We start from the raw sequence: 61,351 nt of genomic DNA on the forward strand, positions 1-61,351 counted from the left end.
AACTCAGTTTAGTGAACTACTGGTGAATTCAGCACAAGTTTTGTCATCACTTGTTAGGATGGCTGAGTTGTCTAAGGTGTCAGACTTGAGAACTGATATCTTTCATCTTGGTTGGGTGTTCTGGTCTCCAAATGGAAACATGGGATTAAATCCCACTTCTGACAGCTACTTTTTTATTTTTTGTGTATTGTTCCTGTCTTATTGTGCTGACAATGACAATAGGAGGAAAACAGAGAAACCGCTTATCAAGAACATGATGGGCAGGAAAATGCTTCGTCAACACTTAAATGTGATTAGCAGAAAGGAACTTTTAGATGGGCTCCAATTTCTGCCTTAAGAACTTTTTGAGCTGTCTGTAAGTAAAGAAAGATTTCCGGTAAGGTGTGCATTCAAAAGTCAAAGACCGAAATATAAAAGCAGCAACACTGCGATTTGTGAGTGTTCTGTAGTGTTAATGTGAAATTAAGAAACAGCAGTATTTTTGACAAAGTGCGGTCTTCAAACAGCAAACGCTCAAGTGTTAATATTTACTTGTGAGCAGACCAACCTTGATTTAGGAAAGCCTTTGCTCGCCCCTTGCTATAACAACGATATCTGAATCGAGCCCCAAAGTGGTAAGAAAGCTGAATTACACAAAGCACATAAGACATTGGGTTGTACGCTATCATGTTTTGCTTGCACTGTCCTACTAAAAGATTAGAGGGATCAGAAAGGACACAAACAAACCTTGAATCCACAATTCTGAACTTAAGGTTTACCAGCTCTACCGACTGCACCTCTCTTGCTCCTCTACTACAACAGTGATATTACTAGCGTTGGTTGAACATGGTATAGTAGGCTGACAGCTGAAACACGTGGCTCACAAGCAGTGACAGTACCATTATCAGATATCGCTGCAGCATATTGGTTTGGAAGCAGGAGTAAATATCCCATGGAAACATGTATGCCTCCATTAACATCGTATAGTAGGTGGACATCTTGGCTATGAGGGTTCAAACCCTGTCCGTGCTTCTTCATTCTGCACCCCGTTTCTTTATCTAGGTCTTCAAATTACTTGGCAAAACATTGGTTTTTGTTACTCTTTCTCTTAAGCGGAAGATTGGTAGTTCAAGCCCACCTAGAGGAGCACGTCTTGTGATTCCCATGTAAGCATAATATCTGCTCAAACTCGATTATTGTTCTCAGTGACACCTAAAACATCTTGATATTTGCAAGAAATGCAAATATTGTGCACGTTTCAAGCTACAAGAAGTAATCAATTTAGTACTTAAGTGAATATGATCTGGAATGCTCAATAACGACCAACATCAGCAGCTTCCAAGAAATTAATTTGAATTTCATACTCACCTTGCATTCTCAGCTATCATACTTCAAAATTACAGTGCAGATTTGGTGGAGAACTTCACAAGCATTATTAGGTTTGGACTGTACAATTGTATTTTAATATCTCGGTATATGTACCTTCATTTTAATATACATGTAACCATAAATGCTGTTCAGTATATTGTACTTTTGTTGTACTTTTTAAAACATTTTACCTGAGGATGCAAGGGGACTGTTATATCTTTTGATACATGCAAGACATCTGTAAAAGAAGGTGAAATTTTAATAAAATTGGTGATTAAAAGAAAACCACAACTTATTGATATTATCCCTCGATATCGAAGATCAATTGAAGGATTTGAAGAAACTATGAAAGAAACAACAGCAATACCAGATGATTTGGGTTTTGAACCAATGATTACACCTCAATAATCAATTCGTCCTCAAAAAAAGAAGAGACAGGCATGTTTTGAGCCTCATAATGATCCTCTTCTGGATCCACAAGAAACGTGTTTTGGATGTACTTATAACTTCCATCAAAGAGAGATCTCATCAGTTGCATGCAATTGAAACATTTGACTTTTTGGATGGTATTGAAAATATTTTTTAAAAATAAAATAAACAATTTTCCAAAGAAGATCTCATGAAGTATTGCCAGGATCTATTCTTAGCGTTTGGTAGTGATAACACTGCTGATATTGATGGGGTAGAAACGTACGATGCGTTGACAGGATTTCTGAAGCGAGAAGTCCTAGAATGCCGCCTATAAATGAGCTAGGATTCATACCAAGAAATACTTTTTGTTTTTCACCCAGAAGGCTGCTATTGCATTACACATCTTGTGAAGATTACCAGTTTTGGTAGCTTCTGGGCGTGATTTTCCAAAACCGAAACTAATAACAAAATTATTTAAGATGCACCATGTCCAAAAATTGTAAATCGAGACTAGTATTACTACAGAAGAAAATATTTAACTGAAATATCAATAAGACTATGTAAGTATAAAAAGTAGAACAATTAAATTTATATAACTTATTTTTTATTCTTATTAGAAATGGGCTCACACACCGGAAGACACTAACGTTTATCTTTGTTAGAGTGTGTGAATAACAGTTTAACCCAAAATGTTTGTAATTGTGATTTTGTTAAAATGCAATAAATCGTCTATCAGCAGTAAGAAATTATTAAGAAAGTAAGATTTTTTTTTATTTCACAAACGGTAAGACGTGAAGAGAGTTTACAGTTCGTATCCTTCGCTTTGTCTTAACTTAAGCGTTCAGGATCCAAGCCCGTGTGTGGATGGTTGTGTTTCTTGAATCTCTTGTAATCATCAAAAGTCGTTGTTTAGTCCTTCAGTACTTTCTCGAGTTGTACCATGGATATTTTAAACGATTAATACTATTCATGCTCTTTTGCCTTTTCCTTCACATACGGAAAAAGTTCCAAGTGTCCTTATGGCTGTGCTCCACATCTACACGAGAGCACCTGTAACAGTACAGGACACGCAGTGAGGAGTTCGCGCAGCTTTCAGTTTAGTGCGGAGTCCAGAGGGAGGACTCGCTCGCTGAATGATTTCTCAAGAAATCCCGGGTGAGATTTAACAGGTGATTTCTTCAACAGCCACGACAAGTGTGGAGACGTTCTCTGGATTTCCTGAATATGACGTTAAATTAGTTCAAATCATTTGTTGTAATTAACAGAACTAAATGCTTTGGAGGTACATCTAAAACAGCAGAGCAACACTGTAGCACTTCGTGTGTGACTGAACTTAATTGTGTAAACCTGGCTCTCTATGAACACCGACAAAGAGTTCTCACTCAACAGAAGATTGCGATGTGAGCACAATAATATAAAGCACGTGTAGATGCCAGGGATTGAACCCGAGACCTCATACATGCGAAGCATGCACTCTACCCCTGAGCTACATCCCCAGTGGTAGGTGCTCATGGAGAATGCCTGCAATTTCCCACTTTCGTGTTTCCTCTACTACAGAGTAAATTCATGGGAATGAAGAAATAAGGAAGGAAAAATAATCGCATTGAAGCTTCCAGAGACTGGGCAAAAACGAATCAGTTATTTTTATATCCAGTCACGCGGGCGACGGTGGTTAATTCCTCAACGGGGGAATGCTTTTTTACCTCCTTATTCTACTGTCTTTCAATTCTGTTTTCTTTGAAAGCTTTTTGCATCTTTTAAGTGCTCTCGGTTAAACTACGCATAGAACAACAGCAGTACTGATGATTTTCATGGACCGATGCACACTTCTTCTGTACAACTCCAGTGATAAAGCCCTGTCTGTAAATATTGTAGAAGAACGAAAAAGGGCGAAACAACGCTCCAACCACAGGAATGGTAACCAGAAGGATCGTGTTCTTATTTAATATGTCTTTTTGAGATGCCTTGTCAACGCAGACAGGCGTTAGAGCTGAACAAATAATTTATAGTGGTGGTTGTAAACATGGAACATGTTATTTCTATACCAGGAAGAAAGGAGCAGACTTAAGTTAAAAGAGACAAAAACGACACCTAATCACAGCTAACATTAATTAAAATGACATCACAACAAAAGAGTGAATCAAATTCGTTTTCATTGAATGTCTGTGTCTTCATCACTTTGACCGGGGTAAAGATAGCTTGAAGTTCGAAAACGATTTTGGCATGGCTGTTTTTATGAAACAATTGCTTTGTGTATACAATTGCTCTGTGTATAAAGTACATTGTGAATGTTCTCACAGCCTTCAGTTTGTCTTTTTATTCCATGCACGAATATTCTTGTGTCCATATCACATATCATATAACACAGAAGGCCTTCAAACCAAATGCATTTTAAAGACCACGAGTTTGAAAATTTTCACAACCCCTCCATAAACATATCAGTGAGCTAATTATCCTTTTCTGACAGTCGGGGTTTTGATTGATGCACAATTACGCACCATCTGGAACACTGGGGGACCGCTGTATACATACATACGTTCACAACGCAGAAATACTGCTCAATAGAGTTTCATGCGAAAAACCCATATATGACCATAGGAAGCAGAGCAGCAGTTTCCAATTACCCAGACTGTCAGAATGGGAATAAAGCTTTGTTTTATTTCTGAAACCCTTTCTTTATTTCCTGCTTTCATTCTGCAGGACAATTCCTATTCTTTACTCAACAGCTTTTTAAAAACAGCACCCATGATGTTCAAATCATGATGTCCATGATTGTTTACACAGAAGACTGGCAGTCTAGGATAGGGGGATGCTGTTCACAAGCCAATAGCATTTAAACCACAGCACCCACAATGCTGCAAGTGTTTTACACACTAAGCAGGTCCCCTGACCTTTCCCAACCTTGCTTTGGGTTGTGAAAGTGTTCTTTATTTTTTTATGATTTTTTTAATATAACACTACAGGTAATATACTGGAATAGGGGGGTCTTCTTAATACATGGGGTACATGGGGATAGCGCCTTAAAAGGTGGCTTCTCAAAGCTCTTTACAGAATGACAACAACAATAAATAAAAATACACAAGATAAAACACAATTACAATATATAGAGGAGACCGTGGATGGTGGTACTAAGAAAAGCAGAGGGGTGAAGAATGGAACCAGTTCAGTAAAGGCTTTTCTAAAGAAGAGGGTTTTGAGTCTGGATTTGAAGTAGTTTAGAGAAGGTGACACTGATATCCTTGGGGAGAGAGTTCCAGGGCTTGGGGACATAACAGGAGAAGGCCCTGTCACCCACAGAATGTAGATGGGCTTGGGAAACAGTTAGGAGAGCAGAATTAGAAGAGAGAAGGTTGCGAGGTGAGGAGTAGGGCGATAATATTTCAGACAGGTACTGCGGTGCCAAGCCATGCAGAGCCTTATAGGTGAGCATGAGAAATTTAATGTGCATTTTTTCCCCGCTGTAACAAGAAACATGTGCACTCTGAATTGAGTGGGTGTCAAATTTGTAAACCTGAAATTATTTTTTATTCATATAGTCATTAAGATCCAAAAGACTTGGACAGAGATTCAACGAGCCCAGGCATAGAGACTGAGTGTCGAGCGAGCAGGAGCGGTGAGGAAGGAGACTGCGAGAACATAGATATAGATACTTTACACAAAGTACAGACAGTGCATCAAGACAATATACTGTACAAACAGTAGACAACGTACAAGTAAACAATGCAGACATGTAAACAGTGACTGCAGATGTGCGGAATAAATAAGAAATTAAGGTAGATGTTTCTATTAAATTAACGGTATTCGAAATGTTGTAAAAAGAAAAGCAATTTGTTTTGTAAAAAAATGAGAGATGATTTTTATTTTATACAGGAAAGGTGTGCGTGTCAAGTTGATCTTTTCGGAGTGCACCATTTGAAAATATAAATTGGAAGTTAGTTTGGATAACTCCTGATGGATATTGTATTACAAATAAAGTTAAAAAGATATCATTTAAAATTGTTCATAGGTTTTATCCAGTTAAATAAGTACTCTCTAAAGTACTTATTTAAGCATGAGCAGGATGATTTGTGCATTTTTTGTCGGGCTGAAAGGGAACCTTTGGTACATTTAGTTGTAAGGTGTGTGTTTGTGAAGTTGTTTTGGACGGACTTGCAGAATTTTGTTTGTAGGCATTTAAAGGTGTTTTTTTAGGTTTAAGGACTTTGATATTGTACTGTGTAAGAAAAAAAAAGCATTTATTTATAGCAAATTTATTAGTCATTCTTAGTAAATTTCACATTCATAAAATCAAAATGGTCCAATAATACTCCCCTTTTTAGTACTTTTCAGATGGAGTTGAAATATTATTTAAATTCTATAAAAATCAATCAAATAAAGCAAGGAAAACATTTGATATATGTAAAAAATATAATTTACTTCGTTACCTCTGGCAGTTAATTTTTTTTTCTGTTCGTGTTTTTTTTTTCTTGTATCCATTTCGGCTCCTGTAGTTGTATTTGAAAATTATTTACACATTTAATAAAAATAAAATAAAAATGTCGGTCGTATACGTTACACTATAATATAACGCAAACATGTATTCTGGACTATTTTATTCAGATTATTATTATTTGACTAATATTTTTTTGGTTCATAGCAACGGTCACTAAGGAAGTTCATTTGATAACCCGGAAGTCCTCTGTTTGACCACGTTTCGCTTTTTGTGTTCAAACCCACGTGTTTACAGCCACTGCAGCTGCAGAAATAGTTTGTGTTTTTCAGATCGACTCTGAAAAAAATGGAGAATCTATTGCCTAATCTGGAAACTGGGGCGCACTCTTTCATGGAGATTGTTCTTAAATCGATCGTGCAAGAAGTTTCGGTAGTTTTCCGAAACCGGACAGATGATTCCGAGAAGTCGATTGAAGAAAAACTCCACCGTATCTCCCAGGTTCTGGCGAGACGGGTCTTGATTAAAATCATGTCTGTCGACAATGTTTTCGGGGCCGAAATCGCGCAAATGAAGCAGGAAAACGAGCTTCACTGTTTCATGGAGGTTTTGCTCAAATCGTTCGTGTCTGAAGTTTCAGAAGTTTTCCGAAACACGATGTCTGACTCCCAGGACTCGTTTCGAGACAAACTCCGCAGCGTCTCCCAGATCCTGGTGAGTCGGGCCGTGATTAATATCACACAGTGTGTGGAGGACAGTTTCGGGACAGAAATAATGCGAATGAAGGAAAACGAGACCTTTAAAGTGTGATTGCAGCTGTGGGAGAAGGAGTCGGGAGCAGGAGATCAGGGAGGGACAGATCATGTTGGACCACCGGGGTAAAGTTAGCTTGAAGTTCGAAAACGATTTTGGCACGCCTGTAGCGCTTTCACGAAATCTCTTAGAGTTACAAAAACACTTGCTTTGTGTATAAAATACATTGTGGATGATTTCTCAGCCTTTATTTTTTCGTTTTTATGACATTTTTTTGACCAAGCATGAATATTCTTTTGTCCATATCTCCGCAATGGAAGCACAGAACGCCTTCAAACCAAAAGCATTTTAAAGACCATGACTTGTGGATATTTCCACAGCCTTTACATCAAACTATCGGTGAGCTAATTATCTTTTTTTAAACCTCCGGTTTTTCATCGATGCGTAATTACGCACGAACTGGAACCCGGGGGACCGCTGTGTGCACACGTTCACAACCCGAGAAATACTGTTCAATACGGTCAATATGACCATAGGAAGCAGAACAGCGCAGTCTCCAATTACCCAGACTGTAAGCACGGGAATAAAGCTTTGTTTAATTTCTGAAACCCCTCCTTTACGTCCTGTTTTCATTCAGGTAAGGGTCAACTATATTGACAATACTAATGACAGCAGGAAGATTAAAATATTCTTTTCTCAGCAGCTTATTAAAAACAGCTCCCATGATGTTCAAACCGACTTTTTACACAGAATACTGACACAGCTTTGTGTTCTGAATCTCTTTTTCTCGTGCTTTTATTTAATGTGGCACAATGCACTGGGATAGGGGTATTCTGTTCACAAACCAATAGCATTTAAACCACAGCACCCACAATGCTGCAGGTAAGTGTTTTGCACACTAAGCAGGTCCTCTGACTTTTCCCAGCTTTGTTTTGGGTTGTGGAACCTTTCTTTATATTGTTTTATGATTTTCTGAAGATTACACTACAGGTAATACACTGGGACAGGTGGGTCGTCTTCATGGCTCAATAGCATTTCAAATACAGCACCCACACTGCTGTACCCAAGTGTTTTACACACCAGACAGGCCCCCGAACCTCATACAACCTTGCTGTGGCTGTGGCCCCTTTCTTTATTTTTTTTATGATTTTCTGAAGATAACACTACAGGTAATACACTGGGATAGTGGGGTGCTATTCATGAGTCAAAAGCTTCATCACAACATCTGAAAATTTTAGATTTCACATTCTTTTTTTTCCCATGTTTCGTTTAGTTTTTTCCTAATTTCACATTTTAAATAAGCTATATCTGTAATCACAATGAAGGTGTGATATGCAGTCTTGATGATGTGACTGTGTTACCATCAGGCACGAAGGAGAGAAAAACAAAAAACTCCAAAGGAGAAAACAAATCTCTGGGGATCCAAGGCCTGATGGTTGACCTCCCCTCCAGGTCCTGGCTGTGTATGACAAGTAGTTACTAGAAACAGTTCACATGGACAACCATGCAGATTGACACGGTGAATTCTATTTCATATATTATGTGAGACTAGATGTTAATGTTGAGTGTGTCCCATCCACTGGGTTGAGCAGTACAGGATCTTGACTTTTGTAGGCTGGGTTCCTTGCTTCAGAAATCCAGGAGGATCCCTTGTCATGGGGGACGGAGCTCAATATCAACCAAAGGCACCGAAGAGAGAACAGTTGCAGGCATGGTGTGGAGAAAAAAAAATGGGTTAGACACAGAAAAAACAATTGCAACGTGGTTGTCTACTTACCCACTTGATATCTATGTTTCTGCACCTCCTAAAGAATTAGATCACTTGGGATAAAGAAGACTACAGAGACGATGTAGAAGACTACAGCATTAAATATGCTTGTAGGTATGGGGCATCCTTAAAAAGGTCTGACATATATTTCCACAATTTAGGGGCTGTGTGCCTAAATGCTCTGCTACGTGCTTGCTATTGTTAACGTAATCTGTTCATTGATCTAGACAGCATCCTACAACTACCTTACCCTTACTGTAAGAAAAGTATCACTTTGGTGTCTAGGCTGTTCTTTTTCATGAGTCTCCACTCCTGGAGATGTACATGGTACGATATTGAAAGCCAGTGGGGTTCGGACTTCGATGATGCAATTGTGTTTTATTGTTCCGGTTAGAATCCTTTTAGCACTGTGCCCTGTCTGAAGGTAGATAGGGTACTGTTTTGGAAACCTAATAAAAAGGAATCACCCTAGATACACTTCTATTTGATAGAAGCCATTTTTCTTTGATCTTTCTCACAACGGAGTGGAATTTCTTGATTAATCTATCTTACTAGGATGGATACAATTTTATCTGGAAATCTTTCACATAAATCATGTCATGGTGACTGTAACGAACAGTTCTTTCCAGACCCTATGCAGACGACACAATCCAACGGAGTGGGGAAACACTAGGGAAACGTCATGCAGGAATACGGGGCTGAAGACAGGGGGGCGTGTCCAGGGTGCGCTGGTGCACGGGGGAGGTGTGGCCGAGGCGAACAATCCAAAAAAATAGTCCTTAGGGAATATCCAAAACACACGAGTAAGTCCAAAACCAGGAGATCCATCAGAACAAAGAATTAAAAACCACGAAGGCCGGGTCGGAACCGGCGGACGGGGAACAGGAACGGGAACGGGAACAGAGTTTAAAACCTTAACGGGACCAGGCGCTTCCAGGTCCCGGACTCGCACGATATGGAAATCGGATGCAGAGCACGGATGAGCGTCAGCGCCTGGCTTTTAAGGTGGGCTGGGAATGGGAAACAGGTGCACAGAATAAAGTCTTGAGTGAAAGGGCTGGAGCACCCTTAAGGAGGGGGGACTAATATCGTGACAGTGACATACTGTCGATTTACATTTCTTTGCACTACTACAGTGATGTTAACAGTGTGTAGTGATCATATTTAAAAGGGACTGTGTTGTGTCATGATTAACTTTTTTACTGTTTTCATACAGACTTTGTTTGGTTTCTGGCAATAGATAACAAATGGTTTCTAGTGATTCTGTGTTCTAGTGTTTTTCATTATTGTTTGGCAAAGTGTACAAAAGTTTACTCTTACCCAAGATAAATTTTGGGGGAGATATTGAAACTTGTACTTACGTGTCTTTTGGAGGTGAATTCTGCTGAGAACACGTTGACAGTCTTCTTGAGTTTCCAGCATGTCTTTTATGTAATGCTCGGGAGTAGGGGGTGGATGCTCACTCATCAACAGTGCCTGAAATATAAAACCGTAAGAAGGGTTACGAACTGCAAAGGATCCAAGGAGTATAAATGGGTCACAGATCAAGATCTAGGTATTTGCACAATTTGCCAGATCTCTCCTAATCAAACTCCTTTTTTCTTACTTTGTGTTTTTACAGCAAGACATTATATTGTTTCTGTGCTAAATGGCAAGCTCTTTTAGGTGTTCATGGTTGTGTCTTTGTTTCTATACTATTGGAAAGAAACCTAGTAAGTGATTTGATGCATCCATGTCTAATCATTAATCTGACACAGTAATTCTATCTTTGAGATGCCTGTGTCATGTAATAAATTGCACAGATTATCAGTAATCTTTTATGTGTGCCTTCTTTGGTGTGTTTTTTGAAAAGTTATCTCTAATTTATAGAACCATTAATGCCAGAAAACAAGCCTGCAATCCAAACTTCTTAACAATAACAAACAATTATAACTTACTTATAAATTATAATTTACTGTATCTCTTGCAGTAAATGCCCAGCCATCTACATTGGAGAAACAGGAAGGAGACTCGGAGACCGCTTCAGAGAACACGTCAGGGCTGTGAAGATTAAAGATCTCTCCAAGCCCATTGTTTCTCATTTCATCTCTGACGGCCACGACCACACTAATCTCTCCGTCTGTGTTCTCAAAGACGGTTTTCCGAACTCATACATCAGAAAGACCACCGAAACTAAAATTATTCTGCAGTTAGGATCACACATTCTCCCTTCCCTTAACGACAGATTACTGTTCTTTTAAATTTTCTCCATTCATTGGAAGTTTCATTTCACACCTCTCTGCACCCATTCTGACTTCACACCTTTTGATTGGCCTCTCTTTCTGTCCCCTGCTCCCGCCTCTCACTCCTCCTCCCTCCCAACCTTTGTTCTCCCGCTACTTTACCTTTGCCTACTGCCCAGTCTCTCTCACACCTGAAGAAGGCTCCACGGCCGAAACGTTGTGTTCTCTTTCTTCTTTTTTTCAGCATGGAATAAACCTATTACTTGTTCCTTTGCAAACAATTATAATGTCCACTGAAATATGTCATCCTACTGTATGTTTCTGCTGAATCTAAAACTACATGTCCTGCTTAAAAAACCCTTTCATAGTGATAGTTTGCATGCAGAGCATACTCACCAAACTGGGGTTGGCAAAATGTACATATCCATGTTACTTCATTCTTTGCGCTTTCATACTCTTCTTTTGAGATGCACAATTCATGGAACCAGTTTTCACAACTGTCACACTGAATCTACACAGACAGTAAACCTTATATCAGTTGTTATCACGTTTCACTGGCATGTTTTGTTATTATGTGCGTACATTACACATACAGATAGAGATGATGTCCTGGAGAGGAGCTATAATAAACATGCCAAATAGACTGATTTTTCCAATGTTATCTACAGATCATTGTTGCATAATTGAAGACAGTTTGATAGAGACCTTTTTGTATGCACTTTCCTGATTAGGTGTTCTACTGCTTCTTAAACTGCACATTGTCATGTCTCAGAATACTCCTGTCAACACCTGTTACCCTTTTTTGCGTCAGCGTGTGTTGCTATGATTTTAAGGGGGCACATGATCACACAGCTATCATTTTTCAGTTTGCTTTGCTTCACTATGGGCAATTTAGACCCACACTTTTCCCAGACAATGGTTGTGTCAACCACGAAGAAGGCCAAAGTGTCATTGAATTTTAACTGTGTGAAATGTGATTTAATTTACTTTTCATCACTGTGTTATATAGTACAAAAAGAATACCCAAATGAGTTCTGCATATAAATAAATTGAGAATCTTTTTCATCCAGACTTGTTACAGAGAGAGAACATGCTTCAGGAAAATAATATACACCAAGAAACGTAGGCAATGAGGATCAAATGGTACAATACCTGAAGCCTCAAGAATTCTGATTGACAGGTCTTCCCGCAACTTTCTTATTTCTTTGGCGCTGCTGCTTATTTCAATGTATGTTGGAATATCCGGGAAATTGTTCATGATGTCTGCGCCCATCTAACAGACAAAAGTTTGTCACAATTATTTACCTAAAAATCTCTCATACAATAGTTTTAAGACAGTCCAAAATTTCGGCGTGGAAAGGTTATGCTGACCTGCATCACAAAGACCCCACAGCTTGAGGCATCTGCTTGCTGGGTGTGACCAATCACGCTTGGGTGCCAGTTGATATTCAACCAGTCTTCTTTTCCTAGGACATTCCTTCGCATCTTAAAAAAGTCCCTGTGAATCAAAAAATAGGTTATTGATAAATGAGGACATATTTGTCATGCTGAAGTTGAACCTGAAATGGGAAGCTGCCCCTGCAGAATTTCACCACGAAACCAATGCTTGATTTCTTACCTGAACCTTTTTGCCGCTGCAGTGGAGTCTGCCATCTCGTCACTCCCCATAGGGTCGACCACAAAGACTTTCTGGGATGGAGCACACAGATACTGCAAGAAACAAAGGGCCCATCATCAGACATGAAGTTGCATTTAATGTGGGGCCAGACACACAGGCAGTTTCAGGAGTTTTATGTTGTGAGAACAAAAGTTTTTAATATTTGAATATTTTATATATATAATATTTATATTTATATATTATTTAACATTTAATATTTTGCAAACCTTGGCAAAGACAGTCAGGAAATGACCTAACAGTACTTTTTTTCCTACATGACACTTTGACCTGTTTGGTTGTCTGTTCATTACACAGCAGTATTCACAATAATAATTTAGGAAAAGTGCACTGTCACCATTGCCTTGGACACTCACTATCAATGTCCACCTTTTTTAACAGGAGAGGAACACATACATTGTGATTTGTAATTTTTTTAGATGCAACAAGGATAATCACTTGAACTGTAATGGTTCCAAGTCAAAACTACGCTGTTTTGGATCACCTGCACCACACTTACCAACAATTTCCAGTGGACACCAGTGTTAAAATAATGGCTAATAATGGCTTCATAGTTTTCAAAGTTGACCTGTAATGAAAAGAATGACAAGATTAGTACAACAGGCTGCCTCACAGGGATGGTGTGCTACCTTTGAATTTTGATTTCTGACTATAAAGGTAGTTTCTTTAGGCAGCACCTTGGGCACAGTTGTGACCTGTTTTGATTGCTTGTGGCTCTCCTTGTTTCTCTATTGATAAAACAATCATCAGTTAGTGAAAAACCATGTTTGCCCCTCACTAATGTAATCCGTCGACATTTGTGTTTGATGTCCTTACCTTGGACAAACGTTGTCTAGCCATGAGCTCTCTATTCCCACTCATGATTACACCAGTTGTGTTGTTGTTCATTAGGAAAACCTTCTTCCCCAAGTCCATGGATTCTTTCACTACTTGAAAGTAACACTCAATGGTCTTATGGAAAAAGCAAACACAATTGAAGAAGATGTGATTTCACGCACTCACACACATTTGATTACACAAAAGCTCAGAAACCTTAACAAATGCATGCAATCAAACACTTTCATCTTACCTCGCCTATGAGCCACTCATCTGGTTTCAGAGACACAAACTCCGAGTGTCTGAGAATATATGTGTCTGCACTGTGCATGGATGGCAAAACTGCAACCACTAATTCACTCGGATTAATTTTCCAAAGGGCGTGAACCTAAAAAAGATTTACCAAGCCAAAAGCGTACACGAGATCACTGGAGCTAACGTAATGAAAATGGAGATTACACACCACTGTCAACAAGTATAACAAGTTAGAGAGAAACGACAAAGAACACCTACAGTAGTAGAAGATGACATTCATAAGCTCTGAAAAAGAAGTGAATGTCCACACAGAGAAATATTTGAAATACAAATCCTACCTTCTTTCTGAAATCTGTTTTCTCTTTTATAAGTTTTGAGATGGGGTGTGCATCACAGTGTGGTGTGATCACTTCAGTCATGCCCACGGCAGCTTGCTTGGGTGACACTTTCCCTTCTTCTTTGTGCTGCCATTCTTTACATTCTGCGGTTCCTGCTTTCCCCTGCTGTACTTGCAGGCCATTGCTGTCATATGGCGATTTTTCACTTGTTTCAATATTTCTATTGCTAACTTTTTTTTTCCTGTTTTCTCATTTTTTGGGGGATTGGAATTTTCTGTGGTGCGCTGTAGAATTTATTTTTTGTTTCTTTGCCTACACCTGGTGCTCTCTTTGCCCATTGTTCCTGTGCATGTTCATGACGTGTCTTAGTGGTGATCAATGGTGCCATCAAAACCTTTTTGGGGAGATCATTTTGGATTATATGTTCTCTGTACCACCCTAGAGGGATTTTCTCATTATCGTAATAAACTCTGTTGGCCTCAGTTTCCTCCTGTGCTGAAGTATTGATTGCTTGACAATGCCAAACCAGGTCTCAACATGACAGTTAGTGGCTCTTGTTTGTGCTACCTCTGACATTGATATGTCTTTTTTGCTGTCTGAAGCATATCTTGTCAGGTCACCCAACAAAATTCCACTCCACAGTGGAAATAATGCCATGTATCTTTGCAACAGAAATCTAATTATGTCTTCACAGAAATAGGGGTTCACATTGTGTTGTGTCCCATAGTCATCATGTCCTTGAACTGATATGCTGTCTTCATAAATACCTTTGAACTCCACAGCGAAAGGAGAGCAGCCCAGGCTGCCTCTCATTTTTGGTTACAGTACCTCATCTGTGTCTTTGACTTCTGCTTCCTTTTTTATCTGGTCTGGTGTGGTTGTTTGAGAAATGTAAGCGTTAAGGAGGCAGACACTAGATTGGACTTCAGTTGTGAACCTCCTGCTTGAGAGTACAATACACATGTGTTTGAAAACATTTCTGGAGACACTCAAAGTTGTGCTGTTTTGCAGGATGGCAAAGGAAAATGTTGCAAAGTCTCGCAGTCCTTTGTCTGTTGTTTTTTTACTAATTGCTTGAGAGACAGCCTTTATGACATGGGCAGAGCAAAGGTGCAGAACAGTGAACATCTGAAGTTCTGTGTACTTAAGTTTGCCTTGGCAGACTTTCATTGCACGATTTAAGTATGCATGGATGGTGTCCCCATTGAAGGCAAAAAGAACACTGTGAATCAGGGCCCAGCTGTAGTCAGTTTCTACATGCTGCACTCTCTTGGTAGTACATGTTGAGATGTCAAACATGAATTTACGTAGCCAATGTTCTATACTGACAATGGTGTAGTCAGTTGTCAACATTTCAGACACTGGTAATGGAGGCTTTCTTTTCCACCTCCAGGTAACGTAAGACTGTATTACAAAATTCTTTTGTTCTCCGATGGAATTTTTCTGACTACCCCTCCTGTTGCATCCAGGTAAAGGCTGACTTTCTCCTTCATCTTTAGATGGGCAATAAGAATTCACATACTCTGTTCTGTGTAAAGATAGGCAGCAAATGTGTCTAACTGCAAAATCTGTATATATCCTGAAAAATGGACAGTGTTGAAGTCGCATGCTTTCATATATTTTTGTGCCATATGTAATTCAATCACTGGATCATAGTGAATGCGTTTACTGTTCCTGAACTCTGATGAAATGACTTTCAGCACATTCTGTGTTAGTGGTTTAGATAAATTGCCTGCTGCAATTTCAGCAAGCGGAGTTCTGCTCAGGTTCCTGTAGTATACATTGCTGATTCCTTTTGTGAGGGCACTGGCAATCTTTCTACGATAAGGCTGATGTGCTTGTTGAAATTGTTTCCCTTTTACTGTGCTGTATTTGCCCTACTTGTACAACATCAATTGTGATGTCATCATTGCCCATTGGTTTGTGTCTTGTTGTCATTATGTATTTTACATTGCAGGACCTGAAGGTACAGACTGCTTTTATCATCAGAAAGTTTTTTTTTTTCTGCTGTTCTCTTTCCTGATGTATTGGTATTTGAAGGCTATTGGGCAGCAAGGATTTATCTTCCTGAACTCGCTATATAACATCTGGGTCCATGGTCGTCTTAGTTTAGATGTACCTTTTAGAGGTGCTAGTTTTCTCCATTGTTCAGCCTTTAGACATACTTTGAAAGTTTTAGGCACAGACATAATCTTTCTTAATCCCCTTTTATCCTGAGGTGACGTCCCAGACGAGCTTGCCCCCTGGGAATATTCACTGTGCTCTTCAGGCTTTTTTTCTGATTCTACACAGATTTTTTTTCTCCCTCTAACATGTCACCACTGTCTGTGCTGCCGTGTGCTGCCCATGCATCTTTTGTATCTTCTGATGAACTTCTGAGCTCTGTGTTGCCTTCCAAACTATGTCCCTCACTTTGACTTGAAATACTGACTATAGATTGTGTACTGTCATCTGGTTTGGAATCCCTACCAATACTCTCTTCTTTCTGCATCCTAAGCACTTGGGTTCTTACTTTTTTTCTATCTTAATGCCAAATCACTTCTTGTTACCATTGATAACCATTTCTTGTTGCTGGGGCAATCCTCTCCAAGGACTCTGTTTGACAGTGTTGACCACATATTGTCATTCCAACTATTTTTTTTCGAGTTTAGAAAACTTCAGAAACTCATTGATCATATTCCCTACTCCACCAGCCCTTGACCACAGGTCTGAGGGGTGCGTAGTGTGGTGCAGGTTCTTGTCCCATCCTGATCTTGGTCCAAGTTGGAGGGTTGCACCGATTCTGAGTCTTGTTAGCTGGTATGGCTTGGTTTGGGGGTGTTGATACCAGAGTGGTCCAGGAGGGGGGTGCAGGTGTCTCGGGGGCATTCTTGATTTTCCATAACTTCAGGTTGATTCTGTTTGTTCTGAGTGTCTTGGTTATATACGCTTGTGTGTATAGATGAAAAAGCTATTGAAGAGCACCCCGTTCATCTCCGTGAAAGTTGGAAGTTTTGATGTTCAAAAAATCCTAAAAAGAGAATTAAAGTTTCACACAACAAAGCATGACTGTGAAAGGTCAGGAGGCCTGCCTTGTGTGCACAACACTTGATTACAGTAAAAAAATCATGAAGCCATGAAGAAGACCCACCTGTCCCAGTGTATTACCTGTAGTGTTATCTTCAGAAAATCATAAAAAATAAAGAAAGGGGCCACAGCCACAGCAAGGTTGTATGAGGTTCGGGGGCCTGTCTGGTGTGTAAAACACTTGGTTTCAGCAGTGTGGCTGTTGTATTTGAATTGCTATTGAGCCATGAAAAAGACCCACCTATCCCAGTGTATTACCTTTAGTGTTATCTTCAGAAAATCATAAACAAATAAAGGGGCCACAACCCAAAACAAAGCTGGGAAAAGTCAGAGGACCTGCTTAGTGTGCAAAACACTTACATGCAGCATTGTGGGTGTTGTGATTTAAATGCTATTGGTTTGTGAACAGAATACCCCTATCCCAGTGCATTGCGCCACATTAAATAAAAGCACGAGAAAAAGAGATTCAGAACACAAAGCTGTGTCAGCGTTCTGTGTAAAAAGTCGGTTGGAACATCATGGGAGCTGTTTTTAATAAGCCGCTGAGTAAAGAATATTTTAATCTTCCTGCTGTCAGTAGTATTGTCAATATAGTTGACCCTTACCTGAATGAAAACAGGACGTAAAGGAAGGGTTTCAGAAATCAAACAAAGCTTTATTCCCGTGCTTACAGTCTGGGTAATGGGAGACCGCGCTGTTCTGCTTCCTATGGTCATATTGACCGTATTGAACAGTATTTCTCGCGTTGTGAACGTGTGCACACAGCGGTCCCCAGGTTCCAGTTCGTGCGTAATTACGCATCGATGAAAAACCGGAGGTTTAAAAAAAGATAATTAGCACACTGATAGTTTGGTGTAGAGGCTGTGGAAATATCCGCAAGTCGTGGTCTTTAAAAGGCATTTGGTTTGAAGGCGTTCTGTGCTTCCATTGCGAAGATATGGACAAAAGAATATTCGAGTGAGGTCAAAAAAACGTCATAAAAACGACAAAGTGAAGGCTGAGAAAGCATTCACAATGTATTTTATACACAAAGCATGTGTTTTTGTAATTCTAAGAGATTTCGCGAAAGCCCTACAGGCGTGCCAAAATCGTTTTCTAACTTCAAGTTAACTTTTCCCCGGTCACGTTTTGCACATTCGAGTAGTTTTAATGCGGCTCCTTCGTACACGGTGCTGATCTTTTGGAAAGCAGGAGGCAAAACGGACACGTTCTCATACCGGATGTTGAAACCCGGGCCGCCTGGGTGAAAACCAGGAATCCTAACCGCTAGACCATATGGCAGCGAACAACCACGCTGTTCCCGGTATCATGCAAGCAAACTACATAAATATGAGAAAACATGCAAGAGAGTTGTCACTCAGAGTGTCGAAGGGTCGATGTATACTGGGGCTCAGTTGAAATGCAACGTCAGGACAGCCTTTTCCGTCCTACCATATGTGTCTCGGTAACTCGCCATGATCGCATGCTGGGAGTGGTAGCCGGGGAGAGTCCGAGGGTCAGCACGATGACCAGCGGCTGACCCTACCTGTGTAAATAATGTCCTAGTAGTTCTAGTGCCCTGTGTAGTCTTGTAAAAGTATAGTGTGTTGTTAGGTAATTACCACCCTAACTATGTGTACGTGTTCCGTCAGTCTCTTCATGTGTGTGTATATCCTGTGTTTGGTTTTGTGTTAATGCTTGTTTGTTAATCGCGTCTTCACTCGTCCTTTGTTCTGAAAAGAACCTGCAAATGCTACAGTATTTACTTTATAAACACCAGTATTGACACTTTGATCAGTATATTTATTATTAGTAGCCAGTCTTATAAATTTACAATTTAGATTAAGTCTGGTAACAGTTTTACAGTTAATTTAAATCATCAGACCACTAATGGAACTGAGAGCTGGGTGGAAATAAAACCAGGATACACATTTTAACCTCCAGGATCAGGAGTCTGATCCTCCTGGCTTCTTTACTCTGAAGATTCGTGTAAAACTCTTAAAAGCGCTTATTTCAGGGACTCGTGCTTGTCCTCTACTGCTCCACACGGCTACGCTTTGTAACGCAATAATCTGCGATGTAAACTTTTTTTTTCTGTTTAATGAATTTTATTCCTAGGTTTGTCGCTCTCCTTCTCCAACTGTGATGATTCGCTTCTCTTCACAGTCCGGTGTGTTTTTTTTTGGGGGGGGGAGATTTTATATCTGTAAGAAAAGCCCCCCGGGCTCCGGACAGGAGTCTCCTCCAGCTCTGCTTTGTCAGAAAGAGTGCTGTGACATCACAGACACCAGCCAGAGCGCCGGGATCAGAGAGCGAGACCGCGGGAGACGCGCGGAGGGAACGGAGGAGAATTATTGATCACTTATATATCGACAACCAATTTATTCAACTGAAGGACCATAGAATAATCGATTAACTTCACTGATTGGTGAGTACTGATTCTTTTCTTGACCCTGTTTAAATATCTAGAAAACAGTCAATAAAGACTGTATCAAACAATTACCATAGTGCGTTAAGTGTTAATAATGTTCAATCCGAAATTAAACAATGATTATTCATATTATTATTTAGGTTACTCTATCCTAGAGCTAGAAAATTATATTCCAAGTTGATAAATGTATGTAAGTAACAGTTTAAATGCAATTTTTCCAATGTTTATAAATCATAAGTATGGTAACCACGGCAACAGCCGGCACGTCACTGTATGTGTCTAGGTGTCTCGCATTCGTCACAGAGAGTGTATGTGACGTCACGGGCAGCAACTAATACTACTACTAGTGTATTCATTTTAACATTAGTGAGAGTACAACTGGTAGTTTTAATGGTAGTGTTCATAACAAAGTGTGAGTATTAATAACAAAGCGCTTGTTTGTTAATCGAATGACTCGGAATGACTTGCCTTTGACGCTTTTCAAAGCGTTCTTTGTGGACGACGACTGCACCGCCTAGCAGATACAAACGGGTTGTACAACTTTGAACTAGCAAATGGAAGAGGCCTAAGCCCCCTCTCTTTTAGCCCAGGTTCGATCTGTCTCCCAGAATCACAAGGGCGCACGCAACCACACACACCCGTGCCGTTGAAGTGCTCTGCATCATTTCTAAGGGCAACTCAACATTCACTCCTACCCCGAGTGCAGAAAAGACAGCGTCCGCAGCAACAACAGCTCAGGTCTCTGCACAGGAGCTAAGCTGCCCCCATCTCCTCTGCTCTGCGGCTCCTGCGGAGTGGAGTCCTGCCTGGAGCCGTGTTTGCAGGCGGCGGCTCCCCGTGCCCTGTCTGTGCGTCGTGTCCAAGAGCTCCTGGGAGGAAGAGAGAGCCCTCACACTCGGGGGCTTTTCCACGGTCTGTGTGAGGAGGGGCGGGTGTGTCCAGTAGCTTATCGAGCGGAAGCCTGGGGCGGCGGAGAGCTGTGATCGTGCAGACCTTGAGGTGTCACCTCTTTGTCTGCTTTCCCGCCCCCCCTCCGCCCAAGCTCTGCTCCAAAGTAGCCCGGCAACCCCTCACACCTGCACGTGTCACAACCTAAGGTGTGGTCATTAGACACCCATGGGGTGTCGTTCTGTTCTTGCTAATTGTTTCCTGCCTGTCGCAGGCAGGAGTCCATGCGAAGAAGATGCGCTGGACAGAGCTCAGAGGGCGCACCTGGGTGGCTTTCCTTCAGAGTGACGTTCCTGCAACACTCTCCCGCTACTCTTGGTGCGCTCATGCCGCAACACAGGAAGGCTGGAGCAGGTGGCTGTGGGTTCTGTGCACCGCCAAAATAGCTCAGTTGGGAGAGTGTTAGACTGAAGATCTAAAGGTCACTGGTTTGATCCCGGGTTTTGGTATTTTGTTTCATCGCGCCCTTTGTTCCTCTCTCCAGCGCACCCTGCCTAAAGTGACGCGTCCCTTTCTCAGCCCGAAATGCAAGCAAGACACCAGCAGCGGTCCCTGCAGGTTTCCGTAGTGTAGCGGCTATCACGTTCGGCTAACACGCGTGGTGCAGGTTCTTGTCCCATCCTGATCTTGGTCCAAACGCAGCCTCGTTTTGCACGCTCCTGTACTTCACAGAGGTCTTGAACGACCGGTCATTTGTTCCCAATGTATTTCCGGTGCCTTCGTGCACTCTTGTACCAAACGCACGTTCCTTCTGTACGTGGAGCCGATCATTTGCAATTGGGCTGTGCCGACAGACCAGGACGAGCTCTGTCGGCTCAAAAGCAGCGCAGGACCTGCAAGAACAACAGAAAGATTAGCATCCAGCGGGGGCCTCTTAGTGAGCCCAAGATCTCATCAAGAATCGGCTCCAGCAACAGGGCTGGGCGCATTGTTCTATTCTCCGACCACTCTCGGTGTATACAAGTCCCTCCTGGTCTCTGCTTGAAATGCACTTTCCTGCGTTTGCTTTGGTGTAACTGGATTCCCCGGCATGGGGGAATGTGAAGAAGATCCTTAGTAAGTCATTGACGAAAACCAAGAAGTGGTCGGAGTGGCCTCTGTCGTTCATCAACGATCCAGTCAGGCAGTACTCCTCCTATTCTGCCAGTATGCGGATTCGAACCGGGGTTGTTGCGACCACAACACAAATTCTGAGCACTATACGATCACAGCGAGTTACCGAGACATACACAGCCAGTAGGAAAGGATGTACTCTCTTTGTGTGACACTAGTCAGAAAAGTCCTGACGCTGCATTTCAACTGAGCCCTAGTATACATCAACCCTTCGACACTCTGAGTGCCAACTCTCTTGTGTGTTTTCTCCATCAAGCAGGTCATGAAGGCAGCAATTACAGTTTGCTTACTTGACGCACGCACAACATGGCTGTATGCTCCCATATGGTCTAGCGGTTACGATACCTGATCTTCACCCAGGTGGCCTGGTTTCAGCTCCTTGTATGAGAACGTTTCAGTTTTGCCTCCTGCTTTCCAAAGATCAGCACCATGTTTTACACCTCCCCCGAATATCGAAGCTGCTTCTAAATCTGCAAATGAAGATGAGTCGATAAACCACTTGTTTTTCGTATAACTATACATATATTCATTTATTACTGATTTCATTCATTGAGCACGGATACAATAGAGGTACAGCCATTCACTGTTTGATATGTCTGCACTGGTACAGAACCTAGCAATCAGAAAACGGGTGAAACTGTCTTGAGAATTAGCATACAGTACCGAGGCCCCCATGACCAAATAAAGGCTAACCTCGATAATCAGCCTAAATAATGCAGACAACAGCAAAACGACTGACTTTGAAAAGGGAATGAATGTCCGGAAGGAGTAGTGTAACCAGCTTGAAATGCTTCTCCGGACCTCTAACTAAAAGAAACTGGGAACCAGCAGTGGCATCGACTCCTTTCGAACTGGGATCCTATCGCAGCTCATGGTGTCCTAACTCTCCTGTATCTGATATTGGACCAAGCACATCAGGAGAGAGCGCGAACGCAGTCCCCCACTACCAGAAATCATGCAGTCGAGATTCCCACATTTGGGGAATTCGCAGGGGTCAGCACAGCCGGAGTGCAATGGCCGAGCCTCGCCCTGGGTGAATCGATTTTTTAAGAACTTTATTTTCTTTTCACAAAAAAATACAGGACATCACAAATTAGAAAGCTTTACATTAATATACATACTTAAAACAGTATATATAATCACATCTCATTACATATTGACACGGTACCGGTTATATAGCAACAATTTATTTTTTTCTGGTGCAAATCACATTCTTTACTTAAACATGATAATGTTTTTCACAGTTTCTTGAGATATTGACCTATGCTCTCAATTTCCCACAGATTTTCTGCTTCCTCCCTCCCTTCTCTCCACAGATCTCTGAGGTAATAGTTCTCTCGGGTGATGAACAGGGCCAGGCTACCTGCTGCCTTGACTGGGACCTCGATGCCTTTGAACAGCCCCATGTTCCTCACTCTCCACAGGGCGTCTTTCCCACTGTTCACCACGGCCCAGATCCTGTCAAACACGTCAGGAGGAAGTTTGACAGGAGAGATACTGTTGTAGCGGCAATGCTTGTTAATAAGACAGAATTAGGCGGTGGTATTCTGTCCTAAATGAGGCCCCATCTCACCCTCCATCTTTGTGGTGCAGCCACAGAGAAAGTATTCATGCAGGTTGATTTAAGATGTTTTCTTTTGATAATGGACAGCTCCCAGATGGGGATGCACTTAGCTTAGCCTGGCTATCATGATCAATGGTCATCCATTGGTGCCTATCTGTCTAGGGAGTGCCGAATGGACATCTGGACTGCATTCCTAAGTGTCAAGAGTAAGTGACTCATATCTCACCTTGACCAACCAATCAGGGACTGGCAGGGCGTGGTAATACCACGTGGGTCTCTAATGCCCGCCAAACTCTCAACCAATCAGCACACATCTATGTCTTGGTCAAAAAGGGAGCGCAAGCTCAGATCGGGGCTCTCCTTGGCCATTTTCGCGCATCCTCAGAGACAATCACGTGACAACTGCTGTTGTCTGCAAAGGGACTTGGACTTTGTTCTAAGCGCGAGGCCGAGGATCCCATACGTACTCAGAATTCTACCAACGTGAATGATCCGCTTGATCAACGACCATTTGTAGCGTGGTATCATCGCTAGCACCCGGCAGTTCTTCAACATCTGGTACCCCAGCTGAACTCACACCCCCGCCGCTGTCACAGGGTGCAGAGGGTGGGGTCGGGTTTTGCTAAAAAGAAGACCAAGTATTAAAATGACATACGCTAAGCACCGATACAACAATTCCACGATCAGAAAAATTTTAGCCGCCTACCTCTTCACTTTGTAGAGTAGCAGACCCCGTTGTTTCTCCACACAAAGAAGCCATCTCCGCAGCTCCTAACAAGGGGCGGTGTCTGACAGCTCCAAGGACGCGCTGCTACCCTGTCAGTCCGGAGCGTTTAAGAATATGCGCCAATGGTGTAACCACGCCTACATAACACAAGACATTTTTCAATTGGTTGTGATACTTTAAAACGCATCACAACCAATGTTGTGATGACCCCCCCCCCCCTTGTTTTATCGAGAGCGAAAAGTATTCACATATCAGTTTATAAGTTTTAAACTTTAAAAGTATTAACACACAACGCAAACACAAATGATGTGTTTGCCCAGAAAAGAAATTTTAAACACGCGGGTTTGGTCTTAAAGTTTTTAAAATAATGTAATAAGACACAGTTTATTTTTAATAACACATTCGCGACAGCTTTTTCGAAAGTTTGAGATAAATTTCCACACATCGCAAGCGTAAAAGTCTTTAAGGTATTAATAGGCAACAAATGATGGGGTGTTGTTCTTCATACTTTAACGGATTGGTCTTAAAGTTTTAAAATCACGTATTAGAGATAATTTGAGATGTTTTGGAGACGTGCGGTGTGTGTGTTGGGGGGGTTAGTTAAAGTGGCTTATGTACATCGAACACACAGAGCCCGTTAAAATCCAACACGCGTTAACCACGGCCAGTGAGTTCAAGGTTGGCCCATATTTTCTGGATGGTTATGTTGTAATTGACGGAGTGCCGACAGCCTTTGAGTTCAATGGTTGCTTTTTTCATGGTTGTAGCGTTTGTTATTGTGAAAACGATTTTAATCCGCTGACAAACACTACTTTTGGCTGGTTGTACAGAAAGACGATGGTTAAAATTAATTTTCTCAAAATGAGAGGTTTTAACGTGCGTATTTTGTGGGAGCACGAGTTCAGAGACATGCTTGTTGAAAATGGAGACTTGGGTAAATTTCTAACAGCTGATCAGTTACCAGAGCCTCTGCAACCGCGCAAGACGGTTTTTTTTTTTTTTTTTTTTCGGGGGAGAACAAATACTATTTGTTTGCATTACACAGCGCAGCCCGGTGAAAAAATTCATTACTATGATTTCACCAGTCTGTATCCGTTTGTGAACAAAACTAAAAAATACCCACTGGGGCACCCCGAATAATTTATAACAACTTTGGAGATTTAAAACGGTATTTCGGTTTAGCGAAGGTGAAAGTTTACCCACCCAGACGTTTATACTTTCCAGTTCTTCTTACCAAAATTGACAAAAAACTGTATTTCACACTGTGTCGTACGTGTGCTGAAACAAAACAGACCACCCCCTGTGAGCACGGTGATGAAGATTGCGCCTTGACTGGTGTCTGGTGCACCCCTGAATTACAGATGGCCTTAGATCTGGGGTATTGAGTGTGTAAAATTTAAGAAATTTGGCATTTCGAAAAGGCCTCACACGATCTTTTTACCGACTACATCAAACTGCATCTGAAAGAGAAACAGGAAGCTTCGGGGTTTCCAGAGGGGTGTACAGATGTCGCGAAACAACAAAGATATATCAGCGAATATTATGAAAAAGAGGGTGTCCGGCTGGACCCCAGCAACATTAAAAAGAATCCGGCCAAAAGACAGCTTTCAAAAATTGGCTTGAACAGTTTGTGGGGGAAGTATGGACAAAGAGACAATTTACCACAGACCACCATTGTGAGAAACCCCGATGAATTGTTCAGGTACTTATTTACACCATATCATGAGGTGTCAGCCTGCGAGTTTATCAATGAAAACACAGCCTGTGTTACGTGGAAACACTAAACACCACTATACAGGCCATTCAAACACTAACATTTTCATCGCTAGCTTTACAACCGCCTATGCCCGCTTGGAGTTATACAACCTGCTAAATGCTTTGCAAGGCCGCTGTCTGTACCACGACACAGATTCCGTTATCTTTGTGAGCCGGGAGGGTGAGTGGAATCCGGGACTGGGTGACTACTTGGGTGAGCTGACCAGCGAAATCGCTGCTGGACAACACATCACCGAGTTTGTATCAACAGGACCCAAGTTGTACGGGTACAAACTGTCTGGAGGGAAAGCCTGTTTAAAGGTAAAAGGCATTATGCTCAATGTGAACAATTGTGAAAAAGTTAACTTTGAGAGTCTGCGGGACTTGGTTTTTGACTATGGCATTAACCCTTATGCAGAGTGCCGGGAATTTAAACACATTTCTATTCAACAGCCGATGATCGTGCGTGTTAAAAAGGATTGGCGCATTGAGACCCGGACCTTAAAGAAAACCCAGAAGGTGGTGTACGACAAGCGGGTGCTGCAAGAAAATTTGACATCGTTGCCCTACGGATATGAATACGATGGATGTCAGGTTAAAACACTCTTATTCATGCATTTTGTCCGGACCCTCGAATTGCGGTAAAAGTTATTTTATAAAACAGCTCTTGGAGAACGGTGATACCGTTATGACTCGTAAACCCGAAAACATAGTCTGGTGTTACAGCTGCTGGCAACCTCTATACGCCGAGTTAATTGTGAAATTACCATACATTCAGTTTATAGAAGGACTACCGACGTCGTTTTCCGACGACCAGCTACTGCCGCCGGGTAGAGTAAATTTGATTATAGTGGATGATTTGATGGAGTCTGCATGTGAAAATAATGAGATAGAAAAAGCTTTTACCAAATACGTACACCACCAAAACCTCAGCATCATGTATATCGTCCAAAATGTGTTTTGTCAAGGCCAGAAAAGTAGAACCATCGCGTTAAATACAAAGTACATGGTGCTGTTTAAAAACCCTAGAGATAAAAAAGTGAAATTGTACAGTGAAGTGTTACAACCGTATTTGACATTAGTACGCCAGGGGACTTCCGAAAACGGGACTTTAACTGTTGTACTACCGGAAAATGCACCCGCCGAGCTATCACGCACGTTAGCACAACCGCCGTCATCGAGCGACGCTGACTTTGGGTATATTTTGGAAACCGTGTCTCAGCAGTTCCGGAAAAATGCCGAGATATTATTAAACACTATGGCCCGCAATGAACCATTAATAGCCTGGAATGAAAAGGGGGAATTTGTGTACAAGGGGGCACCCGTTGAGGGCTCTCACATGATTGGTCTTGTCAGGGCTCTCACGCAGCAGCAAGCAGTTGTGGTCGGTAAGAAGCCAAAAGGTTGGGATGTGTTCATGGAGGCTATGGCAGAAATCAACATGCCGGGCACCTTGCTAGCCAACGCTGGTAACCGAGAGCTACTTGAAAAACTCAAGGCTGCCCCGTTGGGGTGTCCAGCATCGGTCAAAACTTTAAAACAACCGGTAGAGATGTCGACGCCCGACCCGGTCTCTAAGATAACCGCAGAAAGGAGATGATCATTAATACCTAGACCCACATGGTTGACTTTGTAACATTTTTTTGTGGGTATGTGTGTTTGTGATAAATGACTTGAAATGTATATTAAAAAGCGTGAGCAATGTAGTTAAAAATGTTTGTAATAAAATGGCTTGAATGTAACATATTAAAAAAAGCTTGAGCAATATAACCGCGAATGTATAATAAAAATATCGTATTGATTTTAATTCATATTTTGCGTTCTTTTTTAAATAATAACCACACAGACAATGAAATGTTTTGATTTCATTTTTATTTTAGACGGTCGATTAACATTTATGACATGTTTTAAATTTGCGTAAACATCCGCATAACTGAACATTCCCAGTGGGCAGTGATTCGTCGAATATACGTATATTCTCGTCAAAAATATGGCTATAAGTAGATATACGTCGCCGCGATGTATAATCAACGTCGAATTGCAACCGTAAAATCGACGACATTAATAAACGCATATATAACGTCGAAAACACATCTAACACAGTGCCTGAGGCTTTTTACTGTATATATCGTGTGTGCCGCAACTAGGAGTATTACTATCCCAGTAATTAATTAATGTATTATATTTATTATACACGTGTAAATAAATTAATTACTGCGAAAATAATTTACTTCGTACACTGTGCAGAGTGCCGTATACTCCTAGTTGCGTTCAGAAGTTATTACTTCTGAAGAAGAAATCTTGAATGAGGTTGAAATTTCTGACTCTGATGAATCTGATGTAACTGACCCCAGTCCTGAATCTACTGACCTTGTAGATGAGACAGAGACTGACCCAGCAAGGCCAAATCTATCTACCGAACTTGTAGCTTGGTCTGCAAAGCATGGTTGTAAAAGACAGTGTTTCAATGATTTATTGGAGATATTGAGACGTCCAGGACTCTCCTACAAACACCTAATAAAGTGCAAATCAGTAATAAATCCGGTGTTCAGTACATTTACTTTGGATTAAAGAAAGGAATCCTGAAAAACATATCTTCTAAAACATTCCAAGAAGGCATGCATTCTGTAGACCTGTGTATCAATGTTGATGGAGTTCCTCTCTTCAAATCTACATCTGTGCAATTTTGGCCTATTTTGTGCTCTTTTCACCAATTCCAGCCTTTCATAATGGCATTATTTTGTGGAGGGTCCACGCCTGATCCAGTTGATGATTATGTGAGTGACTTTTTAGAGGAGTTAAAGTTACTCACCAATAATGGCATTCACTTTGAAGATAGAGTATTTAATGTTACTGTGAAGGCTTTTATATGTGATGCCCCTGCACGCTCATATCTGAAATGCTGCAAAGGACACAATTCGTACTTTGGCTGCAAAAGATACAAAATTAAAGGGAGCTGGGAGGGAAGAGTTGTTTTCACAGGGTAAGAGGCATGTAATGATCGTACAGATGAACAATTCAAGAACTTTGAGTACAAGGAACACCAACAAAGACTTTCTCCCTTAGCTGCTGCTGGAATTGGGTGGATAAGCCAATTCAACCTTGACTACATGCATCTAGCTTGTGTTGGTGTTGGCAAAATAATTCGTATTTTCTTAAAGCAAGGACCAGCTAAATGTTGACTGTCTGGCAGGCAGAGGAAAGAAATTTCTGATAATTTGGAAATTCTTAGCGGAAAGATGCCTGGGGAATTTGCTAGACAGCCAAGATCCCTCTCAGAGCTTGACAGATGGAAGGCTACAGAGTTCCGCCAGTTCCTTTTGTATACAGGCCCCATTGTGCTTTGTAATGTTGTATCAAAGGAACTATACACCCATTTTCTGATGCTAACAGTTGCTCTTTCCATTATGTTGGACTCGGATGAAAGAAAGAGAAATGCCAATCTCAACTATGCCCAAAAACTGCTTGATACCTTTGTTGACAATGCTCAGCATTTGTATGGACCAACATTTGTTGTATACAATGTGCACAGTTTGAGACATCTACATCAGGATGTGGTACAATTTAATTGTTCCTTAAATGATGTATCTGCATTCCCATTTGAAAACTTTTTACAGTCCTTGAAGAAACTAGTGCGGAACAGTCATACAGTAACCCTATAGCTCAAGTAGTAAAGAGAATGAAGGAGAAGGAAAGAGTTCAGAGCAACTGTGAAGCATCTGGTTCACGGATGTATATTTCGTCAAGACAAAAAGACTGTTGTTTCCTGTTGGATAATGAGGACTTTGCATTTGTGAAGGAGAAAAGAGCAGACAGAAATCTTCTATGTGATGTTGTATGACAGACTCAGACATGTAACTTCTTCACTGAACCATGTGAGTCAAAATTGCGTCATATTGTATATGTTAATAGTCTGGAGATGCATGCAAGGGAGAAATTCCTCTCTGTAAAAGAGTTGCACAGAAAAGTAGTGTCTCCCATATGGTGTTGGGTATGTCCTTTTCCGTCTTCATAATGGCATAGAACATAATCCTGTTCCATGAGGAAGTTGCAACTTTGATTCACACAGGATGCTGCTGTCTGCTCTTTTCTCATGGTTAAGTTTAAATTTTAAAGTTTGTGAGGAATTGCATGTAGTGAATACCATCTAACTACAAATGTATACATAAAGCAGAATGTTTATTATTGAATTATGTGTTTTTATTGAGTATAATCTTTATAAGCGAACACAAGTGTAGTAATCAGCACCACAATCTGAATTAAGACTCAAAATTAAAATGTGTATGTCTGTTTCAGGTGATGTGGACACGCGCTATTTGGATAGAGCAGGAGGGGGAGGTTGAGGGAGTCCTGCCCTCAAACTGGGTGGATGCCCGAAGAGAGTTTGTGATCCAAAGCAGGCCACAAAACTATACAAAGAGAAGGCCAACCCTAATAAAGATACTTGAGTTACCTTCAAGCTCATTAAAGTTAAACATACATCAGGTATAGCTTTCTTTGAAAATAAGAGCAAATTCCTGTTAATTATTATAAATTCAGATTGAGTATTTACAGTAACTGTCTATGTACATGTATTAGTGCAACAATACCTTTTTCATATTTGATCATATGTAATGTAAATTTAATTATTTGTAGACAAGAAATCAGAGTGTGATCACTTTGATTTAACCACCTCTGTTACGGATGCTGAAGACGAGGAGGAGACACCCAATCCAAAACGCAAAAGTAAGAAGTGGGTGTTCTCCGATTACGTTGATGGTATGTAAAAGTAACAGTCTCAGTAGCTATATTTTTAACCAGTTATTAATATCAACTGATGCCTCATTTAGCTTGTACCTTGTTATTGATTTTTTTACAACCCTTTAAAATAAGTCATTTTGAAAGGTGTTCTGTATGAAAATGTTAAAAATCTTATCAGATTTGTTGATCATGGAAATTGCTAAGAATTTTGGTTAGCTATGTTAAACTAGTTTTCAGTACTATATTGAAATATGATAATTTTCTATTATATTACAGACATTGATTCTGATCCTGCTACTCCAAGTACTTCCATTTCTCTGCCTTCAAAGTTCCCAAAATAAAGGAAATTAATTTATTGTAAAAAGTTACAGATCAGGTTGATTAAATAATTTAATTTGATATGAAATATTTTACTGCCATATCTTTTCTGTTTAGAAAAGAAGAAGCCACCGAAGCTGCCAGGGCCACCCCCAAAACTGAGGTTCTCTCCTAGGAAGAGTCTCCCAGAGCTCACTCAGCTGTTCAAGTACGCTTAAAGGTAGGTTATTGGAATTAAAGTTAAAATGTTTTCTTAATGTCCTTAGAAGATAACCATCATCAATCATATTTAAAGACAAGTTAACACCATTCTTTATGTTATTGAAGCCCAACCATCAAAGGCAAGAACCTCCCCAAGTTAAAAAAACGGTGCTGAGTTCTGGCTTCAACATTCCTGAAGTTATTACTACATTTTTTGCCTACATCTAATTACTCTATGAAATTGAGATGAAATTCACAAGTTATTTTTTTTTATTACATCTGAGGTTATGTCACTGTACTTTCCTAAGTCTGGAGAACTGTCTACCATAGGTGAATTATATTAAAAGATTATTGGACTGGCGAACATTTTACGTCAATATTTAAATATTAATCTGCAATATTATATTAACAGCCAAGGTAGTCCAAACTGGGACCTCACCACGCAAAGTTTGAAGCCCTAAGCAAGTTATAAGACCAAAGTCTTCAACCGAAGTACTTAGTACATTACTTGTATCATATTAATTAAATTATTAAATTAAAGAATAGTTTATGATCCCTCTGCAAATGATTTGTTAAGTATGAGATTATTGTTAACTTTTTAATTTCTAGTATCAAACCAGGATTGGCCAGATGGCAGAAATGATCCTGGAAGACTGTCAAAAAGTATGTCTTTTTTATTGTATAAAGTAATAAATAAAACTACCCATATTATAGTTTTACACAGAATGTATTTTAATTATGTGTAGGCTCGTATACAATATAAAAATATGTTGTATTTTACCACAATGCTACAAACGACACAAACATATTCAAAATTGAAGCTATGTTTTTAATAAATACACCAATGGAGTTTAATTGACATTGTTTATAGAATCCTAGTTCAATGACAGACTAAATGACTAAATTGAAATATTAAGTTGTGTGATAAAGTAAATGTTTTCCATAACTGAATTATTTTCAGAGTCTCCCAGCCAGAAGACCACATCCAGACCAGAAGAGAAGAGAGAGAGATATCCTCCTTCAGAAGGAAGTACAGTTAAAATGAACTACAGATGTGGGAATTTTTACTTTTTAAGATTATAAATTGCATGTAGCACATTAGCAACACTACAGTTATGCTAATGTGACAATAGTGTAAGAAAATCCTAACCCAATTCCTTTTAAATGCTGATATAAAATGTAAATTATTTCAGAGTTTCAGAAGCGGGTATTGGGCCTCCTGATAGAAATGAGGGATGAATTGAGGCGTTTGGGTATGTCCACAGAACCGGTGGACTCCCAATTCCACATCAGGAGGCTGACCACAATGGAAGAGTTCTGTGCATACGAGCAAGCACTTTACAGCATGGACAATCAAAACCTGCTGGTATGATATTGTATTCTCACTATGGTGTCGAAAATATTCACTACTAATATTCTAGGTTTCAGATAGGTCATAAATTTATAGCCTACATCTGATTAATATGATCCATCTCTGGCATACGTTCATATTTTTAGTTTGTAATGTATAATCTTGCTTATCCTTTAATCGCAAAATAAAGTGTTTTCATGTTCTAAAAAGTTACTACAATTTTTTTTTTACTTTGAAAAATGGTCACTTTGTATTTTTAGACTGATTAAATACTGCAAAAAAGTGCAGTTAATACGTGAAAATGTGTTTGTTCCATGAATGTGTAAATGGTTATGTCTGATTAGTTGATTAATGAAGATCTAGTAGTAAAAATAGCTTCTAATATTATTTCTAATATAATATTTCCAGATAAACCAACTTCAGAGAGTAGGCGGCAGTGATGTCAGAAAGAGTTTTTTCACAGTCTTGTCAAGTTATTGCTTATTGATTTTTTAAAATGTTTTTACATTACATTTTTACTTTGATCAAATTAACATATCCACAGAATTGAGCTTATAGATACCTATGTGTAAACCACTGAATGTGCAAGGTGTAAAACTGCAAAATTGTCTTTTAAAATATAAGGATTACAGTACTACATTTGATCCTAAATATTTGAGTAAATAAATGTTGAGTGGAAACTCACTTGAAAAAATGTCTAAACTCAGTGAAAATTTGGTTTTCAGACTTATGACAAATGAACTGATGACAGAATTCAACTTCGCTGGCACAAACCGAAAAGATAAACAACAAAAGAGGGGCCTGGGAGACACAAATCTTTATAGAATAATTAAAGGTACTCATATTCTATGTTGTACTTTCAAACTTTGGGTACTCTTTAATTAGGACAGACTTTATTACTCAACTGCTATGATGCAAGCCAAATTGTATCTGTTTATTTCAGCTTTGAGCTTAGTAAACCTTAATGGTTCATTTTTGAGATTATACTCAAGAAGATAATAATCATCATTTATTTGAGTAGTAATATTATATAATTTTCTCCTAGCTGCGGTGCTGAAGTCCCACCCTACATCAACAGAAAAAGAAATAAAGGAGCACGCAATGTGTTACTTGAAGAATGCATATGCAAGGCATGGAGTCAGGAGATCTGGACACTGAAAATAATAGGTTTCTGGTTCTAACTGTTAGGACAATTAGACAGGGTTTGCAAATGGTGGACAAAAATCGTCTTAACTTCCACTGTAATATTTTTTACTTGGAAATATAGAAGTTGTGCATTTTAAAATTTATATTTGAATCAAAATGTGGTTTTGAGTTAGTGTGTTAATGTAATTAGTTTGTGTTTGTCATTACTATACTGTATATTGATGTTACCAGAATTTGTAGCTGAAGTTTAAGACTAGTTGTGTTTGTTTTATGATTATTGCCCATATGTTGATTGTTGATTGATTGTATACAATGTATAATTTGAAATACATGTTTTTCAGATGTGAATGTGTATTTTCAGAATAAATTTTGAAACCAAATCATTTCTTGGTTTACTAGTTTCTACACCTGTAAAACCTGTCTTTGATGTATAATAGTCCTCTAAAGTTATCCGTATAATAGACCTCTAACCATATACATATAATAGTCCTCTAAAGATATCTGGAACTCCAACCATATATGTATAATATTCCTCTAAATGTATCTGTATAATAGAACTCCAACCATTTATGTATAATGAACATATAATCATAGATGTATAATTGATGTATAACGATAGATGTATATTAGAATTTCATTCTAGACGAATTGCAGACCACATTTATACGTCTAAGGTATGCGTTTAATAGACGTATATTATACGTCTTTTGCCCACTGGGTCACTCGTATTTAATACAGTCTCATTTTAATAAATTCCCCTGTTTTACTGCTTGTTTCAATGTGTTTTCATTCTTTACATTTCATTAGTGTGAAAGACGTGACCCTGTACTGGATACAGAGCATAGAAACTGGACGGACCTCTGTTCACGACTAAAGGCACACAGTATAAAGAGTTAATTAATTGTAATTAATGTCATGAGCTGTAATGAGTCCCGGTGTCGGAGTAACTGTACTGATAACAACACAGACTATTATATGAGAGTAACAGTCAGGAGATCAAATCTCTTTCTAATAAAATGGGACATCACCCGACTAATCCATTTCTAGAATTTTTAAATAGTTTTCTTGAGAGTGAAGTAACGGGACATTTTAATCAGAAAGTGTTGCTGTAAAAAGTGAAGTTCCCAGTTTTTATACTTGTCCAGAAACTGTCCCCGCTCTGACCTCTCCTCCAGGTCGCTTCTCATGTGTCTGTTCTGGTGGGTTTCTGTCTAAAAACACGTTACAGGACTCCCATCTCCTGTGGAGACACATGTATGGTCGTGTCAGTGCAGAAATCCCACATTGTAAACCAGTTTAAACTGGGACTGGGTACAACCCGGATCAAGACAAGAACTGAGAGATTCATCAATCAGTCTCAGGACTCTCTCCCACTGGTGTCCTTTCCTCTCTCTCTGTGCTGTTTCCTAAAAACCCCTCTAATACCCCGTGTACAAAAGAAGACTCGCTCTTCACTCCTGTTCTGTCCTGGTGTCGCAGTAACTGGGACTGAAGCAGACGGAGAGGAGACGTGCGCTTCCAGAACTTTCCTTCCCGCTCGGTTCTTCCAGCTGAGCCCCAGACAGACTTTTCCCCTCCTGAGGAAAGAGCATCTTCCCACACAAACAGCCCGTTTCTCTCGGAAACACCGGCAGCCCACAACACACACAGCACAGGGAGCGTTTTCACCAGCTGCGCCGCCACACGGACACCAGGACTCCCCTCGTCTGTGTCAGGGAACCTATAGGTAGAATTGGAGGATCCTTATGCGTGCCCGGAATCCCACAGAACGCAGAGTAGCAAAGGGACGATCCAAAGACGAAATCCAAAGGCTGGGTCGATAAGGGAGGCAAAGGGTCCGGTAACGAGAGATATCCAAAAACAATCCAAAAGACAAAATCCAGAAGGCGAGGTCAAAAGGTGGAGGCAGAATATTCGTTGAAGGAGATCAGTCGAAAGGCTTGGAAACACGCACTGGAGAATACTACAAGAGGCTTCTCAATAGTGAGCGTGGGAATGTGTGTGTGAGGGGAGTTTAAATACTGAAAGGAAAGGGGTGTGATTGGATAATTGGTTAGGGAGTGAGAATTTGAGGAATCTGGTGCATGTGAGAATGTGATGGGTTCAATCAGGGATGAGATTATGAAACAGTGGTTCTGGGAATGCAACGGTGTGACAGGGATAGAACGGCGTTTCCGAGGTAGAGTGTGGGGCCACAGAAATTAAAGTAATATATTATTCTGCTTACTTCTCATGCAGTCTTCTCAAGTGTTTGGAAGGACTGTGAATTGGCTTTCCCGCAGATGAAATGAAAAACTCCTCTGTCTCCCTTCACAGCTGCTGACCTGGGAATTACAGCTTAATTTAGGATTAAACATCTGATAAAACACAAATAAAATGCAAGAAAGGTACATTCCAGATTTTCTCAAAATACTGTACAACATGGAAGCTATGGAGGTGGAGGACATGGATTTTAATTGGCTTCTGTGAAAATTGGCCGTGGTGTGAGTGAGTCCTGTGATGGACTGGTGTCACATTATCTGTGATAGTGCTTTGCACCCACTGCTTGCCAGGATTGTTCCAGTTCCACCACAACCCTGAATCGAGTTGATGGGTATATTAATGTATATTAATCATTTTACCTGTTCCTGTTCTTCACTCTATAGGCATCCTCTCACGAGGCACCAGTAAATGTAGGGGTTTTGTGCTTAACTGGGACAATTATTAATTGTAGCAGCAAGTCACAAAAATTATTCTTCTGATAGCTATTAGAATCAACCTTGCAGGATAACTCAAACATTGCACACACGCGGATACTAATACACGACAATACATTTATTAATACATAAAATGTACATAAACATAACAGATCTTATAGAGGGGGTTAGCAGTGTACAAAAGGTATATGTTCAATCACGAAGAGTTACAAATCAAGAGGGACATACATTCCGTATATCATTCATTTAGACCCTTTTGTAAATGAACTTTGTTTCAACTTGTACATTAGATACTCAAAAGCCAGTACATGACTCATAGGAATTAAACTGATATCAAATCAGGTTGAGGTAACAATTGAATTCTCGAGCTGTAATGCAGAATGTTGAATACTCATCCGCTCTATGGGGATTCAGATCTCCCACGGACACAAAGAAGCAGTGGCAGGCTGTTGCCGTGTCCAATCGGCGCTCTGTGGCCTGGTGCAAAGCAGTGCTGGTTCGACGTGAGAGAAGGAGAAGGAGGGAGACATTTCTGCAGCGGTGTGCTGCTGATGCTCTCTGAAGACCGGCTAGTTAGTGTTGGCTGAAACTAGCAGAGTTTGCACACAGAAAAGTCACAATCTTTAGACAGGAAGAAGACCGGTTCGTTCCCGATGTAGCGCGAGTCCTGAATACTGATATTCAGCTGTCCACAGTTCCAATTATAGTTTACTCGTTGATCAGGTGAGCGTTCGCGGTGGGTTCATGAGGCTTGCTGCTGGGCTAACCTCGGGTGGATCCTTTGGTTACACGCTGGCAACCTCCGTTCTCAACTCTTAGAACAAAGGAAAGTTCTGGCACTGGGACACACTGGCCGTTACATGACTGTCTGAGCTGAGTCTGAGGATGTCCAGGAGGAGCTGGAGTTCTACTTGGAAGAACTACGGTCGCTCATTGGTTGAAAGTTCCATGGGCATTCGAGAATCATTTTGTGACTTACTGCTACAATTAACAATTGTCCCAGTAAATGCACAAACCCCTGCAGTTACTGGTGCCTCGTGAGAGGATGCCTACATTTACTGGTGCCCCGTGTGAGGATGAGTAACCATGAACTCTGACCTTGGGGTTGTAAACCACTTGGGATGAGACTCTCCCTTGGAATCTCCCAGACAGTGAGGCACCAGCGATGACCATTAATTAGGGTGGCTGATGTGTCTCAGCTTTGGGAGTTGTTCCTTATCAGAACACTCTATCAGCTAGAAAAACACCTTAAATGTGAACCAAATGGAATGGCCTCTCTGTATCAAGCACCACTTGAGATGAGGGAGAGAGAGACTGGCAAGGGAGCAGCAAACTTAATTCCTGTATTTTAATAAACCTTGCCGCTGCAATCGTCTCTCTCCTGTGTGAATGCGCTGGTGGGTTTTTAAGTCACTTGACCGCCTAAAACTCTTCCCACACTGACTGCAGCTGAACGGTCTTTCTCCTGTGTGAATGTGCTGGTGGGTTTTTAAGTGACTTGACTTACTAAAACTCTTCCCACACTGACTGCAGCTGAAAGGTCTCTCTCCTGTGTGAATGCGCTGGTGTAATTGTATGTGGCTTTTCACACTAAAACTCTTCCCACACTGACTGCAGCTGAATGGTCTCTCTCCTGTGTGAATGTGCTGGTGCTTTTTTAAGTCATGTGATTGAATAAAACTCTTCCCACACTGACTGCAGCTGAATGGTCTCTCTCCTGTGTGAATGCGCTGGTGTGATTGTAAGTGGCTTTTCTGACTAAAACTCTTCCCACACTGACTGCAGCTGAATGGTCTCTCTCCTGTGTGAATGCGCTGGTGTGATTGTAAGTGGCTTTTCTGACTAAAACTCTTCCCACACTGACTGCAGCTGAATGGTCTCTCTCCTGTGTGAATGCGCTGGTGGGCTATTAAGTTACTTGACCGACTAAAACTCTTCCCACACTGACTGCAGCTGAATGGTCTCTCTCCTGTGTGAATGTGCTGGTGGGTTTTTAAGTGACTTGACTGACTAAAGCTCGTCCCACACTGACTGCAGCTGAACAGTCTCTCTCCTGTGTGAATGCGCTGGTGGGTTTTTAAGTCACCTGACCGACTAAAACTCTTCCCACATTGACTGCAGCTGAAAGGTCTCTCTCCTGTGTGAATGTGCAGGTGGTTTTTTAAGTCACCTGACCGACTAAAACTCTTCCCACACTGACTGCAGCTGAATGGTCTCTCTCCTGTGTGAATGCGCTGATGCCTTTTTAAGTGACTTGACTTACTAAAACTCTTCCCACACTGACTGCAGCTGAACGGTCTCTCTCCTGTGTGAATGTGCAGGTGGGTTTTTAAGTCACCTGACTGACTAAAACTCTTCCCACACTGACTGCAGCTGAATGGTCTCTCTCCTGTGTGAATGCGCTGATGCCTTTTTAAGTGACTTGACTGACTAAAACTCTTCCCACACTGACTGCAGCTGAAAGGTCTCTCTCGTGTGTGAAGGTGTTGGTAGGGTTTTGAAATGCTAGACTGACAGAAACGCTGCTCCTCCCTGTGCCATAATATCAGTTTGTCCACTCCATCTGAGCAAGCCCTTGAGTGATTCTTCCTCATCCTCTGATCGTGCTGGGGTCTCTTATTCTGCAAATGCTCCATGGAATGGTCTTGCTCTGTGTGCTGAAACAGAGCTGTATTTTCTCCATCGTGTCCTTTAGTGTGCTGCTCAGCAGTGTGAATCATCTGGGACTCCATCTCCAGCTCTCCGAGACTTAAACCATCCAGTTGTTCCTCTCTTTGCCCAAGAACAGACATACTCTCCAGTTCATTAAAACTTTCAACAATTTTCTCAGTAACCAGATTATTAAACCTGTGTGTTAAGTCATCAGATGCTAAGGGATTACATGATTGTTTGAGACTGTGCAATGACAGTCTCTCCACTTGAACAGAACAAGGCCTAATTATCAAGCCCTGTAGGAGCTGCTGTTGCTCCTCCCTGTACTGACTCTCCTCTTGGTGCTGTATCTCAACACTGTTCTCTTCACCAGGTACATCAGTCTGATTTAAAACATCCAGTTCTTCACTGTGCTCTTGTACAGAGACACAGCCCAGTTCATTACAACCTTGTGTAATATTGTTAGAGTCCAGATTATTCCTCTTCTCTGTAAAATCATCACATACTAAGAGCCCAGGTGTCTCACTCTCAGGGTCTGTCTTCATCGTGGGCACAGAGTCCAGATCCTTGACACTCTGTCTACTTTCTGTGTGCTGCTCCCTGAGTTTCTCTTTCTCTTGTGCAGCAGTGAGCACTGTCTCCTGCATCAGACTGGAGCCCCACTCCTCCTCACTGTGCTGCTGTTCAAGAGGAGCCCTTTCCCCAGCTTCAGAGAGAGTACTGGCCTCTGAGCCTGTAAACACAGGACAAGAAAACAAGACCTTTATAATAATAATAAAAAAAACTATTTTATATAGCACCTTTAAAGGTGGCTTCTCAAAGCGTTTTATAGAATGCCAACAACAAAAAATACACAAAATTAGCACGATGAGAATACACAGTTAGAGGAGACAGTAGATGGTGGTACTAAGTACAGTAGGAGCAGAGGGGTAAAGAACAGTTAAATAAAGGCTCTTCTGAAGAAGAAGGTTTTGAGTCTGGATTTGAAGGAGTTTAGAGAAGGTGACTCTTTGATATCCTTAGGGAGAGAGTTCCAGAGCTTGGGAGGATAACAGGTGAAGGCCCTGTCATCCATACAATGTAGACGGGCTTGGGGGAGAGTAAAGAGACCAGAATTAGAAGAGCGAACGTTATGAGGTGGGGAGTAGGGTGATAACTCAGACAGGTACCGAGCCATGGAGAGCCTTATAGGTGCGCAGGAGGATTGTTAAGTCAAAATGAAACTTGACAGGAAGCCAGTGCAAGGACTCCAGGATAGGAGTAATGTGAACACTTGCACTAGACCTGGTCAGGATTCTGGCTGCCAAATTGTGGACATACTGGAGTTTGTTCAATGGGGATTTAGAAACCCCAGAGAGTAGAGCGTTACAGTAGTCGATTCAAGATTAGACAACACTTTTCAGCCACAGTTAGTGATAACACAGGGTGTAGTCCAGGAATATTTCTGAAGTGAATGAAAGGTGTTTTGACAACATTCTGCGCATGTGGGTTGAACGTCAAATATCATCCCCACGTTTTTCAATTTAGACTGAAGCTCAAGTACAAGACCATCTACAGATAGGGTTTCACACTGATTTTACAAAGTTGATGGGTGGTGCCAATAAGCATGGCTTCAGTCTTGTCACAGTTAAGATGAAGGACATTTTGAGTCATCCAAGTTCTTATGTCAGAGATGCAATTAGAATAGAGACAGCCACATCTGCGTTGGATCTAGTATGGATGTATATACGAGTAACAATAGCATATTAATGATAGCTGAGGCGATGTGATCTTAAAAGCTTCAAGCTAAAGCTGTAAGCTTTACACTACACAAACACACGTCTTGTATACTCGCAATCAATTTGGGTTGTTTAAGCATAGAGGAATAAGAGGGTTTAAGGGGGTTTCTGATAATTCGTAATTTTAGATATATAAGCTTTGTCAGAAACCTAACTACCATGTAAAAAGTAAGACTACAGAAATAATAATAATACATTACATTTACATAATACAGACACACTGACTGCACACTACAGTACATTTACACTACACTGAGAGTGAGGGATTCATACAGACACACTGACTGGACACTCCAGTACATTAACACTGCACTGAGAGAGAGGGGGGTTCATACAGACACACTGACTGGACACTCCAGCACATGAACACTGCACTGAGAGAGAAGGGGGTTCATACAGACACACTGACCAAACGCTACAGTACATTATCACTGCACTGAGAGAGTGGGGTTAATTGGCTCCGTGAAGTTGGCCCATCTACAGAGAGCACAAATGATTAAACTCACCTCATTCGTTAGTGTAACGTTTGCGTTAAAAGTAGCATTTGTGCTGCTTTCAATTCCGAGGTATAGAGCCTTGTTTTTTCGGGGTCGTGACATCACTCAGCCCCCCTACAAGATCGTAGCGGAACCAGACTGGTCTCATTCGTTAGCGCTGCATTTGTGCCGGTTTGTGCCGTTGAAAGTAACTTCCCAGCTACTTTTGTTCCTTAGATATAACATCTTCTTTTTTAGGGGATGACGTCACTCAGCCCCCCTACAACGTTGTAGGGGAACCGGACCGGTCTCAATTGTTAGTGCTGTGTTTGTGCCGTTGAAAGTAGCGTTTGTGCTGCTTTCGTTCCCGAGATATAGTGCCTTGTTTTTCTGGTGATCACATGACCATGCACGGTGACTTGGACCTCCAGTAACACCGTCTGCCGAGTTCAAGCACTCTGTTACCAGCACAAGAGTAACAATTCTGCAACTCTGTTCCTCTGTTTGCCTAGGTGAGGGTACGGATTTTGCATTTAATATCATTATCTTCTATGCGTTTGTGTGAACAGGAAAATTAAATTTGTCTCCAATATCATACCCGTATCAGAAGAGTTGCGGGTGTAGCCTTAAAAAGCGAACATTAGCAAAATTGTATATTCTTACAAAGAGGCTTTAACGAACAAGTCTTAATACCTCGTAGCGGTGACTTTTTTTAAAAATCATAAGAAGTAATCAGTTTTACATTGTCTCCTTCTTAAATAAACAGGCATCAAGGGACGTGTGAACATTCGACCTGTCTGTCGAGCCACGTATTTAAAAAGACTTGAATTTGCAACTTTCTGAACCACTGTTGCTCTTTTTTATGCAAAGCACATTCGCCAACGTGAAAAGGAACCAGGACTTCAGGACTTTTATTTTTAAGGGGCACTATGTACAAAGTTTACACAAGTTCATAACACATCCGAGAAACAAGAGTCTATCATCTCACACATGAACACCGTGGCAATATTGGAAAATATTTTTATTTTCATAGAACAGAAGTGAACATATATCTAGGTTCTTTGAAAAACTGGCATTATCCACGTGTTTGTATTAACAAGGGTCTTATACGCAAACATGAAACGATTAGCTCAGTCCTTTTATCTGTATTTCTGGTCAGTCCTTGATGTAGAAAACAGCATGAGGGCACACCTTGAGCTCTGAATACACAGATATGACTGTCTACAAGGACGCTTACAGGTACCAACACACTCAGTACTTAAATTACTGGATGTGATGAAAACAATGAATGCAATTTGTTTTCCGACTCTGTCTGGTCGGGTGGGTGTAGATGTTTTACATTTTAATATAGTGCCTTCTTTTTCTGGCCGTGACGTCACTCTGTGCCGTTGGCACCATACAAAAACCACAAGTTCACGACCACCAGATCTTTCAATTGTGATCTCTTGATCAGCTGACCCCAGCCTTTGGAGTTGATGTTTGATTTATTATCTGCATCTCTGGCGAAGACCTCTTCTTCCATATCGTAAGTTTCTTTACAAACTAGAAATGCTATACTGTAATTATGATGCTACATTGACGTCCCCACAAATTTATTTTAAAGTAAAGATATTTGAGAAACTTATTTTGTTTTATATCATGGGGAATACCACAAAAATTAGTAAGCTTTATTTGTTATCATGATATTTCTACACATGCAAGTGAAACTTGAAATGACTTGTCACACTTCTGAATTTAAATTATAATGTTTTGTTTCTGTATGTGTTACAAGGAGAATTGAACCCCAAAAAATCTCTGACATGTTACAAATTGCAGATGTGAAAGCTGAAATGATTAAGTGGTGAATGCAATGCTTTAAAAACATATTATAAACAAAAGAAGTGGTGATGGCCTTGGTATTGCAGTTTAAGTGAGTAGGTGGGTCTAAAAAATATTAATTTATCAATTTCTATCTACATATACAGAAACTTTTTGATGTGCACTGTAATCCATAACAATGTAAAAAACTTAGTTATATTTTCATTTACACAGTGGAGGGAAGTCCCCATTACCTGTAGGGCACTTTCACTGGGGTTATATAGAAGCACTATATAACTGAAAGGATATTATTAATCACGTGAAAATTTGGAAGAAGAACAGTTGAAGCCAGGTTTGGTGAAATTCATTTTTTGTTACATTTTTGAGTGTTAATCAGACTTCTCTATACTTTGCATTAAACATTTCCCATAATACCCAGGCCATGGGTCTAGCTAGGGATTCAGCCATCACATGAACGCTAAGATTAAAGGGTGACGTCACGGAGCTAACAAAAGAGTAGTGTAAAGCTCACCACGATTTGTTGTTTGAGATTTCAGTTCTAAGCAATATGCAGTGTTTTGCATTCATCCTTATTTCTTTCTGGGGATTTAAACTACTCATCAATTGTTTGATTATTTTTAAACCTTGAGCTTTTCAATTCCATGTACTGCACTACATATTTGTAATTTTTGATTGTTAATTCTTAATTGTGTATGAAAGTATATATCAGACAGACTGTATGCAATAGCTAATTAAGGAGCTGTTGCCTTTCTATTGTTCCATTACCTGTAGAGAGGGAGATGGGTTTCTAATATACATTGAAGTACCTGCCTCAGAAGTTCTGAGCATCTTTGGGAATGTTTGCACGGTTTACATTGATTGTATCATGTCCCAGAAGCAGCAGGCACGAAACCGGTGATTCCACTATTGTAGTAAATGTAGTAGAGTAAACCACTTGACAATAGATTAAGGTCTGCCTTCACAGAGCATAGAACAGAATAAAACGAGTTTTGTGAGCTTTATTAAGTTATACCCTCACACAACAGAGTATATTAAGGAAGTACAGAGTTGGTATAAAATTACATCATTTGGTGTGTTACACTGTTACCACACTTAAGAGACCAAAGAAATGTACTGGATTAAAGCTCTGCATTGTTCATTGTTATTCTGACATTGTTAAACATTTTACACATTGTTTGGTTATGAAAGTCACTGTGAGGACAGGATTTGTTTTTTTGTATTTTAAACAATGTATGTTGTTGCACCATAGTACTCATGCTACATATTTGCCCTTCATTCCAGGATTTATCACCTACAGGCACTGTTAGGAGGGTAGGAACTTAACAGTACTAACATTCAGGCTGTGCTGCCAGACATAACCTGACAAAAGAATATACCCAAGTGCTGAAGGGCTGCAAAGGTAACAAAGAATCAATGTATACATGCAGAGTTACAACAGCGTAGCTGCAAACTATAAAATCACACGTAGAACAAAAAAATAGCAAAGGATACAATGCTTTTTCTTCTGATGAAGTTCTAGAAGAAATAGGTGTAGCCGGGGACCAAGAGCCAAGCTGTACCCTTGATGCATGCCCGACAGCATTGGAAGACTGGGTAACAGAAATCTGTGAAGAATGCAGGTTGCTTGCTGTGGACAGTGGTGATAGACATAACCTGCATTTCCTACCGGAGATTGTTCCTCATCTCACCAGGCTTGCTTGCTATCTCCCACTCTGGACTGGCTTAATGGTTCCACTTTTCAAAAGTGTGAACATCACTGGAAGCTCAGCCAATGAAGAGGCGGATTTCAAAAACCTAATACAATCAGTGCTGAAGCATGACACTCGAGTTGTGCGAGTTGACAGGTTCCTTATGAAGCACCTAGCACACATAGGAGGTATGAGAATATCAATGGGTGCTCATGGTGTTTCCCAGCAGTGTGAGAGGGCCGTTATCAGTGCTACCACCTGTGAAGCAGAGACATCCAGCTCTCTAGAACAGCAGAGCGGAACACTTGTTATGAGTTCTGAAAAACAGACAGAGCTCAAAAAGGACAAAGAACTGGTGTATCCATCAAATCTGAGTTGCCTGGAAAATTGGAGAGGGCTTGCTGCACCACCTAAAAAACGGAAACCATCTTTTTATCTTGTGCCTCATTCTGAGTGGTTACACATAGATTATTCTGTTCCTGTGAAAAAAGATGTAGTGGCTCTGATGAGGAACTGAAGCAGCAGAGACCTGCCCCCAGTAAAGGTGAGTGGAGACACTGTGAGTGTACTGAACACTTGTGCTTTTGATGTCAGTCCCTATGCAGTGCCTACTGTGACAGCAGGACTTCTAGCAGCTACAGATGCAGCCATTCAAAATGGGTGAGGTATTTCGCGGCATACCCCGGTGGGCGTGTCGCGGTATCACGCGGTATCACGCATTTCACGTGTGTCACGTGACTAACTATCCGGTGTCGCCTTGTAAAACCGCCAGGGGGAGCTTAACCTCTCATGTACAGCATTTGAGCCTTTAATTTTGAACCGTGTATTACAGCATGTTAATCATCAGTCATTAAAATGTTGGTATATTTTATGAAAGCAAGATTGCTCAGTTGGACAAAAGTACACAACCTACCTTTATCAGAAATATTTATGCATCAAAGCCTTTACTGAAGATATTACTAATAGTATTAATAATGGATGACTTTGGACAAGCTGTATACTCAAAGTATAATATCTTTAGCACATTTGTACAAGCACTTGGAATCTGTCCAAGCCATACTTTGTCAGGCATTTTGTTTTACTTCAACGGGCATAAAAACTTCCTTGCTTTTAACAGGGCGTTTCATAATTTCTAGCTACGAAAATGATTTAAAATACGACACCTATCATTCAACTAGAGCTTAAAATATCACAAGGAAAAATACACACCGGTATTCCATTTCTCCCTAAACATTGTAAGCTTTGAAGTCTTTAACTAACGTGATACGGGAGTCAACAAGCATACTTTTAGAATTTGATTAAAAGGGAATATAATATGGAATCGCGTATCTAAAGAATTTAATAACGGTATGATTATATCCGTGTACTGCGGCAGGGCTGTGTAGGGCTGTTTCGCCTGCCTGATCATGCGAGCTGTCTTGTAGCCTACTGGTCTAGGTGCGTGACTACCAACTGGCAGGTTGTGTGTTCGAATCCAGCTGGTGCTGAACTTTTCATTTTTATTTATATATTTTTTAATCACGTAACATAAACATATTACCGTATGCAAACTGTACTGTATACAGTATGTATATGTATATTTAATGTCTTAACTGTGCCCGTTTAATTGAATTTAAAAAAATTATTTAACACGAACATTAAGCTGTTTACATCTTCCGCCTGAGAACAGTCACCCGTTGCTACCCAACGCAGAATGGTGATTGGCTGACACTATCTGACACCCCTCTGATTGGAGAAAAAAGACGTGCTGGTTTGCTATACATACTGTACCAGGAAGAGGATTTCTTTCTATTCAAAACGTGTATTTTAAAAGTTTAAGAAGTAAAAACCTTACAGCGTACACAGATTTCTAAACTGATCAGGATCGTTATCTTTGTCTTATGCATAATAATGTTCACCGCTCTGTCCAGCAAATTAATAATAAACTTTATTTTATATAGCGTTTTAAACGAATAAGTAATTAGATTGCTCATAAACCTAATCACTTGCTTTTTCACACAGGGCCATGTAGGTTTGGATTTTTTTTCCCTTAATAATAAAAACCTTCATTTAAAAACTGCATTTTGTGTTTACTTGTGCTATCTTTGTCTAATATTTCAATTTGTTTGATGATCTGAAACATTTCAGTGTGACAAACATGCAAAAAAAAAGAAATCAGGAAGGGGGCAAACACTTTTTCACACCACTGTACATATCACAACCTGTTAAATATTCACTTTAAATTCATGAGCTCTTAAGCCCTATCTGGTAGTGAGGATGATTCAGATGTTAAATTGAGGAACAGTAGCTTGAGCCCCACCCCCCCAGACAGACTGAGAAAGGGTTCACTGTCACACAGATGAGCACATTTGACAATGCAAAGCTCCGAACCGCAGAAGCCACAAATCCTGCTCTTGTGTCAATGTTAGAGGGTTTAAAAGACATTCAACACACATTTTTTTATTGATCCATGGCATAACTTGTCCTCCCTATTCACTAACATTATAAGACCATGTCCCAGTTTTCAAACTGTACCCTAAGCCCTTCCTCCAGGTCCACACCTCCACGACACAGCATAAGAAGTGTGGACTTCAAGTACACGAGGATTTGAGAGGCACCGTTACAAAAAGGGGGGCATGGGACACCACCCCCCCCCCAAGTGACGTCACCAGTTTGTTACGTGGGTCAAAACGCTTCCTATGGTTGCTGCTGCTTTTGCAGTGACTGAGTGCATGTAGACAATTTCTTAAATGTGTTTTTTATCCTTTCTCCATTCGCAGGCTGATGAACTTGAATCTCACCGCGTCTATCCCTGAACCAAAAGGGAGTGACGCGTTGTGTTCATTCGTGTTGAGCACTCGACTCCAAACGGCCGAAGTAAACAAGGGAAAACTTGGTGATACCGCCCTGTTTATCCGTGGATTTGTGTTACTAAAGACATTTCAACTCGACTATCCCAGTACACAAATGACAGTAGGAGGAAAATCATTAATTCGCTTTCTTTCAATGCAAACTAGGCTGAACCTCAAAGCTTTGTACTATTGAATATGTCTACTATTAAATATTCCATCTACAAAATATACTGCAGGTTAACCAATATTATATTCACCAAAATGGGGTGACGAAATCAAATCTGTACGTCAAAACATTGTACCTAGAACACAAACAGGATGAATCTGAAAGTATTACATAATCTACAGATATAAATAATACATACAGCATGAATACTTAAAGTAGTTCAAGTAGGGAGCTGCATCAGTATGCGTAGGCTGCAAAGGAACAAGTAGAGGTATATTCCTGTGCTGAAAAGAGAAGAAAAGAAACAACATTTCGGCTGTGGAGCCTTCTTCAGACGTCAAAACCTTCTTCCACAGCTGAAATGTTGTATCTTCTCTTTCCGGCAGGGAATAAACCTTTACTTGTTCCTGAACCGAAGGTAGTCGAATTTATGTAATTTTGTTTTACATAAAATATGCTAGTTTTAAAACCGTAAAAAATAATATTTTACTTTCCAATTGTGGGGGGAAAGCAAGCGCTATCTTGACATTAGTGGTTCTATAATAATGAAGCCTGCTTTACTACACCAGCTACATCACTTCTTCGTTGGGTATTCCTCAGACTATATTCAGAAGACGGCAAAACAGAGCACAACTAGCAATTAACAGGGTCTAGGAGGAGAAGCTGACCGAACAAAGTTGTAATAATTTTCGTAAGACTCTTTTGTGCTCTCCAGAAGATTGAAAAGGGCAGCAGAGGACAGTCGGGGATGTAATTTCGCGAAAACTTTTGTTCTGTCTAAATTGCCAGTATTTAAAACTGCACTGGAGGGGGGTTAATACAGACACACTGACTGGACACTACAGCACATTAACACTGCACTGAGAGAGAGGGGTTAATACAGACACACTTACTGGACACTTCAGTACATGAACACTGCACTGAGAGAGAGGGGTTCATACAGACACACTGACTGGACACTTCAGTACATGAACACTGCACTGAGAGAGAGGGGTTAATACAGACACACTTACTGGACACTTCAGTACATGAACACTGCACTGAGAGAGAGGGGTTCATACAGACACACTGACTGGACACTTCAGTACATTAACACTGCACTGAGAGAGAGGGGTTCATACAGACACACTTACTGGACACTCCAGTACATTAACACTGCACTGAGAGAGGAGTTCATACAGACACACTGGCTGACTGGACACTGCTGTACAATGCCGTACATTAACACTCCACAGAAGATATAGTTACCGCCACGTCGATAAATAATCTGCCACACAAACATATTTCCAAGACTCCAAAGTCTCCTAAATTGGCTTTCACATGGAGAAAGTGTATCAATTGACGACATATTTCTGTCCACATTTAAAGAACAGCAATAACATCAATGAGAATATAACCAGACCACAACTAGTTTAGTTCGCAGAAAAGAATCCCTCGGCAACATCACAAACCTTTCCTACTTCGCTCTGCATCTCTACAACAGTGAGGAAGTTAAAAACACCGTTTTTAAAACAAACGTTACTAATTAAAAGTCACTGCACTTACCCGACGGCTCCGTTTCTTCATTTGTTTCTGCAGTGATTTCACAGGGAGGCATGAGTCCAACATGATCTGTCCCTCCCTGATCTCCTGCTCCCGACTCCTTCTCCCACAGCTGCAATCGCACTTTAAAGGTCTCGTTTTCCTTCATTCGCGTTATTTCTGTCCCGAAACTGTCCTCCACACACTGTGTGATATTAATCACGGCCCGACTCACCAGGATCTGGGAGACGCTGCGGAGTTTGTCTCGAAACGAGTCCTGGGAGTCAGACATCCTGTTTCGGAAAACTTCTGAAACTTCAGACACGAACGATTTGAGCAAAACCTCCATGAAACAGTGAAGATCGTTTTCCTGCTTCATTTGCGCGATTTCGGCCCCGAAAACATTGTCGACAGACATGATTTTAATCAAGACCCGTCTCGCCAGAACCTGGGAGATCCGGCGGAGTTTTTCTTCAATCGACTTCTCGGAATCATCTGTCAGGTTTCGGAAAACTTCCGAAACTTCGTGCACGATCGATTTAAGCACAATCTCCATGAAAGAGTGCGCCTCAGTTTCCAGATTAAGCAACAGATTCTCCATTTTTTTCAGAGTCGATCTGAAAAACACAAACAATTCCTGCAGCTGCAGTGGCTGTAAACACGTGGGTTCGAACAGAGAAAGCGAAACGTGGTCAAACAGAGGACTTCCGGGTTATCAGATGAACTTCCTTAGTGACAGTTGCTATGAACCACAAAAATATTAGTCGAATAATAATAATCTTAAAAAAATAGTCCAGAATAGATGTTTGCGTTATATTATAGTGTAGCGTATACGACCGACATTTTTATTTTATTTTTATTAAATGTGTAAATAATTTACAAATACAACTACAGGAGCAGAAATGGATACAAGAAAAAAAAACACGAACAGAAAAAAAATAACTGCCAGAGGTAACGAAGTAAATTCTATTTTTTACATATATCAAATGTTTTCCTTTTGATTGATTTTTATAGAATTTAAATAATATTTCAACTCCATCTGAAAAGTACTAAAAAGGGGAGTATTATTGGACCATTTTGATTTTATGAATGTGAAATGTACTAAGAATGAGTAATACATTTGCTATAAATAAATGTTTTTTTAAAAAAGTTATCTTACACCGTACAATATCAAAGTCCTTAAACCTAAAAAAACACCTTTAAATGCCTACAAACAAAATTCTGCAAGTCCGTCCAAAACAACTTCACAAACACACACCTAAATGTACCAAAGGTTCCCTTTCAGCCCGACAAAAAATGCACAAATCATCCTGCTCATGCTTAAATAAGTACTTTAGAGAGTACTTATTTAACTGGATAAAACCTATGAACAATTTTAAATGATATCTTTTTAACTTTATTTGTAATACAATATCCAACAGGAGTTGTCCAAACTAACTTCCAATTTATATTTTCAAATGGTGCAATCCAAAAAGATCAACTTGACGCACATGCCTTTCCTGTATAAAGTAAAAATAATCTCTAATTTTTTTACAAAACAAATCGCTTTTCTTTTTGCAACATTTCGAATACCGTTAATTTAATAGAAACATCTACCTTAATTTCTTATTTATTCCGCACATCTGCAGTCACTGTTTACATGTCTGCATTGTTTACTTGTACGTTGTCTACTGTTTGTACAGTATATTGTCTTGATGCACTGTCTGTACTTTGTGTAAAGTATCTATATCTATGCTCTCGCAGTCTCCTTCCTCACCGCTCCTGCTCGCTCGACACTCAGTCTCTATGCCTGGGCTCTACTATGGGCTCTATTATCGCCCTACTCCCCACCTCGCAACCTTCTCTCTTCTAATTCTGCTCTCCTAACTGTTCCCCAAGCCCATCTACATTCTGTGGGTGACAGGGCCTTCTCCTGTTTTGCCCCCAAGCTCTGGAACTCTCTCCCCAAGGATATCACAGAGTCACCTTCTCTAAACTCCAAATCAAATCCAGACTCAAAACCCTCTTCTTTAGAAAAGCCTTTACTGAACTGGTTCCATTCTTCACCCCTCTGCTTTTCTTAGTACCACCATCCATGGTCTCCTCTATATATTGTAATTGTGTTTTATCTTGTGTATTTTTATTGTTGTTGTCATTCTGTAAAGAGCTTTGAGAAGCCACCTTTTAAGGCGCTATCCCCATGTACCCCATGTATTAAGAAGACCCCCCTATTCCAGTATATTACCTGTAGTGTTATATTCAAAAAATCATAAAAAAATAAAGAACACTTTCACAACCCAAAGCAAGGTTGTATGAGGTGAGGGGGGCTGTCTGCTGTGTAAAACACTTGGTTGTAGCATTGTGAATGTTGTGCTTCAAATGCTATTGAGTCATGAAGAGGACCTCCCTATCCCAGTGTATTGCGTGTCTAATAGGTGCCGTATTGAAAAAATCATAACAAAAACTGAAAGAGGTTTCATAACCCAAAGCAAGGCTGGGAAAGGTCAGAGGACCTGCTTAGTGTGTAAAACACTTACTTGCAGCATTGTGGGTGCTGTGGTTTAAATGCTATTGGCTTGTGAACAGCATCCCCCTATCCTAGTGCACGGTGCCACATTCAATAAAACCATGAGAAAAAGAGATTCACAACCCAAAGCTCTGCCAGTCTTCTGTGTAAACAATCATGGACATCATGATTTGCACATCATGGGTGCTGTTTTTAAAAAGCTGTTGAGTAAAGAATAGGAATTTTCCTGCAGAATGAAAACAGGAAATAAAGAAAGGGTTTCAGAAATAAAACAAAGCTTTATTCCCGTGCTGACAGTCTGGGTAATTGGAAACTGCTGTTCTGCTTCCTATGGTCATATATGGGTTTTTCGCATGAAACTCTATTGAGCAGTATTTCTGCGTTGTGGATGTATGTATGTATGTATACAGCGGTCCCCCAGTGTTCCAGATAGTGCGTAATTGCGCATCAATCAAAACCCCGACTGTCAGAAAAGGATAATTAGCTCACTGATATGTTTATGGAGGGGTTGTGAAAATTTTCAAAGTCGTGGTCTTTAAAATGCATTTGGTTTGAAGGCGTTCTGTGTTATATGATATGTGATATGGACACAAGAATATTCGTGCGTGGAATAAAAAGACAAACTGAAGGCTGTGAGAACATTCACAATGTACTTTATACACAGAGCAATTGTATATACAAAGCAATTGTTTCATAAAAACGCTACAGGCGTGCCAAAATCGTTTTTGAACATCAAGCTTACTTTACCCCGGTCAAAGTGATGAAGACACAGACATTCAATGAAAACGAATTTGATTCACTCAAGGCTCCGCTGTTGTGATGTCATTTTAATTAATGTTAGCTGTGATTAGGTGTCGTTTTTGTCTCTTTTAACTTAAGAGTTAAAGAGTTTAAGAGTCTGCTCCTTTCTTCCTGGTATAGAAACAACATGTTCCATGTTTACAACCACCACTATAAATTATTTGTTCAGCTCTAACACCTGTCTGCGTTGACAAGGCATCTCAAAATGACATATTAAATTAGAACACGATCCTTCTGGTTACCATTCCTGTGGTTGGAGCGTTGTTTCACCCTTTTTCGTTCTTCAACAATATTTGCAGACAGGGCTTTATCACTGGAGTTGTACAGAAGAAGTGTGCATCGGTCCATGAAAATCATCAGTACTGCTGTTGTTCTATGCATAGTTTAACCGAGAGCACTTAAAAGATGCAAAAAGCTTTCAAAGAAAACAGAATTAAAAGACAGCAGAGTAAGGAGGTAAAAAAGCACTTCCCCGTCGAGGAATTAACCACTGTCGCCCGTGTGACTGGATATAAAAATAACTGATTCGTTTTTGCCCAGTCTCTGGAAGCTTCAATGCGATTATTTTTCCTTCCTTATTTCTTCATTCCCATGAATTTACTCTGTAGTAGAGGAAACACGAAAGTGGGAAATTGCAGGCATTCTCCCTGAGCACACACCAGTGGGGATGTAGCTCAGTGGTAGAGTGCATGCTTTGCATGTATGAGGTCCCGGGTTCAATCCCTGGCATTTATCCCTTTACATTATTGTGCTCACATCGCAATCTTCTGTTGAGTGAGAACTCTTTGTCTGTGTTCATAGAGAGCCAGGTTTACACAATTAAGTTCAGTCACACACAAAGTGCTACAGTGTTGCTCTGCTGTTTTAAATGTACCTCCAAAGCATTTAGTTCTGTTAACTACCAAATGATTTGAACTAATTTAACGTCATATTCAGGAAATCCAGAGAACGTCTCCACACTTGTCGTGGCTGTTGAAGAAATCACCTGTTAAATCTCACCCGGGATTTCTTGAGAAATCATTCAGCGAGTGAGTCCTCCCTCTGGACTCCGCACTAAACTGAAAGCTGCGCGAATTCCTCACTGCGTGTCCTGTACTGTTACAGGTGCTGTCGTGTAGATGTGGAGCACAGCCATAAGGACACTTTGAACTTTTTCCATATGTGAAGGAAAAGGCAAAAGAGCATGAATAGTATTAATCGTTTAAAATATCCATGGTACAACTCGAGAAAGTACTGAAGGACTAAACAACGACTTTTGATGATTACAAGAGATTCAAGAAACACAACCATCCACACACGGGGTTGGATCCTGAACGCTTAAGTTAAGACAAAGCGAAGGATACGAACTGTAAACTCTCTTCACGTCTTACCGTTTGTGAAATAAAACAATTTCTTACTTTCTTAATAATTTCTTACTGCTGATAGACGATTTATTGCATTTTAACAAAATCACAATTACAAACATTTTGGGTTAAACTGTTATTCACACACTCTAACGAAGATAAACGTTAGTGTCTTCCGGTGTGTGAGCCCATTTCTAATAAGAATAAAAAATAAGTTATATAAATTGAATTGTTCTACTTTTTATACTTACATAGTCTTATTAATATTTCAGTTAAATATTTTCTTCTGTAGTAATACAAGTCTCGATTTACAATTTTTGGACATTGTGCATCTTAAATAATTTTGTTATTAGTTTCGGTTTTGGAAAATCGCGCCTAGAAGCTACCAAAACTGGTAATGTTCACAAGATGTGTAATGCAATAGCAGCCTTCTGGGTGGAAAACAAAAAGTATTTCTTGGTATGAATCCTAGCTCATTTATAGGCGGCATTCTAGGACTTCTCGCTTCAGAACTCCTGTCAACGCATCGTACGTTTCTACTCCACTCGTACGTTTCTACTCCATCAATATCAGCAGTGTTATCACTACCAAACGCTAAGACTAGATCCTGGCAATCCTTCGTGAGATCTTCGTTGGAAAATTGTTTATTTTATTTAAAACAAATATTTTCAATACCATCCAAAAAGTCAAAAGTTTCAATTGCATGCAACTGATGAGATCTCTCTTCGATGGAAGTTATAAGTACATCCAAAACACGTTTCTTGTGGATCTTTTTTTTCTGGATCTTGTGGATCCAGAAGAGGATCATTATGAGGCTCAAAACATGCCTGTCTCTTCTTTTTTTGAGGACGAATTGATTATTGAGGTGTAATCATTGGTTCAAAACCCAAATCATCTGGTATCGCTGTTGTTTCTTTGATAGTTTCTTCAAATCCTTCAATTGATCTTCCATATCGAGGGATAATATCATACAAGTTGTGGTTTTCTTTTAATCACCAATTTTATTAAAATGTCACCTTCTTTTACAGATGTCTTGCATGTTTCACAAGATATAACAGTCCTTGCATCTTCAGGTAAAATGTTTTAAAAAGTACAACAAAAGTACAATATACTGAACAGCATTTATGCTTACATGTATATTAAAATGAAGGTACATATACCAAGATATTAAAATACAATTGTACAGATTTGTGAAGTTTTCCACCAAATCTGCAGTGTAATTTTGAAGTATTATAGCTGAGAATGCAAGGTGAGTATGAAGATCAAATTCAATGAGTGAAAATGATTTTCTTGGAAGTTGCCGATGTTGGTCATTATTGATCATTCCAGGTATATTGACTTAGGTACTCAAATGTTTACTTGTTGTAGCTTGAAATGTGCAAAACACTCACATTTCTTTCAAATATGAAGATGTTTTACTGTATCTAGTGCTCTGTACTGGTCAATCTGGGTGCTATAAAATACCTATGGTTTGAGGTGCAGTATAAAGTGAATATTGGGGTGTCTCTAGTGCTGTGGGATGCTGCGTTTTAAATTGAGCAGCTCCTGAAGGCAGGACAAGGAGTCTTAGATAGATAGATGCAATTTCTTCTCATTGGATCAATAAAGTATCTATCTATCTTAACCTTTTGATTTGAAGGGAATGTAAATAACAGCCAGGTTGTCTCTTTGGTTGTGTTGTATCTGGTTCTGTCGACAGTGCCTTTTGTTCCTTGTGTGGATTAAATCATACTTATGAATTGATCACAAACATTTAGGCATTCTCTCCTTCTGGGGTTGATTTTATCATTGTGAGTGGCCAAAGGTTCCTTATATATTTAATTAAAAGTCTTTAATTGTACAAAATTAAGAAATTACAAATGAATGACAAAATGGTTTTAAAAAGTTTATTTTTAAAAAGGAAACGTTAAGAAAATGTCTATACATTTCTGCACATCAGAAATCTTACATTCAGAATTCTATATCAATTAATAGTTTTATTTCAGAAACATATCATATTGTACAAGAAAAAAAGACTGAATGGAATAGGGAACTTTAAGGTCTCCCTGTTTTAAAACACAAACTGCAGGTCCTGTAGACAAAGTCAATGAGGACAGTGACTCACTTGTCAGAGCTCTCAGGTGACAGACAGTGTCAGTGTGGAAGCAGTGGAGTGAAGTGGACTCAGGTCACAGACAGTCTCAGTGCTCAGAACTGTTGTAAGACTGTGTGACTCTGTTGGTGAAGCTCTTCTGTGTCTAGACCTGCTGGAGGAGGTTCTCCCAGACAGCTCTGTCAGTCTCACAGCGCCCATCCTCTCCCTGAGACTCGTCCCCAACATCATCGTAGTCAGTCCTAGCAGGGGCAGGGGCTCCTTCTTCAGAGGGCAGTGTGGGCAGGACCCTGTCCACTCCAGGGCCAGGCTGGAGGACACCTGACAGAGAGACAGACTCATGATTTGTCAAATGAGCCAGTTATTGAAATAATATTGTTACATATTAGGATTATGAAAATTGTGAATAACAAAAATGACTGAGTAGATAAATTAAAAAATAAATTAATCATAACCCCCTACTTTTAAAGATTTTGCCAAGAATATACCCAAGCATTTGGTATAGTTAAAGGCACATAAGAGATTTGTTAATTAAATATTTGTTATTAACAACACTACACACACGAAATTACACACAACATAAATATACAGCACACAATTACAAATTTGCTAACAAGGTGTTTTAGACACCTACATCCTAACCACCCAGAAAATACTCAAACTGCTTCCAAGTATTCAGCTTTTACAGAACACCTTTATGAAAGAAAGAGAAACCAAACCTTCTAAACCTAAGATTACAACCTACAGTTAAATCTCTCTTTGTGAACCCAATTGTTACAAAATGAATGGGAGCCTATCTCCCTGTTCTAAAGATGCTCCCACTAGCCAGGAGAGGCACTCTTTAACTAAGGGATTCTCTAAAGAAGAAATAAAAGTTTCTAAAAACAACAGAAAGGCAAGCTCTCTTTATGAGGGTCAAAGACTAAACTCCAGTCTGGTCTTTCCAGTTGATCTGGACAAGTAGTAGAAGCAAGAAGTAGCTCTCGCCTTCTACCATTCCTGGACAGTTGATTGACAATCATTTACCCAGAACTTTATGGTTGCTTTGATCTCTGAATCTCACACCTCAGCATCTCAGCAAACATCGCCTTGCTTTGCAGCCACTAGCCATGTACTGTAATTGGAATTGGAATTGATGACATTACCCAGGTGTACCTAGATTTTTTAAAACACTTACATAGTCACAATAGTGTAGTGAATGGGGATTTTAATTTTCTGTAACAATAAGAAATTATAGCAGTATATTTTGAGAGTACTTGTAGACTTTTAGAAACTAATCAAACATAATAATCTATAGTCTCACACATGTATTCTAACCAGACAAAATACAATTTATTGATATAATCATAATTTGCATAACAAACAATAAGCATAATAGAACATACTGTATCTGAGAAGTACTCTGCTTTGATATCAATGGCTATTAGTGGACTAACAGTTATAGTATACAGAATAGATGTAACAATATTGTACTCAAAAAGCGTTTAATAGGTTTTTTAAATTAAATTGTATCTTTTTGGAAGAATTGATGATTCAGTGTAGAATTCACTTATACTTATGAAGTATCAATGCTCTAAAACCACAGTGAGGAAGACCTAGTAATTTCTGAGCCTAGTAATTCTCTCTGCAGTCAGAGAACAGAATTCCTGGTCTTCGGGAATCTAAAGCTTTGTTCTGCCCAGACCTCATTCACTCATCATTAATCAGCTGCTGATCAATTTAAATCAATTTAAATCTGATTGGCTAGGTGTGTCAGTAGGTGGGTTTCAGTGACACTGTGATCTTTGTGATCTAACTTTGTACAATTCAGGTCACTCAGTCTTTATTGGCTGTTATTGATCCTTGTAGGACATGATAGAGTGAAGCTACCGCTACTTCAAAATGCCTGATTCCCCTTTGTCTTGGATGACAGTGCAACAGAGATGGATTACTGGAGGTTATCTTTCCCATCCCTGAACTACCTAACCCACACCGAGCCCCCTGGCTGTAGCCCCTTTTACCTGAAGTGGGGTCTTCCTCACTGCTGAACACATCACTGTACCCAGAGGGTGTCTCATCAGAGAGGAGTCTCCCTGTGAACAGAAGAGCAGGTCAGTAATGGCTCTGTCATTCTGACACAGACTGGCCTGTCAGAGACCTCTTCTCTTCTAGGTAGTGTTTATTTGAAGATATGAAATTAGGTTGAGACTAATTTCTAATGACAAAGGCTACTGTGGGCTGGTACAGGGGGTACTCCTTAGTCTTATTTATAATAACTCACCTGACACAGTGTCTGGACTCTGGGGCACAGTGATGGCATCATCATAGTACTCAGGGGCCTCTTCTTTCACAGAGAACATCAGCTTTCCTAAAGCACACAGAGCACAGCATCACTGTCACACATCAGCACACTGAGTTATCTAGAGCACAGGACTGCTGGAGCTCATCAGAACACACTGATTAACTGAACATCACACAGGATCTAAAACTCCAGGCTCTAAGTACAGGAGATCAGGGGGAACCTGATTTCCAGTCCTATTCACAACTGTAATAAATGTAAAACAATTCCTAGATTTTCAAATAAGATGTTGAAGGAAAACAGGGCAGAGAAAGTTTGGCTGTATTTGTACAGTGAGGGTGGTGATGTGAACCCTATGAGATACTGAAGAGGAGCCGGACACTGGCAGAAGTGACCCAGACTGAGTGTGCAGGGCTGAGATCACAGAGAGAGAGTCAGATTCATGTAACTGGTACAGAATAGTACAGACTCCATATTCAGAGGCTTAGATCCAAGAAAGAGTAGAGAGATTCAGACTCTGTGGGATTGGTGCAGAGTTTCCCCATGTGATTGGACTGAAATAACCCACCTGACAAGGCATCTGGACTCTGAGGTACAGCATCATCATAGTACTCTGGGATCTCTTCTTTCAGAGAGGTTATCGAGTCTCCTGAACCACACAGAGAGACAGAGAATTTACACTTCAGGACTCAGACTTACTTTGACCATAGAGCTGCAAAGTAATTGGAAAGTGTGATTTTAAATGTTTTGTGGTGTATAGTTAAGCCAAAACTCTAGGGTCGCTGATTTATCTGATCTGAAAGGCAGCATGCTGTTCCGCAGTCTCCTTTTCTATCAAAACCAATGAGAGCAGCACCCTGTTTACCACCCCAGTATTGACCAGGTCTAGTTTTGCTCAGCATCTATGATTTGCTGAGATAATGCTAGTGTGAGGCAACACTGAAAAACAGACTTTATAAAGTATCAAACACGTGTGGTTATATTTATATAATTCAGGATTTTCTACATAAGTTCTCTAAATGTCAGCGTGGTTTGAGGTGAGAGTGAGTACTGAACTGAAGACCTCCTCACTCCCACACTGAGCCCCCTTACTTAACCTCCCCTCACCTGGTACTGGGTCTCCCTCACTGTCCTCCACATCATCGTATCCAGAGGGTAGCTCGTCAGAGAGGAATCTCCCTGTGAACAGGAGGACAGATCAGTATTACCTGCAGTCAGACAGCAGCCTCACTGTCCTCTACTGGAAGAGAAGCCAGTGTGTGAGTTTGTGTTTATAAGGCAGATCCAGAATCGTGCTGTGTTGATTTTCTTCACTTAGTTTGACACCAGTTGAGAAAAAACCCTACAGGTTTAAAACTAAAAAATACCCTTTTTGTCAGAAACCAGTTGAGTGAGATTTTCTACAAGTGTAAGTCCTCAGATTTTCCTTAGAGGGTGGAGACTAATCACACCTGAAGACCGTCTCCACTCACCTCTCCTGGGGGCGCTGTAGGTTCCCTCTCTGGCCAGTTTGTACTCTATTTCCTCGTAGACGGCATCATGATAGGGGGCGAGTGCTCCTTTAGATAGGGCTGTGTGAGGAAACAGACACTCAGGGTTAACATGCAGGGAGAGGAGTACAAGATAAAAAATGTCACTCCTAAACCTATTTTGGACATTTGAGCACACAAATGTTATGATTCTGGATTTGCAAATTTCCTGATATCTCCACCTGTAATTGTTGCTAATCTTTTTCAAATAATCTTTCTTAAACTTCAAATGGATTTCTCTACACTATTAAAATTGCTCACATCCAGCACACCTTTAAATTAGACAGGTTTTACCTCAGGCAATTGTGATTTTAAAGCAGGTTTATTCCTCAAGGTAATTATGTAAATATAAGTTCCATGTGAGTGACAGAACTGACCACTAGAGGTCACTATGTGGATGGAGAGTTCCGTCCCTACCTTTCCTCAGATTCCTGTTCTGGATCAGCTGCCCCACTAACAGGGCCAGCACCACGAAGAGCAGAGCCCCCAGCAGCAGGAGGACCAGGGGCGAGGCAGACAGGCCTCCCAGTGGCTGTGTCTGGGGTGTTGTCCTGGTTCTGCCTGAGAGAGGGGGAGACAATGGATGAACAGGGATCAGGAGAGGTGCTCTTGGGCTCATATACACTTCGACACATGTCCTGTTCTCCTCCTGTTCCGATATGTGGCTCTCATGGCTTCAGGGTGAACCCAAGATCAATGAAGAACAGTTAAGGATTCCCAATCTAACCCATCAGGACTGTCACTAAATCAGTGTGGAAAGAGAGGACACTAGCACAAGATCTACACTGGAAATCTGAAAACACTGATCTTCACTCTGAGAGAGGAGAGGAGACACTACAACAACACTGGGAATCTGAAGAGACACTGATCTTCACACTTAAGGTGGAGAGGAGACACTACAGCTACACTGGGAATCTGAAGAGACAGAAAGACAGGAGTTATCAATGACAAGGAAGATTTCTGTTCACCTGTAGCTGTTGCTGGACTGGCTGTTGTCTCTGACAAACCTGTAAAAGAGATAGGAGAACTGTCATTATTTTGCCTTTGGTTTTACAGCAGGTTGAATCCACAGTGGTCTTAAAAAGAAAATCTTTACATTTGTTCCTTGAGGTCAAATCTAGGATTGCTGGATGAATGGTGTCTTGCTCAGAATTAAAGCCTAGTGTTGTTCACATACACAGGGCTACAAAACATCCCAATCTTGTGACTGATGATCTTAGTTGGTTCAGTTAGATATTAAGCAGTGATAGAGTATGGGTAACATCAGTCTAACTTCTCCATTGATCTGCTACCTTGTTCATCTACAGTTCTAAGACTCTCCTCACCTGTACAGGTTACCCCTGCATCCTCCTTGTGTCGACAATCGCTCTGATTCAGTCCAGAGTGACAGCAGTCCCACAGGTGAAGTTCACTGCCTGTGCAGTTCACCTCGTCCAGCCAGATGGTGCCAATCCCTGGTCCGAATGAGGCCTCTATTGCTGCACTCACTGCGTCCCCACAGCCCAGCTGTCTGCAGACCACCTGGGCATCCTGCAGGTCCCAGGAGTCGTCACAGACTGTCCCCCAGGAGCCCTCGTACCGCAGCTCCACCCTGCCTGAGCAGTTAGTGTCTCCTGCCAGGCGCAGAGCCAGTGGGACTGAAAGTCAACAGAAAGTTTACCGAGTGTCATCAGATCTGTGACTGTAGAAGAGAGCAGTGAGGTTACTGAGTGTCATTAGATCTGTGACTGTAGACGAGAGCAGAGAGCTTACTGAGTGTCTTCAGCTCAGTGACTGTAGTAGAGATCAGTGAGGTACTGAGTGGCTCTAGAAGAGAGCTGTAT

General features: G+C 40.5%; 1 protein-coding gene, 2 long non-coding RNA genes and 2 other non-coding genes across 5 annotated transcripts; 1 reads left to right on the top strand and 4 right to left on the bottom strand.

Annotated features, from left to right (window-relative positions):
* Nucleotides 1–7,519: 7,519 nt before the first annotated feature.
* Nucleotides 7,520–11,442, bottom strand: LOC148670312 (uncharacterized). Its single transcript, XR_015937082.1, has 2 exons — nt 11,327–11,442; nt 7,520–10,184 (listed from the first exon to the last, which is right to left on the bottom strand). It is a non-coding gene; the product is annotated as an uncharacterized LOC148670312 (long non-coding RNA).
* An 865-nt stretch (nt 11,443–12,307) lies between these two features.
* LOC148670313 (uncharacterized) lies at nt 12,308–13,547 on the bottom strand. Its single transcript, XR_015937032.1, has 4 exons — nt 13,422–13,547; nt 13,105–13,173; nt 12,549–12,640; nt 12,308–12,428 (listed from the first exon to the last, which is right to left on the bottom strand). It is a non-coding gene; the product is annotated as an uncharacterized LOC148670313 (long non-coding RNA).
* An 8,919-nt stretch (nt 13,548–22,466) lies between these two features.
* LOC148670314 (U1 spliceosomal RNA) lies at nt 22,467–22,631 on the bottom strand. Its single transcript, XR_015938482.1, has one exon. It is a non-coding gene; the product is annotated as a U1 spliceosomal RNA (small nuclear RNA).
* Nucleotides 22,632–35,017: 12,386 nt separating this feature from the next.
* On the bottom strand, nt 35,018–60,259 carry LOC148670315 (uncharacterized). The gene is made up of 9 exons (XM_088632961.1): nt 60,256–60,259; nt 59,946–60,089; nt 59,472–59,570; nt 59,107–59,178; nt 58,568–58,648; nt 57,982–58,068; nt 38,113–38,438; nt 37,494–38,028; nt 35,018–35,073 (listed from the first exon to the last, which is right to left on the bottom strand). Exons 1-9 carry the CDS (start codon nt 60,257–60,259, stop codon nt 35,018–35,020), a joined length of 1,404 nt encoding a protein of 467 aa, XP_088489087.1.
* trnaa-ugc (transfer RNA alanine (anticodon UGC)) lies at nt 52,950–53,024 on the top strand. Its single transcript has one exon. It is a non-coding gene; the product is annotated as a tRNA-Ala (tRNA).
* Nucleotides 60,260–61,351: the final 1,092 nt, after the last annotated feature.

Source organism: Lepisosteus platostomus, chromosome 5 (assembly GCF_059453375.1).
Source record: "Lepisosteus platostomus isolate fLepPlt1 chromosome 5, fLepPlt1.hap1, whole genome shotgun sequence".
In the NCBI taxonomy this organism is placed as follows: Eukaryota; Metazoa; Chordata; class Actinopteri; order Semionotiformes; family Lepisosteidae; genus Lepisosteus; species Lepisosteus platostomus.

Coding starts and splice junctions, on each gene's coding strand:
- LOC148670315 (XM_088632961.1), bottom strand. Junction 59,179..59,471: donor CTACAGCGCCCCCAGGAGAG/GTGAGTGGAGAC, acceptor TCCTGTTCACAG/GGAGATTCCTCTCTGACGAG. Junction 58,649..59,106: donor TGAGGGAGACCCAGTACCAG/GTGAGGGGAGGT, acceptor TGTGTGGTTCAG/GAGACTCGATAACCTCTCTG.